The following is a 72089-nucleotide window of genomic DNA, read 5'->3' as shown; positions in this document are numbered from 1 at the left end:
CATAGTACAGTATATGGTTTCCTGGTGTACAGAAAACCATTTGGCTTGTCACTCAGTGTAGAGTCACCCACAGGCAGAACGAAGAGGAAAGAATGAAGGGAAGAAAGACATAAGGGGGAGTGTAAAGTCACCCATAGGCAGAAGGACGAGGAAGGAATGAAGGAAAGAAAGAAGAGGATGGAAGGAAAGGGCAGACACCTGAGACCATCCACTCAATGTAGTGCTGCTCTCAGGTGTCTGTCCTTTCATCTCCACCCTTCTTTCCTTCCAGCCTCTTCTGTCTTTCTTTCCTTCATTCTTTCCTCGTCCTGCCTATGGATGACATTACACTCCCTCTTCTGTCTTTCTTTCCTCGGCCTATAGGTTACTCTACACTGAGTGACAAGCCAAATGGTTTCCTGTACACCAGAAAACTATTTATTATGCTGGGTGGTAACCATATAGCCAAATTACACCTGGTGGTTTAGTGGGTAATTAAGGTGATCCAATCGAATTCAACCAGTGAAGGTATATCCTAGGGGTGGTTGGGGTTTACTGCTCACGTAATGCCACTCAGGGATGAGTGAGGCTGGTCACTCTCATCATTAAACATCAGGACCAACTTGCCTAGTCCCGGGCTCCTACACTCTTCATGGGGCAATGTAGGATTGGATAATGGATGGATGGCTGTTTCTGTTCCACAGGTATTGTGTGCCTGATCCTGACGCTTCTACCTTGGCAAACAACTCGAGCATTTCTACCTGAGGACTGCTGAGGATTTTGGTTGTGCACTCTGGTGAATGAACTCTGTGCCCCCTCCTGTATGATGGCATAGAACTCTGGTCATGGTTCCCTGCTGAGTAATGATGAAAAACTCTGGTTGGGGTCCCCTGCCGAGTGATGGTGAAGAATTCTGGCCAAGACCCCTGTCAAGTGATGGTGAAGACCTGTTATCTATACCAGATGTCTGTCTGTCTCTTTTTTTTTTTTTTCTTTTATTAATATAATCAATATGTTTGAAATTTACTGTCTTGTTTTCATATCTTTTTTATGTAGTTCTTCAGTTCAACTGCCTGATTGAAGTGGTTAGTATACCTATGGGTTATGTAACATATTAAAGACTGAAATATTTAGATTCTATGGGTTATGTAACATATTAAAGACTGAAATATTTAGATTATGATACAGAAAAAAATTTAAATACTTTCATTTAATGGCATTTTAAACCAGAAACATTTAAGGTTCAAAAAATGGAAAAATTTAAACAATCAATTTGAAATTAAATACCCCCCCCCCCCATGTACCTACGTTGATTGCGAAGATTAATGGAACCAGGTTTCGTGTCAAGCCTTTCATAATCTGAAGAAGGTCTGGAGACAACCTGAAACACGAGAAAGTTGTTAAAATAATCATAGGTACCTTCCAAAAATTCCCCACCCCTATCCCCTTCTTCCCTCACCATAACTACAAGTAGCAGGGTGTGAGAGGAAAGGCAAAGGAGTGGGGGAGTTTTAGAGAGGACATGCAGAGGATAATGTGGCAAGTGGGTTAGTGTACAGTTGTGGACAGAAACACTGATCCAATTCATGAACGATAAAAGCCAAGAAGTGGGCAATGACTACTGAAACCCAATGAGGCTATCTGTAAGCACAACAATCCTTTCAGTTTATACGAGTTTCATAATTCATGGACTAAAAATGTGAGGCAGTATTTTTGTCTGCAACTGTGCCAACCAAGCTCATAGTATCAACACACAGGGACGGCCATCTTGGAACTGAAAGCTGCCAGCTGGTATTTTTATGGGCAAATTTTTCTACAGTAAAATTCTGAGATGTGAACAGTTATTATTATGAGTGAATTTTTCAACTCAGAAGTTTTTTTTTTTTAGGTGATTAATACATACCAATATTAAAGAACTGTGGCCACCTAGGATTTGAAAGTTCCTGATCAATATTACCAAAAGCAAATTTTTTGACTTAGTACAATAAGTAAAATTTTGTGATGCTTACATACCAATGATACAAGAGTGAGGCATCAATTAATTACTTTATGAATAATTCTGTGGACATTCTTGACAGCAATGACAGCTCTGACTTACAAATTACTTTATTTTTCTGATGTAAATAAAGATATATACCAGGACACTGAATTTACAGGATAATGTTGCCCATAACAAGACTATTTTCAGGTTAATCGAATCAATACTGGCTTGTAATTCATACAGGGTGGTCCATATATTGCACTTGTTTAATCTTATGGGGATAGCAATCTGGTTATGACAGGAGCAAAGATGGTTTGGCTGCTTCACAGTTAATAATCAACCATGCAATCAATGCACATTAAAAAGCAAATACTTTAAACGTAAATGGGGTTTTAAAATTAATAGACATGGAAAAACAGATATTATAACACTAAGCATGAAAAGGATTATGCAATCAATAGACATGAAATAGCAGATATTATAACACTAATCATGAAAAGGGTTATGGGAGTAGGAAATGATGCAGGGGAGACAATGGTGCAGATCACTTAGCCATCCCCTCAACTAGATGCATAATACATGGACTGACCTGTATGACTTGAGGCCGTAAATGTATGCTGATTCACAAACTTGAGATCAATTTACAGTTGAAACTATTATTGAATTTTTTCTGGAAGGACAAGGAAGATGGCTCAGACTAACTTGTCTCTTGTTCTGGCAAAAACATAACTCATTTCTCTCAACTTGGCCCAGATTTTTGTCATTTTGCAACTTATTTCATGTAGCTTAGTGCAGAAAAAGACAATACAGCACTATGGCTGTACATTCTTTCCACATCACTCTGTGACTAACTTTTTGCATGAGCAGAATGAGTGACAATGCTATACAGTACTCAGGTTGAAATGTGTAAAGTTCTTGCCCCATACAGATTATAACATTTTCCTGCTTGAGAACCACCAAAATTTCCTCGTACTGTACTTCTCAGCTATGGAGCCGATCATGATAGGTTGTATCATTCTGAAATTGTCACAACAATATCATAACAAGTGTGTTCCACTGGTGCCAAACTTTTACCCAAAAGAGCCAAATACATCCAAAAAAGGCTCAAAACATTTTCACTATGCAAGAAAAGAGCAATGACTTTATTTCTTTCTATGTCACCAATCATGGGGCATCACACTTTGAAAATGCCATAAGAATTGCCTTCCAGTGGTATCACTAATTTTCAAAAAGTCAAATGTGGCCCAAAATGGAACAAAATACAACCCAGCTCACTCAGGCATATCCCACATGTGTGCTGCAGATGCCTACTTCTTGATACCAGATTTCTGTGTTAATCTATAATTACAGCTCAGTGGGGGAAAAATATATATATATATATATATATATATATATATATATATGGCTCTACAACCTTTACACATCACTAGAACCATATTCTAGTGTAATGTGATGTTAAAACTCTGCATTCCTAACAGATGGAAGGCAATTTTAGGCCAAGTTAATGAAAAACGAGTATCGTTACGAGACAAAAGTTGTCATAAGTTATCCCGTGTGCGCTTCCAGTGCACAAAGATACTTGGCCACATGGAACTTACTGCATACAAAAGATCGTAACATGGTGGCAGTAGGAGACTTCTTAGCATATTTTCTTTACTCCTACGACTGACTGAGCGAATGAGCAAAGCAAGCCAGCGAGCACACTATTAGACATGTAGTTGGGTGGCAGAGCACAGCACCAAAACTGTTATTTGGGAAACTATAAAAGCATAAGAGGATCTATGTGAATCGGTGAAAAACTCAAGAGGTAAGGTATTAAATGTCACTTTTCTCAAAATTTGCCCCCATATGACTGAAAAGTGAAACCAAACCACCAAAACTGTGTTATCTGTGGAACTATTAAGCTACAGTGGATATATGCTCACTGCTGAAAAGCTTATGAAAAGTAATACATGTTAGTAAACTCAACTTTCTCAATATGCAGCACAATACTGCTGTATAAAACCCAAAATGTGCCAAACTGAGCACCAAACTAAGTTGTCTCGGAAATTATTAAGCTACTGCACATCTACACACACAGTCAGAAAACTTGTTGAAAATTATGGACACCACTAAGTGGTTTTCTTCAAAATTTTAAATTGTGCATTAACATCGCAAGTGATAGGGTAATCTTCAAAATATCAAAGTGTACATTAATATCAGGCAAGTGGAATGGTGGTTTCTTAAAAATATCAAAGCTGCATTAATATTAGACAAATACAACGGTGTTCTCCAAAATCCCTAAGTGTGCAATAATGTTACGCAAGTGGGATGGCACAATTCTTCTAGCTGAACAAACATTAGCAAGCTGGCTCACTCATACAAGTTCCACATTGTCAAGTGTGAAAGTGTGTAGCTAACTTGATTTTACTCATTAACAGCATACTGACGACAAGCACGTATGCAGTTTATTCCATGTGACCTCAAAATACATACAAATATAAATCAGAAATGCACAAATACATATTATAAACAGACACAAAAAATATATTAATTCATCATCCAATCCTGCGCTGCCCCATGAGGAGCATAGGAACAGAAAATATAAAGCAATGAATTCTGTCTAAACTCTGAAAATTCTAGTCAAATGAAATCTATCCAATTACTAAATATTCTAGTCAAACAAATCTATATAACCTCTAAAGTCAAATGAATCTACCTAACCTCTAAAAAATTCTGGTCAAACTTCTGTACCACTGAATCTCCTGAAAAACTCAAAAACAGGGCAATCAAGAACATTATCACTTCCATGAGCTGGGTAGGGTAGGGTAGGGAAGTGTAGGGTAGGGTATGGTGGGAGAGAGTAGGGTAGGGTTGAGTAGGGTACAGTAGGGTAAGGCAGGGTTTGGGTAGGGTAGGGTATGGTAAGGGAAGGCAGGGGAAAGTTGGGTAGGGTTTGGGCAAGGTATGGTAAGGTTGGGCAGGGTAAGGTAAGGAAGATAGGGTAAGACAGGGAAAGGCAGGTTAAGGTAAAATATGATAAGGTGAGTTAGGCCTACTTGACATCAAATACACTGGGGAGAGAGGGGGGGGGGGAGGAGTCCATATAATCAATAACTTCTTTTGATCACCCTGTAAAGTTTTTTAAAGTGTGTTCCCCCCCCCATCTCAATGTAAATAAAAAGCTAGAACTGGGAGTCTGGGAATTTACTTTACTGTCAAAATCTGGACTGACCGCTCTAAAACTGAGTGTACGATGGTGTAAGTCCCTAATTTCTCATGGTCATTTATGGGACACCTGTAATTACTTCTGCCAACAAAGTTGGAGAAGGGTGTGTGTTCATCCAAGTCTGTCTGCACTGGGTCAAGAAGTTGCTTAGATTTTGAGGTGGATTCAGATGCAGGTGTAAATCATACATATTACTGGTTATGCCTTCTTTTTTTACTTTTTAACACGACAGACTATGATCATTGAATTACCTCCCTCAGTGAGGTTGCATGGAGGTGGATCTATGCGGTACACCACGAATTACACTGACACTGGTGATGATATGCACTTTCTGAATGCTTTCTAACTGTAGGATGTGATCATCCTGTACTCCACCTTACAGAATGCAGTCAGCAATGATACAGAAAGGTCAAACAAGCTGTATCAGCATATTTAGGGGACACCCACTACTGTCAAATGTGATCAGCCTGGACCCAACATTAAACTGTAGTCAGCAGCAATACAGAAGAGTCTGACATTCAGTCATTGTCTCATGCTTCAGAAGTAACTGTCAAACAATATGGGCTTCACACTTTCACACACTCAGGGTCACATTTTATGCACCTTTGGCATAAGATCTCTTCCTTACTTATTTATCCTGCATATTATAAAATCTTTTACCCACGTGACTGTACATACAGTACGTCAAAATCCAAGTGCCGGCAGAGACTCTCAAATTGTTACAAATCATAATACTGTACATATCTCATTTTTCTGTTTTTTCCCTAACAGCTTCCAGCAATTGCTGGGAAGTAATTAACTGGCTCTTGGTTTAGCTTCCAGTACACTGAGAATATCAGTTGTATCTTGGCCAACCCCAATACAGGAGTTCTTTGGGTGGAAACTGTGTAATTTTTGTATCAGATTGCATTTCAACATCCTCTTTTATGCAATGAAAAAACCAGGTGGCTCCCCTGTCTGGTTAAACAAATATTTATCAATTTCCTCCGTATCCCTAAATGGAGGATGGTAGACTGCAGAGGAAGGGTTCATATTCAAATGAGCCTGGGGTTGCAAATACTACCATGTTAATTGATGTTACTGAAGGCAAGGATCTGAATTGTGAGTGCAGCCCATTCAACTGGACAGACTTAGTTATTTTCTCCTTCATTTATTTTTTTCTGACCCTCTACACCCTACCTCAACCCCCCCATCCAAGGGTAGGTGAAGATGATGATAATATTGATGCAGACTATGCTGATACAGGATGATGGTATGAACAGCATACATGAAAAATTTTATCATGTAGTATGCAAACAGTAAATCACTAAAGAAGAGATGCTACAAAAACTGTGCCACCAAGACCTTAATCCTAACACATACAGAAACACTAGACATGTGGGATCATAAGTGCCTTTGCTAAACTAGCGAAGAACTTTATACCTGAAAATTCTCGGGGTGCTAAACTGACGTACTATATGGGCCCTTCCTAGAGTGACTTGCCTTGTGTACAAAAATTCTTGTGGTGTGACTGACTGACCAGGCCTACATCTACACAGCATATGAAAAAGAAATCAGGTTTACCTTTAACATCACAGTGAGATGAATGGATGCAGATAGTTTTAGGGCTGATAGATCTCTTGCAATTCCATCCATCAGCAGCAGCAGTTGCCCAAGTTAGTCCACTCCAGTAAGAGGTTTCCCCTATCTTCTTCCACTCTGATGTACTGGCTGTCAGCAAGTTCCATCAAATCCCAGCAAATTTTGAAGACAGAACAAGATGGTGAGATAAGATTTGGGATCCACTCCTCCATCTGACAAAAATCATTATCAGTATCATCATCTTTAATTCCATTCTCACTATTATACATGGAGTAGTTATGATCCAGAAAAAGGAAAATACAGAGGTCATTATCATCAATACTGTCAATCAATATGCCTTGCAATTCCCCCTCTCTCACACTACAGCCAGACACCACAATCCCATAAGGGCTGGCCATTTGTCTTTGAGTTAGTTGTCTTACAGGGAGTGACACTAACCCTCTGTCAACCCAATTGTTGACACTCACTCAGGGTAAATGCTGTGGGGTGTAATCTTCACTCACCTTCTCACTTCATCCACAAAGGTTCCCTCATGCAAGTGTCAAGGCAACGACTCTTTCCCCATTCAGCATCTCCTGACAAAAAGACTGACATAAGTCGGCCAAGATTTGCAGCCTTCCTCTTTGCGCCTTCCTCCCCATGTTGATGCTTTCAGATATCAGCCTGTGAAAATGATCAGTCTAAGGAAAATGTGCCATGTGCCCATATATCTAGAGTTACTGTTCACATATTATGCAGGTACACAAAAAATATTTAAATAAATAAAAAATAAATAATAAAAAAGTGTAAAACTTTAGCATTACAATACTATTTACCAGAAGAGATTTGGGTAGATGGTGAACTCTTCTAGTTTGCTAGCATGACTACACATTTTGGTGCACACTGTTTCTTGGTTTTAATGAAATCAATATACACCACTTTCAGAAATAAATTTAGTTCTACTACGGTGCTTTCATTATAGGATATTCACTTGTTTTCCACTTGCTATTCCTGCAATGCTTGGGTACAGCACACTCTCATTTTATGACTGCAACTCATTTTTGAAAGCCAATCATTTAATGAATTTTGTGTTGTAATCATGTAAGCAAGAAAAAACTCACATACTGGTAATGAGAAATCAGGCATCACAGTGACTAAAAAAAAATAAATAAAAAATAAAAAGTTAAGTCCTTACTGCTCTCATAAGCAAATGACTACACTAGTGAATGTATAATGAGGGTGTGCTGTATTTCTTATACTAAATGGCAAACACAAGATAAACAGTTTTATGTTTTCTACGGGTTCCTTTCATCAATTGCAACAACCTTTTCCTTTACCACTTCCTTAGTTTGGTGAGGTTATATTAATGATTGAAATTGCCAACTTCATTGTCTCATTTTTCTTCCCTGCAGTGTGGCTGGGTTAGATGAGGTTAAGTTAATGCTCTGGGCGTGTGAGGAGCAAAGGCTTCTACCTAGGTTATGTTAGATGTGGTCTGGCTTGGATAAAACATGGGGTTTCTGATCTGTTATGCAATTTATTTTATATTAACCATCATTTTCCAGTGAAAATGCCTTTCTCTGAATGGGTTCTTACATTTCACAGAGGGATGGAGAAGGCCGGAAAAAACAGAGAAACGAGGCAACTCCAAAAGAAATTATTTAAAATCAATGAACCACAAAAAATAATCAGAAAACCCTTCTTTCATCCAGAAAAATGTCTGCCTGAATGTAAAAACTTATTCTCTGGGGAATTAAAATTCTACAATTATGGGATCACCAAGTTATTGACAGTGACAGCACTATAGTATGTAGCATACAGAAAAAAAATAACAGAACACAAAAAGAAACTCCTTACACATCTCAACAAGAAGAAATGCACAGGCACTGCCATGCCTTAAAGAGGTGGTGATAAAATCCTTCACTACACTGCACGGCCCATCTTGGTGAACGGTTTTGGTTATCAGCCACAGGTCTTCGTGAGAGGGTCATCATTGCTTCACTGAGGTGTGGCTTTTGAATCTGCACTTACTCAGAAGTTCCTGCCAAAATGGAAAAATGGAATCTGGTCTTTGTGAAAGGCTAAGAAAATATGGGCATTGTATAGCCTAAAATTCCCAGTTCCCACTAAACTTTGGCCCTCAATGGGTATATTCATTTCTTACCCCACATTTATCTGATGCACTCAGAAAGCAAGAAGTTGATCTCTGAATAAGTGGCATAAATATAAAAGGCTAAGTCGATTAGGAAATGTTTCCACATCATCTTCCTTGTTTATCCACTGTGATCACACCACCAAAATGTAAATATTTCACACACACATCGCTCGGCGTTTATCGACAGTTCGCTTTTTTTAATGCAAGGAAGAAGGAACCAAAGGCCAGGAGCCTGCAAACTGTTCCTTCCAAGAAAAAAAGAACACACAAGAGAGCCAAATTCAAATTTAAGGTTATTAGCCAGACAGGGGGCATATCTGAGTCAATATTCAAGATTAGATAATGTTTCAAGAACCTGGAAGGGAAGCAAGTTGATTAATTACCAAGGGAGTCATGTATCTTCCCAAATTTCGATGAATACATAGTGGGGCCTCTAATAGTCTACATATCCACAGCACATACATACGCACAATAGACACAAACACATCATACACACCACAAAACTAATACTATCCTACACAAGTCAAAATCTAGGACCCTCATCCGTCATCAGAGCTATGCAAGCCAGGATCACTAACTAGACTACCACTGACACTAGCCTACATATCCTTGGTTCTACCATCTCTTGGAAAGTTGGTCAATGATCCCAGCCAAGAAACTACCAGGCATCACATGTTACAGTCCACTGTGATCTGTTAGACTTCTTGATGGGTGGATAACAACAGCGTCTAGAATCAACTCAAAATTGTCTTAAATTGTTGCTTAGTAGTGAAATCACAAGCAATGTCAGCAGTGCCTTTGTTTACCCAAGGGCAACTTTGAACTTTCACATGGTCCCAGTATCAACTCCAGAACAAGCTAGAGCATTAATCAGGTGCAGGGATGGTACTAGTGTTCATCTACGTATTCATTTTGTAGTTGTTTCATTCTTCACTTCTATAGCAACAAACTCCCTACACACAAATTACACATTTATTTTTGTACTTTCATTTCTAGTCCTTCCTTTACTTCCATAGCAACAAATTCTCTACACTCTTCCAATCAGGCAAGTTATTCACTTGAATCCATAAACCTCCTCCAACTTGATGATCCATACCTACCCAACTACCTACTTTTCTATGCATTGTCCACCACAGTACATCACAACTATCTACTTATTGCATGAACGGGCCTTGAGGTGTGAAATGTGCATGTGTGTGTGTCTGGTTATGGGCACAGGCTTTACAACCTGTTCCCAAGGTCAAGTAGCCCTACATACCATCCACCTCCACATGTCACCACTTCGGCAGACACCCACCCACCGTTGATTAGCTAGGGCTTTCTCATAAATGACTGGTGTATTGGTAATAGCAGAGGTGCTTTACATGTCACCGTGTCTTCTGGTTGATTAATGAGGTACCGATATGCTTTAACAAAATGCAGAATTTTATTATGTTCCCTGCCCCCAGCCAGGATTCAAACCTGGATCCATTAGGACTGCAGGTGGCCTCTCTACCAATTTTGGCCACTGCATCCCTCATAGATGCAAGAATGATGCATTTTCAATGGACATACTATAATTTTAGTTTTTCCCTTCGTTATGTCCTCTATTTCCTGTTTCTGGCTTCTGTACTCCATTTCTGTGAAACTGAGAAAGAAGGTGGTGGCGATTATGAAAAAGACGATTCTGCCCACTTTATTTGTGAAAGTTGGAAATAAGGTGAAGGGTGGTCATGGTGGTGGTGGTGCTCCTTCTGCATCTTTCAGTTAGCTAAAGGGGTCTGGATCTTAATCTTTCTCTGATAATGGAAATGTTCGATTCTCTGCATGTGTTAAAAACTAAATGACTTGCCTGCCTCATCCCTATTTACCTCCTCGTCTCTGTCAGTGCCAGCAGCAACCTCCTAACTTCTCTCACTGCCCATCCTCTCTTCTTTTGACCTGCATCATAATCGTCACTGTCGTCTTCGCTGCCATCATCATCGTACTGTATTTGTTATCATCTTCCCAAGAACTGCAAATTCTTTCAGAAAAAAAGCAGAATAACTATCATCAGAATACCCAGTTACTGTAGTTGATCAAGCCCATTCAGGCTGGCCAAGACCCATCAACCTCTAACAAGCACCTGCTCCTGCAGGGTCATACCTTGCAGTGATCCAGTGTTTCCTTGTGGCTGAAAGCACGCAGCAACAGCATGGTGCAGGGAAAAGTGTGAAGATTTGGTTCCTGGATGGATGACACATTTGCATCTCTCCACTCAGTTACCTGGGGCACCACAGAAGGCTCCATATCACCCCATTATCTAGTAGGTCCTTATGGGCCACCTCCAGCTGCAGCATCTTCCAGTGAATGAGTGTTTACCTGCTCCATGATGACTGTTGTCCATTTCCTCTTCTGAATCAAGGCTTATAACACCATTCACCGAGTTTCCTTGAGTGACTCCACCTGATACTTCCCTCTTTTGTCACTAAACATTGGTATTGTACTTACAACACTACCGATTCATCTGAAAAAGTTTAACATAACAAATTTAAGAATGCTGTGGTTCTAAAGTACTGGTGGCCATGGCTGAAAAAGAAAACTATATCACTAATCAGTAGCTAAAAAAAAACATAGGACGGGAGGGGGGCATAATGGAGTCACTCACACTCACTGGCCATCATAATCCCCCTGGTTAACTATATTATCTTTGTCTTTCCTTCCACTAATGGACTGGGTGAGGTTAATTTACGTACAAGATGGTCAAACCAAGGAACGTTAAGTTTAGCTAAAAGAAGCAGTGGATAAATAAAACCACATGTACCTGCATTATCAATGCTTTTATTTGTAATTCCTTAACAATGAAGGTACAGTGCTTACTATAATACATACAAGTATATATATATACTGTACTTATTTAAAAAAAATCTTACTGTTGAAATCACCCAAGAACTCCAGCAGCCAAGCTGAGAGGCATTGCTTTTGCACATCTGCATCATATATATGCACATCTGGATCATATATATAAACTATACAATGGTGACTGCTTTGTAACTCTCACCTTGGACATTAAGGCAATATAATGAAGGTTAACTACTCTGAACCTTCTGCTGATTTGTAAACAATTTGCTTCAATTCCTAACTGGGTTTCCACATAGACTCCTCAACCCATTCCCAGTGTTCCTGGTCTTTCTCCTTGAAAAAAATCACTATAAAATTATAAACCCTTACCCTGATGATGACTTTCTGTTCTTGCCACTACCTTGCAAATGATTCACCTGTGGATACACTTTGATAGCGAAGGGAGGTAATGGAGACTGATTCTCCCTCTACCGGTTTCCTAGCTCTCTTTCGATCCATCCTCACCCCATTCTTGGATGGGAAAAAAGATCTGGATAATGATGATGACTGATTCAAACCTATTCACTTCAAGTTTCCCGTTACGTGAACTAGAACTATCTGGAGGTAACAAGAATAAATTAAGTCATCAGAGTAGGGATGATGAAAATAATCTGCTCCAGTGTCCTAAAGTCACCACTCAGAGGGTCACTTCTTGACCAAGAAGAAATATTTACAACTTAGGTTAAGTGAACAGCCTAATCTTCAATAACTGGGTAAATTTTGACTAGAGTGTATAAGCTGTCCACTCAATTAAAAATTCCTTTTTTTAACACGGAACTTTATCACTAAGTTCTTTTACTTCTAACAAAACACCTTCCCGAAAACTACTAAAGCCTTAGTCACTTCCAGCTGCCAGTCCACTGGTGGTCGTTATCATGCAGTAAAAAAAAAAATAAATAAATAAAAAAACAGAATTAACCAACTGCCTACCCAGCCAAATCAATTTCTGGTTACCATTTCACCTGAGAAAAGTAAGAAACATGAGGAATATATAGGGATGGAGGAAGGAGAAAGGAGACAAGTGATGATGAAAGGAGGACATGTAAGAGAAATGACAGAAAAGAATGGAAGAGGGTGGTAGCTATCAATTTGGCAGGGCAGACAACTTGCATGGCAAAGCAATGCCCCAATGCTACCAGGTAGTAAATGATAAAATCACACAAAGGTCTTGCATAATGCCCATCTTGGGTGTCAGGCGAGAGTTAGTCGGGACAGCACCGGCACGCTACGATCTGACACCTCACACATGACGGCCGGCACCACTTGACCAGGACTCAACGCCGGGGATGTCTCAAGGATCCGACGCGGACGCTAAGTTATCGAGATACTGCGGCGGCGACGGACGACGCGGGCAAGCGAGGCCCCCCGTCGTTGCAGCGCGCACGGTTTAGTATGGGCGGCGGGCCGGGGGGCTGTAACTGCCGGTAGTAAAGGAGGGAGGGTCATTAGTTGCCTGCACTGCTCTCCCTCCATCCTAACACCTGCACCAACACTAACACACTCAGCAGGAGGCCCCCACCAAACACTATATGGATACTTCTGACTTTTTAATTTACTAGTATACTGAAAAAGTACTGTGCTGCATGTTCTCTTAAGATGCTTAATATTCATGCTATTCTGAAGTCAGAAATGCTAACACCACCACCTATGCTACAAGCAACCATCTCAATTTTGCCCTCTTATATCCTGAAATTTACATAAAAGGTATCAATACAGCACAAGGCAAGTACTCTTAACTCACTAACCTCTTCTTAATTACCCACACATTTCCTCAGCAGCATCAACTTTCTTAAACATTTACTATGAAGTTCCTGCCATAATCATATGTTTTCGCAGGAATGACAAGGAAAGGAGTGCAGTCTTACAAGTCTCCTGTTCCAATCCAAATCTTAGTTATGAGGAAAAACTACCAAAGGTTATATCAGTTTTCTACAAGAAAAAGACGTTAAGGGTATTGCAGAATCTTCCCCAATTCTTGGATGTTCTTGCAGAAACAAACGTTAAGCTATGACAGGGAGTCAATCATAAATAGGGTTCTGTATGCTTGAAAATCCCACCCAAGATCTGACACCCCAGTATGCTCGTCATCTCCCACTGTGATCACTTCATCACTCCTACCCCAACACTAAACAGTTCATCAGTAGCCTTGGCTTTGCTTACATGTACCCATTCGGGTCAGGAGGTGAAAGGCAATGTGACCTGGGAAGATCTGTGACAGGCTGTTACTTGTAAGAGAAACCCTTATGGCAGTCCACAGACCCACAGCCACTATTTCTTATGCCAGTCTCTGTTTATCACTTCTGACAACGGGGAACAAGGAAGGTGAGAGGAGCTAACGACATTCAGGTTATGTAACTTCACTATCTCAGAAGTTAACTAAAGTTCTTGCCTGCATCATACCTAACCGTTCATAACCTACCAAAACCAGCATCTGCAATTATATTAACTCCTGCAACATTGCAGTATTAAGTTCCCTTCTATATACTTGTTTTTAGTGTCATTTTACCCACCTTCAGTCTCCACCATCTTGCAACACACGCACACACTTCTTACCCAGCTCTATCCTTCACTATAATTATCATCCTCTCCATTTCTTTGTTCCTTCCTGAAGATGTCAATATGGCAGATGTGTCCAAGCTGCTTCTCTTACATATCTGTGGTCACGCCACTCCTTTTCCCTTCACTTTCCCACACTGCATACAAAGCCCCTTCTGCATTACCCTCAGCCTTGCTTCTCTCATATTCTCAATCACTCCCCTCCCTCTTCCACTCACCCATTTTCCTGTTCTGGTCTCCCTGTCCCAACTCTGCCTCACTTCATATTTTCTTATGCACCCAACCAGCATATCCAGGTCTTTGACAACTGCTGTGTTGTGACTAATATTAAGCAATCTTCATTTTACTTTCAAAGACCTTAGCCATGATAGCATGTATAACCCTTGGTCACATAATAGCTGCTCAATCTTCTACGCCATCTCTGGTTATGCAAGACCTCACTCCATGTCCTCTCTGGTTTGCCCCTTGACATTTGGCCTTTTACATTAACATCCAAAACCATTCTCACAAAGTCAACTCTCCTTCATCAATCCCTACAACTCAGTAACATCATTCAACTCACATCACTATTAAACTTTACACTGAACTGGTCCTTTAATACTGCACTATCCAGCCTGCCCATCAAGCCGACATTGCTCATATATGACCACCATCCTTTTGCTTTACTGGTCACATTTCACTGCCACACATCACAGGAGTCTGCCTAGTTTGGTTCGTGAAGGTGGAGGGGCCTCTACTGCTGGGTAATGCTGATGCAGTGTACCTACTCTCATGCTAAATCAGCCAGTTGTGATACTATTAACAGGTGGAAAAGTAAAGGTGGCTTTCATGAGAAGCTATTTCTAGATTTATTACTAAGGTGACTAATCAGGTAGAAAGCAATTCTGCAAACAGCTAGAGATTACTTACATATACTGTACTAGAAACATACTGATTAATGGGAAGAGTATTTTATGAAGAGAATGAAGCGGAACTGGACTAGACTTAAACGTGTCAATCTGTCGGGTATAATCAATGAGTGACAGGATCAGAGGTGCGAGGGACTGGACACACAGGCGTGAATACATGGCGACAGATACTGGGCCAGAGTCACTCCTCAAACGCAGCCTCTGTGTTAGCCAAGTCAGGTTATGTTATCATCGCACCCACAAGCATGAACAGAAGCAACACCAGCCACTTGTGTAACCCTTTCAGCACCAGACATCTACTGTGAGGTGGATAAAATCTGGCAAAAAAATGGAAAGGGAAGGGGAGGAGCCACCAGACTGAACATTAATGGGAGAATATATCTAACCTCTTCAGTATGAGCATTGAATAATACCTGAGGGGACAGCAAGAATAAAAGGATGTCACTTTACTGAAAAGGTCAACAAACATTGTAACTTAGAAATAAAGTACAACTAAAATCAATGTTAATTACTACTGCACACAGCTGATTCTACATTATTTTAAAATTTCAGGAAAACATGTGAAAATAAATGACACACAAAGCACTTTTACACCTGAAAAGGAAAAATGATTAAAAGATTATTTCACACATGCTACGGGAAAATGCAATGGAGGCATAGGTGATGCTGCGTCCGGTTTCATACACTTATTTTCATCCCTGTTATCATCCATCTCCACAAGGCAAAAAGGTGGAAGTCCCCCATTCCTAATGCAACCTTAGTTTAGTAAATGAAACCTTCCACCATCTTAATCCTATAAAAAGAAAAAAGAAAAAAGAAAGTCCATCTACCTCTGGAAAAAATGTGCATGCGTGTGTGTGTGTGTGTACAAAAGATCATTCAACTTCATCCTGAGCCAAATGAAGAGCTCCACCATCCTTAACTTTAAATAAGATCATCCTCTTACTCACACATACCTACTGATATATCCTATTATTCTTCCCACAGAACCTTAGAAATTCCTACAGCCACAGACAGAAGGTTGGTACTTACCCACGCAAGGTTGGTGGAGGAGGGTACCTGCAAGACAAAAAGTACTGTTAATAATAATCGCATAGTCGTGTCATTTATAAAGGCTCCAACATGCTTGCATGCATTGGCCTTGGTCACTTAATGGCAGCTCACCAGGCTGCTTCATCTCTGGCAGCCTCCCTCTTCAGTCCCCACCCTAAATTAAATAAAACTGCTGGGGCACAGAATTCCCATGATCAGTATGTTAATAACCATCATTATTATCATATCCTGTTTCTTTATCCCAATTGCAGGCAGGGTGCGGTAGTGTCAAGAAGGCAATAACAAGGTGTGATGGTGGTGGTGGTAGGGGGGGGGGTAACCACACATGAATATAAAGGCCCTTGGGAGACTGACCGTGGAGGTGGTGAACGTCTGCCGTATCTGATGTAGTCCATATGTGGTGGTGGGAGGGGAGGGAGGCGGCGCTCATAGATGTCATCCAGCATAGGGGGCGGTGGCGGTAGGTGGTCCCCATACCGACGCTCGTACAGCCGATCCTCGTATGAGTAGCGGTCGTAGCGGTCGAACATCTCAAATTCCTGAAGGGGACATGAAGGATGGTCAAACATTTTACACTGGAAGACCTTTATTTACTGCAGTGGCTGCAGTAACCCCAGGTTTGTGAACATGATCTCCTAAGTTGCAGGCAAAAAGCTGCCATTCTGCAGTCCACCACCTGCCTTTCTGGGTATGGGGAGGGGCTTTGGGGATGTTTGTATAACTGGGTAGTTCCCATGCTCACATCAATGCCACCACAGACTGCATCCCTCTAACACCAGGAAGACAGGCAGGGCAGTTCAGATGATTATTAGTGAAAGTTGGCATAGCAGTGACAGGAAGCAAGCATTAAACCCATTCCACCTGATGATGTATCTTTTCACTTTAATAGGCTACCACTAAGTGAAAGGTTACTATATAACTAAATAATGGGGTGATGTGGAGCCTATTACGCCACCCTTGTAAACTGGGTGGAGATGTAAATGTCCATCCAGGAACCAAACTTCCACACTCCTCCCTGTAGCGAGACAGTCTACCACTAGGATAACCATGCAGGGGCAATTGCTTGCCTGTGGTTGAAGAGTCTGTTCAGTCAGACATACCAGGGTTAATCCACAACAACTCAGCTCTGAAAGGATCTCTAGTACTGAAAGGGTTAATGAAGCTTATATCTAACCCCTCCTGAGAGAAAAGTCTATCCTACCATACATACTGTAATATCATCTGGAGGGGCCAGGAACTGTGTTATGGTTAGCTCAGACTCTCATGATCACTCCCTGTGGAAAAGTTACCTAAATGGAATATGGTCTTAAGATATCTGGAATAATGGTTAAGCATTTATGGATATGCTAATCAAAAACTTGTATCCACCATAAAGCATCTAGAACCGTTTCATCATATTTTCTGACTAATGGCAACAACTTTCTCCAAATCCAAACTTATCCAAAGTAGGAGCAGATATAGCAGTTTTATAGAGAGTTTTTGATAAGGGGGAGGGGGGCATTAAGGGAAGGGGAAAAAAAGGAAATCAGGACCAAGGCCAAGCTACCAGTGTTCATGGCACTGTTAGGTATAGTGCTATGTACTAGAACAACTGATTCATTAAGCTACACATTTTTAAGTACCGGTATGCAACATTCACACGTGCAGGCTAGACAATGATCAAACTCCTGTTCTCATAACTAATTTGTCAATTCTGATGCAAAATATCGGTACTGATTCAGCAGTATATAGCATCAGTTAGGACAACCCTAAAGTTACAAGTTGTAGCTGTAACAACAAAAATTGCAAGTTCTGATGTACAGCAAATGCCAAAGTATAAAATCAGATGATTAACAATAATACAAAAATGGCTGACAAATCCACAGACCCTGTATCGAATCATGCGGTCCCTGGCATAGGAGGGAGGTGGCGGTGGGGGGTAAGGGTCATATCTGCCCCCACCAGCACCAAACCTGCCCCTTTCCCTCTCCATGAAACGGCCACGACTGTCCCTGGGACACTCCTTTGACCAGTGACCAGCTGAGCCACACCGGTAGCATGTGTCGGGGTTGCCCATGCCTGCCTGCTGCCGTACTGTGGATGTTGACTCCTGGACACGCAGACGAAGACCATGCAACTCGTATCCGTCCAGCTCACGGATGGCCCGTTTGGCTTGGTCCTCATCTTCCATGTGCTAGTGATACAGAAATAAATAAGTAAGTAAAAAATATAAATGCTTTTTTTTTTTTTTTTTATAAATAATAACGTTGACCCAGCCTAAAATCACCATCTCTCCATCTCGAATGCTGAGTTGTAACAATGGATTAACACTGGAATAAGATGCTCCATGATGAACTGTTTTGAAAAGCATGCAGACCTGCAGCAATGTCATTTCCTGCCAATGAACTACAGTACTGGATATTACATGTAAAGGGATGAAAATCCGTGTCATTAAGGTAAAACAACTAGAGTGATACAGAAATAAATGGGCACAAAATATACAAGCAGCCAATCACGCTTTACCTGCTTTTTTAGGTGTTATGGCTGGAGATCAAAATTTCCTGAGAGAGAGGGGGGGGGAGGGTCAAACACGGCTCTGTACTCACAATAAAGGCATAGCTGTTGAGGATGTCTGCTTCCACCACTGTGCCGTACACCTCAAACAATGACTTGAGCTCCTCCAGTTTTGAGTCCTTGTGAACATTGCCCACAAATATCTTGTTCTTCAGGTTACTTCCTTTGCGTGCTCCTGTTGATGCCTCCACAACCATCGTCTACAAGAAAAACCTATGTATTAAAGTGGCTGAGTGAGACAAGTGAATGGGCTGGGTGGAATGGTGACACAGAATAAAGGACGTACAGTAAAACCTAGATATATATATAATGGACTTCAATTGACGGGAATTTGCTTTTATCGGAATCGAGGAGCTACCGGACCAAATTCCTATATAACGGAAAAAATTTGATAAAGCCAGAAGCAGTCCGGACTGCCTGACCACTTCAGGTATGTTCACCAAAATAAGGTAAATAAAAGATATGTTAATCAGTGTACAGTACAATATTATTATATATATTATACCATTTGATTATTGTAGTGAAGGTACAATACAGTACAGTACTGCAGTGGTAGTGAAAACAGTTTAAAAACCGTTAGTGTGATCCGGACCAATGTCTGATAAATTGGAAAAAGTCCGGGATAGCAGGGGAAAGGCCAGATGTCGCTATTATCTGAACGGTTTGGGCCCCAGTTAGTCCGTTACAGTGAGATCATACTGTATTTATTAGTTTCTCCTTAACTTTTTGGCCTTCACAGGGGACGATGGGTTCTGCGCAGCCCAGAACGGTAGAGAAATAAACCGAAACTCTATCCTATGTCTCCCTCCCACCCAACTTATCCATGCGCATCAGCTAACCCCCAAAACTACATTTGGTCATGTTCTTTTTTGTTCCATCTCGCTGCTACCAGACAATATCATTCACCTATGGAAAGGCCTCAATCACTGACAGGGTTTACTATGGATATACTCATACAGTACCAAGCCCTTCTCCCTCAAAAAGTCTAATACATCCTGCCCTTTTGTAAAAATTTATAAGCTGAAAAAAATGACCAGGTGGTGGCAGAGAAAAGAAATGACAACAGTAATAAAACCTAAAAATAATAATAATATTAATAATATAATTGGTTCAATACATCAACCTTTCAGCTCAAGGATGCAATTTCTTAGTCCATTCTAATGTCAGGTGATGGCAACCATCATCCACTCATTTGATTTAGTGCTGCTAACCTCGTCTTTCACCTTTAACATTTTTTCTGTCTGCCTGACTCTTTTCCTATTTCTTCCTTCCTTTGTCACTATTATTCTACTTACCACCACAGGTGGTAATACACCAAGTGACAAGCCTAATGATTTCCTGTAACCCAGGAAACCATTTACATTACGTGATAACCAGATAACAGGGCGATGTGGAGCCTGCTATGATGCCCACAATGACTGAGTGGTGAGATGCAAATGCAGTGTCCATCCAGGAACCAAACCTACACTCCTCCCCATGCCTCACTGTGGAAAGGCACTGTTTGCCACGAGGGAGCAATGATTCAACGCACAGGATGGACCTACAGGGGCCACTGCTTGCCAGCAGTTGGGGTTAACAAGAAAATTCCCTTCTCATTACATGTTCCCAAATGTCAAAATTTTCCCAAATAACTGGTACTGCAAATGTGGACAACCTGGCTAGCCAAATTTTCAGGCAAAAATTAAGCTTTCAGCACATAACTTTTTATACTTAACTGTGGATTAAATGGGGGGGGGGGGGATTATCTAAGACTTGCTTTATCATTCTCGTTGCTACCAGACAATTTCATTCATCGGAGGACAGATCCCTAAGAGAATATTAAACCTCTTGAATGCAGGTGACATTCTTTGAGTTTATTAGTGCTACCAGGTGTTTTTATTACCTAACACTTTTATTTATTTATTTATTTATTTTTTTACTATCTATCTATATACCTAGGCTGCTTCCCCCAAGGAAAGGGAGGTAGCCGAGACAGGACGACTCACTCTCCATTTACTCATCCATTCAAACACATTCATTCGCATCTTAGCCCCAAAGGGGAGAACGGACAGATCCTCACCGCATCACACCGCACAAGGGTCAACTGCGCAATGCAAGCAGTGACATCCACAGCAGGGCCCGACAGCAGAACTGGTTTACCCCTGCCACATCATAACAGACCCATCCCCTTACCCGCACCTGACCTGACTAGCTGATCAGACCAAATGCGGGAGAATATCCCCTCAGGGCTGCGTCATCACTTATTCATTCACAATTTCTCTCCATTTATTTCTGTCACGCACAGCCACTCTTCCTTGCTCAACAGACATCCCTCTCGCATCCAGCGCTCTCTTCACACTGTCCATCCATCCTATTCGTGGTCTTCCTCTCAGTCTTACACCTCTCACATCAGATCTAGTTATTTTTTTCACCAATCACTCATTATCCATTCTCTCCATATGCCCAAACCATTGCAACACCCTCTGCTCAACTCTACCAGCCATCTCCCGAACAACTCCAGTTCTCCTTCGCACTTCATCATTTCGCACTCGATCCATACGCGTCACTCCACACATACTCCTCAGACATCTCATCTCCATTACATTCAAACTTTTCCTCTCTGCTACACCCATATTCCATGTTTCAGCCCCATATAACGCAGTCGGTACCACAACACCCTCATACAGCCTTCTCTTTACATCCATTCTAAGCGAACGATATTTAAACACTTTTTTCATTCCTCCCAGCACCTTTCCTACTTCATTTATTCTAAACTTCACTTCTGCATCTATTCTTCCATCCACAGCAACATGTGACCCTAGATATTTAAAACAATCTACCTCCTCAAGCAACTCACCATTCAAAACTATATTCATCCCCCTACCATCTACCAACCTCGTACACTTCATCACTTTACTCTTATTCTCATTTACTTTCAATTTCCTCCTTTCACACACCCTTCCAAACTCCTCTACCAACTGTCTCAATCTCTCCTCTGAATCAGTCACCAGTGCAGTATCATCAGCAAACAGCAGCTGCTTCAGATTCCACTCTCCTCCATCAACATTTACCAGACTCAGACCACCTAAAACTCTTGCATTCACCTCCCTTACAACACCATCCATGTAAATATTAAACAACCAAGGCGACATCACACATCCCTGTCGCAGCCCCACTCTCACGGGAAACCAATCACTCACAGCATTTCCCACTCTTACACACGCTCTACTATTTACATAAAAACTTTTCACCTCTTTTAGTAACCTACCATCAAGTCCATACAATCTTAAAACAGTCCACAAAGCCTCCCTATCAATTCTATCATACGCTTTCTCTAAATCCATAAATGCCCAAAACACATCCTTGCCTTTCGCTAAATACTTTTCACACACTTGTCTCACAGCAAACACCTGATCAACGCATCCCCTCCCTCTCCTAAAGCCACACTGCTCATCACTAATCACTCCCTCTGTACCCTCTCTAACTCTCATAATTAACACTCTACCATACACTTTACCTACAACACTCAACAGACTTATACCCCTAAAGCTAGTACATTCATACTTATCACCCTTGCCTTTATACAACGGGACCACACAAGCACTTGCCCAGTCAATTGGCACCATACCTTTCTCAAAGCATACATTCAATAATCTTACTAACCAGTCAACAATAGTCACTCCACCACCCTTCAGGCATTCCACAGCACACCCATCCTGTGGCGGTGGCTGAATCGGTAGAGAGGCGGCCTGCAGTCCTGATGGACCCAGGTTCGAATCCCGGCTGGGGCAGGGAACAGTTTAAGGATTTGAATTTCATAACAGCAGACTTTCCTGATCTACCAGATGACCCGCCGACATGTCATAAAAATACCCCCGCTAATACCAATACACCAGTCCTGTATGAGACAGCCCTAGCATGTATTCAATATTGACGGTGGGTGTTAGCGCCGAAGTGGTGACATGTAGAGAGGTGTGTGGTATGTAGGAGGACTACTGGGCCTTGATAGCAGGCTGTGAAGCCTATGCCCAGAGTCGGACACATAAAAAAAAAAAAAAAAAAAAAAAAAAAAAAAAAAAAATACCTGCAGCTTTCCCTGTTTTCATCTCCTTTACTGCCTTCTCCACTTCCTCCTTCGTGATCAAAGAATCATTCAACTCTCCCAACACATTTATTCCTTGCACCCTTCTATCTGCCACAATCTCAGCCACCCTTTCCTCCTCTACATTTAACAATCTTTCAAAATACTCTGCCCATCTCTTCCTTACTGCATCAATCTCAATTAACATCCTTCCATCCTCTGCTTTTACTCGTTCTTCCTTCCCAGACTCTCCCTTTCGCACCCTTTTCACCTCCTTCCAAAACATTTTCTTATTCTGTTGAAAATTCTCTGTCAGCCGCCTACCCCACCTCTCATCTGCTGCCACTTTAGCATCACGCACAGCCCTTCTCGCTCTATTCCTCTTTTCCTTATACCTTTCATATGACATCTCATCCTTCCTCTGCAGCCACACTTCATATGCACGTCTCTTCTCAGCCACAGCCATACTTACTTCCTCGCACCACCATTCACTTCCTTTTCTTACACCACCACCCACACGTCTCACACCACACACCTCTTCTGCATGCCCCACCACAGCACTCTTAAACAACTGCCATTCCTCCTCCACACTGCCATTTTCCCGATCTTTCACTGCGTTCCACTCATCTTTCAATTTCTCCTGATACTCTATCTTTTTCTCTCTTTTATCCAACTCACTCACTTTCAAAACCTCCCTGCCACACCTAACCCTCCTAGCTCTCACCCATCTCTTACCTACTCTTAATTTTCCCTCCACCAGGTAGTGGTCAGACATACCTCCACCCTCCCCTCTCAGAACTCTCACATCCAACAATCTTCCTATTACATTCCTAGACACAACCACATAGTCCATCAAGGCTCTATCAACAACCCTTCCACCCTCCTGTCTCACCCATGTATACTTATAAATATCTTTCTTCTCAAACAGCGTATTCCCAATCACCATCTCTCGCTCAACACACATCGCTATCATTCGTTCCCCATTTTCATTTCTTCCAGGCACACCATGCATACCAACTACGCCTTCAACTGCTACATTTCCCACTCTAGCATTCAGATCTCCCATCATTACCACATTCACATTCGCTCCAAAACTCTGCAGACACTCATCAACATCATTCCAGAAAGACTCCCTCTCTTGTTCATCCCTTTCACTACCAGGCCCATATGCACTCACAAACACCCACAACTCACGTTCAAATTTCACTTTCACCCACATCAGTCTCGATGACACCTCCTTCCATTCAATCACACACTGCTGTACTTCCGGACTCACTAACAAGGCCACACCTTCTCTTGCCCTTCCTCTATCAACACCTGACAATCTTCCATTCACACTTCCAAACATAGATTCCCCCTTCCCTTTCATCTTCGTTTCACTCAAAGCTAACACATCCAACTTTCTTCTCACAAACATTCTCCCAATCTCCTCCCTTTTAGCCTCAATTGTACTACATCCACGCACATTCATAGACCCAATCTTCAGGGTACGGGGATAACTCCATCCCCCGTCCCTTTCTCTGGCCTGTCTCTTTTTAGGAACTAAAAAACAGAGGAGGGGGTCCCTAGTCCCCTCACCCCGCCCCTTTTAGTCGCCTTTTACGACACGCAGGGAATACGGTGGCAGTATTCTTCCTAACACAACCCGGCCGCAGAGTAGTAGCACCACCCCATAGTGCGGCCAGGTTGTGTCCCCCCCGCCACAGGGGGGGACAGATGATTTTATTTTGCTTAGAACAATTATTTTCAAACTGGATTGGGTAGATTTGGTCATTTTTTTAACCCCCTCAATACACAGACTTTTCTCAATTTACTAAAATCATTAGCAGGTGAGCCAACGAAACTAAAATAAGACACCATCAACGTGAAGACAAAACTCACAAAATGCTTAATACTTGATGGATCTGTTAAGACTATATTTACCCTTCCTCGTTCAAACAGTCTGTCCTAAGCTTAAGATAATCGTCAGATGGCAAGAACTGAATAAAAATGGTCTTCCCAGGCTTGGTGGTTTAATGAAGGCAACATCTACTACCAGTTCAACAGGTCACTCAAAAGTTGTCTGGAAAGAGTTCAAATATACAGTTCCAATATGGCGAAATATATAAATGTTCTCTTTGAATCTCCTCTAAATAAGAAGTTTGGTAAATTACATAAACACTACTTATTTGACCCTTCAGTCTGATGACATCTCTTCTCGTATCTTCTGAATATTTTATCCAGCTTCAAAGGGAGCTCTTGGACAATCACATACACAACCTTCATTTCTCCCCTTATTACAAGAACTCAGTACAATCGCCCTGAGGCAGTAAGAATGTTAACGAATGTGAATGAACTGACAACAATGAACCATCAATGTTAGTTCCCCTCCCCCTTCTTTTTTGGCTACCAAGTTAACAGTATATTAGCTATATAAACACTACTCATTTAACCCCTTCAGTCCAATGATGCCTTTTTGTGGTTTATTCTTGCAGCCACTAGATGAGAGCATGCTGGTACTGATGGGGTTATGATGTACTGAGTGAGAGGTTTGATGAATACATAGAGGAAAAGTCAAACCACCTGAAACACACACTAGAAGGGACTGGGTTTTTACTGTATTTTGCTAGTTATAAATTTTCTTCAGACTGAACTGAGAAGATAGTTATTTCACTGACTGTACCTAACTCCTCCAGTTCAGTAAGTATGGCCTTAGCTGAATAATACCATTGGGAACTGGCAATGACATAATGAAGGACTTCCCAAAACAAGTTTTAGTAGTAACCCCAAGTTCATTTGAAAACACAAGCCCGGTGGACTGCAAGCTAAAGTGGTCCTTCTGCAGTCCTCTATCCTCCTCCTGGACGGCTATAGAGGGAGTAAAAGACTTCAGCCTAACCAGGTAGCTCCAAAACCAGGTCATATCTGTGCCACCACCTGTGGGTATCCCTCCCCAGTATCTTCCCCACATTCAAAGGTCAAACTGGTCCCCTACCTTGCCATGGAGAGAGTGTCCGTTGAGTGCTTCAATGGCCGACAAGCCCTCCTCCTTCTTCTCCATGTGTACGAAGCCATAGTTCTTGATCACGTCTGCCTCAGCAACCGTGCCATGGGCCTCAAACAGTTCCCGTATGTCCTGGCTGGTGACACGGTCGCTCAGGTTCCCCACGAAGATCTTGAACGTGTTGCCCCGCACCGGCATCCTAACACTCTGCCGAGAGAAATAATAATAAATACATCTATACATCATTCACCATCTAATCTAATGCTGCCCCAGAGAAGCGTAGGAGCCTAGGGCTTGACGAGTTGGTCCTGACATCTAAGATGAGAATGACCAGCCTCACTTATCCCTGAGTGGCATTATGTAAGCAATAAACCCCAACCAACCATGGGAAATAAGCCTACACAGGCTCAATCCCAATGAAGCACCTTAATTGCCCACTAACCCACCAGGTGCAATAATCTGGTTATATGGTTACCACCCAGCACAGAAAATGGTTTCCTGGTGTACAGGAAACCATTTGGCTTGTCACTCAGTGTGTCACTCATAGACAGAAGGAAAAGAAAGACAGAAGAGGAAGAACAGCAAAAAGGAAGGAAGAGAGGAAAAGGCAGGCACTTGAGAGCAGCACTACAATGAGTGAATTAATGATGAGCACCCCCACCTTCATTATAATAATAATATTATATTAATAAGAGTACTTACCCCTTAACAGCTTATTTTTGTTGCTACTTGACTACTATTATTCAACTTAACAAAGGGGTTTCTTACAGAGGGCGTTTATTAATGTAATACCTAATCCCTCCAGTTTGAAAAGTCTGTCCTTAGCTGAATAAAATTTCAGGAAATAGCAAGAATATAACACAAACGACATCTCCGGACTTAGTGGGTTAAACCATTCACTTCTACTACCATTCTATTTATAGCCAGATATTAATCCCAAACCAGGTGGAAAAAATTACAGTAAAATGAAAATGTAAAGGAGTGTTGTGACGTTGATCACTCAAAGCGTTAAGAGAAATACTGACAAGGTTTGGCAACAGGGATAGGATGGAGAATGAGATGGTGACTAGAAGAGAGGGAGGGGGGGGAAGTCATGGGACTAAATGGGTTACTCTCCTAGGATGAGATACGGACTAGCAGTACGGTACCACTAAAAATATGACCAAACCAGAAAAAATAATACGGTAATAATAATGCAGATCATTTTTCTTTTTCATACAGTGTGGTAAACAACTGCTTTAGGATAATGTTCTTTTCCTGTAGATTTCATCCATGATTTGCCTTCCCAATGTGTTATTTCTGGCATAACGGCCGACACTTGCATGAACCAAATGGTGAACGCTTGCTTTAATCTACCAAAATTCAATTACTCTTGGGTAAACATACGCTTTACTTCAAGCAGTAAAAGCACCTTACCAAATCAGTACTTCTTCCTGACAGTCTGCCACATTTCCCTAATTATTTCTGGGGTGGTAGATAAACGCTCCTGGTTAAATCTGTTTCACCGTTGTTTTTAGCTGTTCCGCTGTCAACTCTTGCTTGATTTGTCATCACAATGGTGGAAGGCACAGTCCTATCCTTAACTAAACCTAACCTAGCCTAGCTTAGCTGTACCTAATAATTTAACTTAACCTAACCAAACCTAATCTCCAGTTGCGAAAATGGGAAACAAAATCTACCTTTGAGTACAATTTTCTTCCATTACGCCAGAAACAATCGTTATGGCTTAAGGAATGTTTTGACTGCTGGGAGGAAACTTTTCAGCAGGAAAAGTTCATTTACCACAAATAGAAAAACACAGAAAACAAACTGGAGGAACATGAACTGAAGTTGGAAGGTCTCTCTGCTTCTTAAAGTCAAGTGAACATCACCTACTTTTGCAATTTAACAGGTTAAGTTATCAGGTCAAATTAGGTTAGGTTACGAAGCTACGTTAGTATACAGTACATCGCTTCATCATGTTACAATACGTTGCTTCATTACGTTTTTATGTAAGATTAGGACAAAGTTACATTAGTTTACATAAGCTTACATTACATTAAGTTACATGAGGCAAGGTTATTATTTAATGTTGGGCTAGCCACAATTAATTTTCAAAGATATTAGTATGTTTTATTGTCTCCATCATTATGCTTGGGGGAAAAAAAAAAAAAATGCATCAGGAGCAAAACAATATAAACAGGAAAACAAATCAACAAACAACAATCATCAGATCAGATCATATGTCTGTCAGAAGTAATGCCTTTTCAACAGCACCTCCTGAACTCTAGCCCTTTTTCCTGCACTCACTATGTTGTGCTTAGCTCCCTTAGTATCTTTTTTCTTAGTTTTCCTACCAAATGTGATTAGAAAAATATAGTAAACATCAGATGCAAATAAATTATGGAATTACTGCTACTTAAAGAATAACCAATATTTACAAATAATAATAATAATTTGGATCAAGGAAGAGATTACAAAAAAAAAAAAAAAAAGCAACTCACACTGACACTGCTTTGAGGTTGAGTGAAAGTAAATTAACATGCATACACACGACCACAGCCAGCCATTAAACCCACCACTGCATTGCCTTCTATCCTAAAAAATTGCAAAAAATCCTACTTTAGTTGGAAACCATCGCAGGCTTCTGATAATTGCAAATACAGTATAGCCTACAATGAAAATATTATGGCCTGATCGCTTTCATTTCCCTAACTCATCGAAATAGAGTTCAGACTAAATTAAACTGTCTTGTAATAAACATCGAACAATTGTGAATTAATACAAAAATAAATCGGACAAAGGAATAAGCTGCGTCCAATGACTTTGAAGCTGGGTCAAAATCCAAATAACTACAGCCAAACGCCAAAGCTCCAAGTTTCATTCCGTAATTACCCCATAAATACCTTTCACCATGGGCAATTATGTACTTCAAACTATAGAATTATCACTTACATATTAATTTTCTCCTCAGGCCCCAGTGCCGTGGTCTAGGGAACCAACAAGAGGTGTAAATAGCGTCCCTTCCTCAGCTTTGTCTTTATGGCGGCTGGCGGACCGTGGCTGATAAAATGAGAATCCATTATATCAACACCAGATAAAATAAGAGATGTTTTAAAATCTTGGTAATAATAAATTCATATTTTACTTTCCTCAGTTAGTGATACTTATGAAAAGACTGCATTATTCTTGCTTCAAAGGTAGGGTAAAATTATAACTCACTATAGTTACTTCGCAGTATTATGGCGGGAAATATGAATAACAGAGAATGGGAAGAAAAATAATTCAAATATTATTTACTTCACGTCCTAACTGGGGATTAATTTGATTATATCTACCATAATTCGTTCACATAATATCACATGTCCCAAAGAAAGCTAGGTGTTAGAGAAAACGTTTATATCACCATCAAAGAAGCAATGACCTTGAGCATAGGTATGAGAGTATGAGTTGTATGACTGCATACATTTCGAAAAGCATTTAATTGTTAGTGCTTGTTCGAGTCCAGTAGATAAAGAATAATTTATGTTAATTTACAAATTATTGGGTAAGATGGGAGGAGATGTGGGGAAAGCAGGAAAGGCAAGGGCCTGTGAACAGGAGGAGAGATGAGGAGGAGAAGAGATGAAGCTGGAGAGGCAGAGGTGAAGCAGAAGTTATGTTGGAGAGGCAGGGGTAAGGAGAAGAAGTACAGAGTGAGCAGGGGTGAGACAGGACAGGCAGGGGAGGTAGGGGTAAGATAGGCGCTTATGACCAATGCCTATCAACCACAAGAGTTAAGCAACGTAATCCAATTTTCCTAAAACCTATTCATTTCCTAACAACACGCAACCACCGACTGAACCCCCAGCTCCCTTATCTGTATTTCTGGGGCAAGAGGGACAGTGAGCAAACGTATCTTGTCTAACGCTCTGACCGGCTCCGACAATGGTAGAGATAGGAGTGAAGGCAAACTGAACCAGGAACACTGAGATTAGGAAAGATAAAAGATGAAGAGAAGGAGGAGGAGATGATGATGATGATGAGGAGGAGGAGGAGGAGGAGAAGGAGGAGGAGGAGGAGGAGGATGAAGATGATGAGGATGATGATAATGATGATACTAATGAAGAAAAAGATGATGATGATGTAGACATAGAAGAAACAGAAACAGAAAACGAAAACCCAGAATAAAACACAAGCAAAGAAAAAAAAGACAAAAATATAGAGTTCAGCAAGTGATCACAAGTAAAAGCAAACAAGAGGCAAAAGAAGAAACAAGTAAAACAAAACAAATGCAAATGAAGTAAAACAAGAAACAAGCCAATAAAGAATGAAAACACGGATTAACACCCACCCATTGCTGGTTTATTTTAGGCCGAAGATTAACTGATTTCGTCCAGTGACCTTCGCCTTCCACCACTTTTTGACAAATCCGAATATCTTCACTACTTGCGTGACTCTCAACCCTTCCATCAAGAGTTTGGTTCAACTCGGATGAAAAGTGTCGAAGTTGACCTTGGCATATGATGATGATGATGATGAAAGAGAGAGAGAGAGAGAGAAGCAGCGGACCTTTCTCTCTCTCTCTCTCTCTCACACACACACACACACACACGCACACGTTCAGTACAGGGCATCTTACACTGAGGCGTATTGCACTCATTTTTCACCCTCACTGCATAGTGTTGTAAGGTCTATTATCCCCTGCATCATTACTCAGGTGCGCAAAACCCATTTTGAGCCATACTCCATAACACTATAAAGCTTAACAAGTCCAATGGAATACTGCTACTGCTACTACTACACTACCGTACTACTATGCTACTACTACCACCATACCACTTTTTTCTACTACATCCATTTGGGAATACTATTACTGCTGCTACTACTACTACTACAACTATTACTGTAGTACCAACACCGTTTCTTTTGCTACTGCTACTACATGTAACTACTACTACTACAGTACTACCACCGCTACTACTACTTCTACTACTATTGCTGCTGTTACTGCTAGCCAGCAACAACAACTACATCTACAGCTACTACCACTACAGCTGCAACTGCTGTTACTATTACTACTGCTACTACTACTACCACCACCCCCACACCATCACTACATAATAATAATAATAATAATAATAATAATGAAGAAGAAATGAAACAGTAAATACAAACAAATGTATCTTGCACGGCTGCATGCAACAAAAAGCACAGGATCTCTACCAGACAGGACTGAGTTACCAATAATTCCTTTCTCTCGTAACTAGCACTTCTCTACCGTCACTTACTACTACTACTGCTGTTTTTACTACTACTACTACTATTACTACTGCTACTTTTCAGGGAGCAATCGACTCTCAGACACTAAATAAACTAGATAAATATTGAATAAAATTGCTATATTTGGTAAAGTTTTATCTATCCATACAGGAAACGAACGGAGGGTTACCAATTTAGCGTTTATACCACGGCCTAGCGATATCCACTTCCATTTAGCGATAATATATACCGCCTAGTTACAAAAAGGACAGGAAACGTTCTTGGGTTTTAACTACCTTTAATATTATAGTTCCTTAAGCAGTTTTAGTGATTTTTTTCTTGTAGTTTTTCTTATTTAACATCTGTATAGTTTTTTTTTTTTTTTTTTAGCATGTTTAGCGATTTCTTTTACCTGAACTTGGCAACTCATGCACCAGTCAAGGACGTGATCATTCCGACAGTGCACAAGGCGAAGGACGGGTGCAAGTTCTTCAAGTCGGATTTTTTTAGGTAATATTTGGAGGTACATCGTGCAAGCAGACGTTATTTGGCAGTGAAAAAGAAAACCTTGTTTCAAAATGTAAGTACGCTGAATAAGCCCTAATTTTATTCTAACTTGGCCGAAAAGTGTGTGATATACCGAGTCATAACGAAAGAGATTGCGTATAGTGAAGTGCTGTGATAGGAAAAGATTACGGCAATAGGATAATCTCTCTCTCTCTCTCTCTGTCTCTCTCTCTCTCTCTCTCTCTGTCTCTCTCTCTCTCAATCGGGAAAGGATGTAGCGCACTAGGGTAACTCTCTCTGACTAGTGAGAGAGTGCATACCGGTACAGAACGCGAACTGAACAAGGACGAGTTGAAGGAGGATCATCACTCATCACCATCATCATCACATTCATCTTCACTCATCACCCAGCACCATCACTAATCATCATCACTAATCACCATCATCACCAATGTCATTTTCACTCAGCGCATTATCATCTCACTACCATCATCACTCATCACCATGCAGTATCATCTCAGTCATCACCATCACCACTCACCTTCACTCATCATTACCACGCAGTATCATCTATCATCATCACTGTCATCACCATCATTACCACTCTGACATCTCAGTCATCATCGCTCAACACCATAACTCATCACACCATCTTCACATCACTCGTCACCACTACTCACCATCATCTTCACTCGCTATCACCACCGAGTCATCACACCATCATCTTCACTCACCACCATTACTCCATGTTCACTCACCATCACCACCGCTTACTGTCAGTCACCGTCACACAGTCACTATCACCGTCACCATCACTCAGTCATCATCATCACTACCTCATCACCGTCACCATGAGTCAAAATCATCACTGTCTTACCATCACTCACCATCACCACTATCCCACCATCACTCATCACCATCACAGTCTCACTATCAGCACGCTATGCATCTTGCGTCATGTGCTTAACTGCTTACGTTGTCCTGATGAGAGAGAGAGAGACAGAGAATCTGTCTACATTATAATTATGAAGAGCACTAAATGGAGTGAGTGAACGACGGATTGGCTACTGCTACTATTATTAAACTATTAATGATAGTATACCACTACTACTACTACTAATACTGTACTACTAATATACTACTACTACTACTACTAATAATAATAATAATGTATAATAATAATGTACTACTAATATACTACTACTACTACTACTACTACTACAGCGACAACTACCTGCGCCAACAAAACATACGCTCCTTGAGAGCTCTGTGGGAAAGCCTGTTCTGGTGTCAACATCTTTTTCCATATGAAGTTGTAGTATCACACATTTTACATAATAATTTTTAAAGCTGTTTAGTCATAATTAACAGTGTGTAATGAAGTGTGAATGATGAACAACCAAATATCATTTCGCTGTTAGCTGTGGTATAGGAAGGAGGTGGATGGCAGACCACAAGGGGCCACCCTGTTTCAATTATAAAAAGAAGGTTAGGAGAAGTGAAAAGATATCTGAATAAGTGCGTAAGTGTAAAGTCCTGGGGAACCATTTATTATGTTGGTATATGTGAATGTACTTAATACCATTTAATAGAGGTGTATAATGTGCTAGTAGAGTTGTCATTTATCTCTACTTTTTGCATAAGCCCAGAGTATATGTAATGCTCGGCACCTCACTTTTTAGCTGACCTAAGCACCGCGCCCTTGTCCGGCTCGGTGACTGTACAGCGTCAGAGAGGCCGTTTTACAGTTTTAAAGGGAGGTGGTGTCGCTCCTACATATCTCTCGGGTCGCAGTTATATTATTCTGTACCCAATAAAGAGTGATTTAATCTTCTCATTTCTGTCACCTTACGCTACCACTTAATAACAGACCAGCTTCCACCTTCTCATGGCAGAGGACCTTTGGTGGGAAGTGTCGGGCAGTGACGGCGAGTGGCTGACGTGTACTACAGACAGTGTCGTCGATCCAACACGGTGGTCTAGTTATACTACACAGCAGAACACTTAATATGTAGTCAACTGCTACTCCATAACGGCTACATTAAATTGTTGGCCAGCAGTGCGACGATACATTTTATTGGTGCTAGCGGTGGTACGATATTTAGTGCTAGCCGTGTAACGATACAAGCCTGGTCTCGGCCGTGGCCTTCCTTAGGGACTCAGGGCTGTTCGGCCTGACTGCTTAGCGAACAACAACAACAGCTACTACTACTACTACTACTACTACTGAAGTGAAGAGCTGGTAAAGTAGTGCCCCGCTAGAAGAGTGTCAAACAAGTTGGGCGAAGGTGAAAGCAACAAAATCCTCGCAGAGCAAAAATGGCGGAGCCCAAACTACTTTCCATTGACCCCTGGGCGATCTCAGAGACTACTTGCCCAAATGGTCCCGTAATCATTCCACACCTGCTGCCCGACCTTGGCTATGTCCCTCAAAAATTTCCGGTGTGTACCTTTAGCGGTTTCAGAGACTATTTTTACAAGTTTTTGGCTATAACCGGAAAGCCAGTACTGGGAACTGGGTGATACTGGGTCAGATGAAGCCGCCAGCTGGGGCACTCAGATGCCAGTGTGTGATGACCGTAGCTCTGAAACTGAGCGAATACGAGCAAATTACTTCGATAACAATAATAATAATAATAATAATAATAATAATAATAGTAGTAGTAGTAATTGTAGTAGCAGTAATAAGAACAATATACCTCACTACTGGTGTGGTGAGGTATAATACTAATACTCTACATTTTTGCAGGGTGTATGTGCCTGTGTAAGGGCTCAGTGGGCGACAGAGGAAGGGGGGATGACGACCAAAGCGACAGGGGTAGACCGGAAGAGGAATATGGGTGAGTTTGACTTGGCTATTTGCATTTGCGTGTGTCGGCATTAATGTACATCATCATCATCATCCTATTTCCCACATCATCAGCAGCAGCAGCCTGTTTCCCACAGGGGTTTTATTCGCACCTGATTAGAGTACAACTCTCATGTGTGGGGAGGCTCCCCACATACAGCTCTTCGCAATAGGGTGGAGTCAAAGGCCTTTCGTCTTATCAACTCTCCTTCTCTTACTGTCTCCCTTCAACCTGTGTCTCTTCGCCGCACTGTTGCCTCTTTATCTCTTTTCCATCGCTACTTCAATGGTCGCTGCTCCTCTGAACTGTCTGCATGCATCCCTCCACCTCTACGACTGGCGCGTAGCACCCGTCTAGCAACAAACTCTCATCCTTTTTCTGTCCAACTCTCTAATGCAAGAGTTAACCGTTACTCCCATTCCTTCATTTATGCAACAGGCCAACTCTGGAACTGTCTCCCTCTGTCTGTATTTCCTACTTCCTATGATCTCCAATCTTTCAAACGCAGTGTGTCCAGGCATTTCGAAATGAACCGATCTTGAATTTGGCTCTCTTTTGTATTGTCTTTGTTTTTTCTTGGAAGGAACTGTTTGACGGCTCCTGGCCTTTGGTTCCTTCTTGCTTACATAAAAAAAAAAAAAAATCCCACATCACCATAATCATCCTATTTCCCACATCATTATCACCATCATCCTGTTCCCCACATCATCATCATCATCACCATCATCATCCTACTGAACAAAATAAATCGCTTATCAGGAAGTGCTACGTAGCCTCTAAACATACGAACCATTGGCAGAAGGAGAGGCAGACCAAGACGGGGACCGAGGAGGAGGAGGAGGAAGGAGGCGGGGGCGTGGTCTGTTTCGGTGTGGCCGCCTTGAAGTGCCCACGGTCTTGCAGTGTCTGAAGAACATCCTGGATCAGTACCCGGACAATGGACAGATTATCATGGTAAGGGGGGAGTTCCAGATCTATAGGACGTTGACTTCAAATTGGTAAGCCCTTTAAATTGGCACGATGAGGACTTTAGGATTGTCGATTCGTAAGCCCTTTAAACTGAAAAGGTAAAGACTTTAAATTGGCATGATAAGGACTTTAAATTGGTATAAGAACTTTAAGCTGGAACAATAAGGACTTCAAGCTGGAACAATAAGGACTTTAAGCTGGAACGATAAGGACTTTAAATTGGTATGATAAAGACTATGTGGCATAATATGGACTTTAAATTTCCATGATAAGAACTTTAAGCGTGCACGATAAAGACTTTAAATTGGCACGATAAGGACTTTAAATTGGCACGATAAGGACTTTAAACTTGCATGACAAGGACTTTAAATTGGCATGATAAAGACTCCGTGGCACAATATGGACTCCAAATTGGCGCGATAAGGACTTTAAACTGGCATGATAAAGACAATGGCATGATATGGACTTTAAATTGGCGTGATAGACTTTAAACTGGTATGATGATGACTTTAAATTGGTAAGTCCTTTAAACTGGCACAGTCAGGACTTTCAATTGGTATGATACGGACTTTAAACTGACACAACAAGGACTCTAAATTGGTACAATAGGGACTTTAAATTGGCATAAGGATTTTAAATTGGTACGATAGGGACTTTAAATTGGCATGATAAGGACTTTAAAATGTCATAAGGACTTTAAATTGGCACGATAAGGACTTTAAACTGACACTAGAAGGACTTGAAACTGACATGATAAGGATATAAAATTGGCATGATAAGGATTTTAAATTAGCCTGCAAAGAACATGGTATTAAATCTCCAAGTACTAACCTTTTTTTCCTTGCGAGGGAGGTGTAGGCTGGTAATATATTCTACTTTTAATGTTTTCCTTTTCGTGACTATATTTTCACCTGAAGGAACTGGGCACAACACTGGGTCATGGTTGGGGGAGGTTTGATGGTATGAATCTCCTTGGTTGCTAGTCAAATCAAGCCTCTCCAGCCTGGCCATCATCTGAGCTGAAAGGAGTTAGGGATTTTAGTCAATAAGAAGTGCACGACAATAATGGGTAATACTTCTGGAGTTATTCTTTTCTGGGGTAATATTTTCCAGAGAGTAATATTCACTGAGGGTAATATTCTCCGGGGCAGTATTCTCTGTGGTAATATTTTCAGGGGGTATAATTTACGAGGGGTAATATTTGCGGGAGTAATATTCACGAGGGGTAATATTTTCTGGGTAATATTCATAAAGGGTAATATTCTCCGGGAGCAATATTCACGAGGAGCAATATTTTCGGGGGTAATAATCGCGAGGGATAATATTCTCGGGGGTAATATTCACAAGGGATGTTTTCGGGGGGTAAATTTTCTGGTGTAATATTCTCTTGGGGTAATACTAGGGGCGATATTTTCGGGGGTAATATTTACGAGATGTATTATTCTCGGGGGGATAATATTCACATGGGATAATATTTTCGGGGGTATTATTCTTCGGGGGTAATATGCACGAGGGGTAATATTCTCCGAGGGTAATATTCACGAGGGATAATATTATCCGGGGGTAATATCCACGAGGGGTAATATTCTCCGGGGGTAATATTCATTAGGGATAATATTCTCCGAGGGTAATATTCACGAGGGGTAATATTTTCGGGGGTAATATCCTCCTGGGGTAGTATTTACGAGAGGTAATATTTTGGGGGGTATTATCCTCCTGGGGTAATATTCACGAGGGGTAATATTTTCGGGGGTAATATTCACAGGAGGTGGTGCAGAACGCCGAGGACGCAGGGGCGAGAGAGGTGCGCGTGGTTCATGACGTGAGGACGACTGCGCAGATCCCTATGTCACCTGAAATTGCGCGCTTCCTGCAGGTGAGTCTCTCTCTCTCTCTCTCTCTCTCTCTCTCTCTCTCTCTCTCTCTCCAGGTAAATCTATTCTGATAAACCCTAATTACAATATGAGTGAATCACAGGGGTAGTGTGTGCGTATGTGTGTGTGTGTGGATCAAGCATTTCCTAAATGTGTGTGTGTGTGTGTGTGTGTGTGTGGATTAAGCATTTCCTAAATGTGTGTGTGTATGTGGATCAAGCATTTCCTAAATGTGTGTGTGTGTGTGTGTGTGTGTGTGTGTGGATCAAGCATTTCCTAAATGTGTGTGTGTGTGTGGATCAAGCATTTCCTAAATGTGTGTGTGTGGGGGGGGGGATCAAGCATTTCCTAAATGTGTGTGTGTGTGTGTGTGTGTGTGTGTGTGTGTGTGTGTGTCCTGAATTTTGATTGTCGATGTTCTAAGTAAAATTACCGGAAGTTGCAAGAAATCAGCAGACTCCATAATTGCGAAGGGTTACAGCGTGTGATAGGAAACATTAGGAGAAACACACTGAGGTGGTTTGGACATGTGGAGAGGATGGAGAGCGAGAGACTGACGAGGAAAGTGTATGTGAGTGAGGTGGAGGGGGGGAGAAGGAGGGGGAGGCCAAGGATGAGATGGAGGGTTGGAGTGGAGAGGTACTGTATGTGTTCGAGGGGGATGTGAGCTGGAAGCAGGGCATTGAAATGGCGGGGGACAGGGCGACATGGAGGCGATTTGTTTGGGGCCACCCCTTACGGGATTAAGGCGTCTGGCAATAGATAGATAGATAGACAGATACAGTATGTGGTTGCATGGTACAACACGGTCAGTATTAGGGTTATCTCTTCCATAAGATCACCGGAAAATGCAAGAAATAACTTTGAAATTGACCTCAATTGCAAAAGGTTAATGGATATGTTGTTGTGAGGCTCAACATCCTTCCTGTACACTGTTAGGAGGGGGAGGCCAAGGATGAGATGGAGGGATGGAGTGGAGAGGTATATGAGAGAGGGGGGCGTGAGCTGGGAGAAAGACAATGAAATGGCGGAGGACAGGGCGACATGGAGGCGATTTGTTTGTGTCCACCCCTTACGGGATTAAGGCGTCTGGCAATAGGTAGACAGTAAATTAAATGAGCCGGAAGTTGCAAGAAATTTTAAAGATCCGTAAGTTGGAAGAAAAAAATCCTAAAGTTGCAAGTAATCTAAAAATTGGGAAGTTGCAATATACAAAAATAAAAATATCCGGAAGTTGCAGGTCAATAAAAAAACGTGATCAAAAAGCATTATTGCATGTTACAGGACAGAACACTTGGTCTACACAGTATATGAGTGTTCTAAATAAAGGTCCTAGAAGTTGCAAAATATTAAAAAAAAAAAAAACTAAAAGTCATCGGAAGTTGCAAGAAAAATATGTTGCAATTGCAAAACCAAAAATGTCACCGGAAGTTCCAATAATCCTGTTAAAAACAGAATTGCAAAGGATCATTTCATGTAAATAAAGTTAACTGAAGTTGCAAGGAAAAAACTACTATGTTGCCGGAAGTTGCAAGAAATTATTTAAAATTCGCCGGAAGTTGCATGAATTTTTTTTAAAAGTCGCCGGAAGTTGCAAGGAAAAAACTATGTCGCCAGAAGTTGCAAGGAAAAAAACTACTATAACACCGGAAGTTGCAAGGAAAAACTACTGTGTCGCCGGAAGTTGCAAGGAAAAATCTAAAAGTCGCCAGAAGTTGCAAGGAAAAAAAACTTATGTTGCCGGAAGTTGCAATAATCCTTCAAAAAACACAGGTCATTGCAAAGGGTTAATGCAGGTGTGTTGCAGGGTCCAGCACTGTGCCTGTTCAACAACGCGGTGTTCAGCGAGGAGGACTGGCGCGGCATCAGGAAGCTCGGGGACAGCATCAAGAAAGAGGACCCGCTCAGAGTGGGACAGTTTGGTCTGGGGTTCAAGTCGGTCTTCCATCTGACTGGTGAGAGAGAGAGAGAGTTGTGGTTTGAAAGTAGTAAAAAAAATACTTTGAGATGGTCTGGCCATATGGAGAGGGTCGAGAATGAGAGACTGACTAGAAGAGTGTGAGTGAGGAGGAGGAGGGGGAGACCAAGGATGAGATGGAGTGGAGAGATATATGAGGGAGGGATGTGAGTTGGAGGGAAGGCAGGCAAATAGCAGTGGCCAGGGCGAAGAGGGGGAGACCAAGGATGATATGGACCGATGGAGTGGAGAGATATATGAGAGGGATGTGAGTTGGAGGGAGGGCAAACAAATGGCAGAGGACAGGGTGACGTGGAGAGGATTTGTTTGTGTCTTGGTGTTGGGGAGGACTGGGACTCACTGAATATTGATTTGCTTCAGTTATTCTTGTACAGCCAATAGTACTTCAGTTTAATATTTTTTTGTCAGCTGAGAGGAGAGAATTGAGGTGCCTTATTGGTGTGCCACGGCCAGAACCAGTACCGTACCATACTTTTTTCTTGGGCAGCAGAGGTAGTAAAACTGATGGGATAATGCTTTGGCGGATAACGAGGTAATGATTCAATGGAAAAAGAGGTAATGGTTCAATGAAAAACGAGGTAGTGGTTCATCGGATAAAGAGGTAGTGGTTCATCGGATAACGAGGTATTGGTTCATTGGATAACGAGGTAGTGGTTCAATGGATAACGAGGTATTGGTTCATCGGATAATGAGGTATTGGTTTGAGGTAATGGGTCAACGGATAACAAGGTAATGTTTCAACAGATTACGTGACCATCGTGAGTGGCCATCAGGTGATGTTTATTGATCCAAGTGAATGTGAGAAGATGTGGGCCTGTGTCTCCTTGTGTGATCTGCCTGACCTGCTGGCGACGCCCGTGTGCCTGGAGCTGTGGGGCAACTACATGACGGCTGAGCACCTGCGTGAAGGTTACTTCCCTGGTACGGTATTCTGGCTGCCGCTGAGACAGGAAACTTCTGATCTGTCAGCGACCATCTACACCCCAGACCGTGTCACTCAGCTTTTTGACTCCTTCAGCAAGGCGGTGCCCATTTGTCTCACCTTCCTGAAGTCCCTGGAGCACGTGAGTCTGAGGAAGGTGGAGGTGGATGGTGAGGCAGTGGTGTTGCACCAGGTGGAGGTGGAAGGCCCCACCTTGCAGACAGTGAGGCGAGAGAGGCAACAGCTGCAGCAGAGACTGAAGGAGAGTGAGGGATGTCCAGAAGAGGCCATCACCTGCCACTACGACGTGTGTGTGACCAGCTCTGATCCACAGGTCAGCAGACAGACGATGCTGGTGCTGCACTACCTGCCTGGCCGACACGACGCCGCAGCGGTGCACCATCAGGGACCAAACACCAGGTACCGGTACCGTATTTACCTATTGCTAGGGGGACAAATCGACAGTTAAAAAAATAGTTTTTTTCCTTATTTAAATCGGAGTTTTATTATTTAAATCGATCTCTTTCACTTTTATGAAGACATTTCCTTGTACTTTTCTAAACCTTTGCCAGTGTCAAGTGAAACCATATTTCGGTATCAATTTTGGGAATTCTATCAAAAGAGTACCATACTGGGTCTTTTTTTTCCTCCCACTTGTTGCAATGCGTCCATTAGGTATGATTATCAAAGTTCAAATAAACAAACTCACAAAATAATAATGTGTATGGGAAGTGGGAGCAAGCCAATGCGCCACAGGCCATCACTCCTTGGTATGGGGCAGGTTACACCTGCTGGTGCATCACTGTGTGTCACATACTGATCAAAGTTGCCAACTTGTATATTTTGTCAGATTTGGATCATAATCAATACACTGAATCATGTTGCCGTGTATTCAGAGTAGAGTTGAGCACATATATCAGCACTGAACATAATCACATTTATTGTTATCTACAAAAGAGCCTTCTTTCCTGTGCTTAACTTTTGACTATTTGCCTTATACAGGATCAGTACAAGATGAATCCAGGACAAGCAGACTTCATGCAGCTGCATAATACTGTGTACACATCCATCATGTTCTCTGTCTTTTTTTACCCTGTTATAAAAATAAAAAAAATCCATTTCGATTTATATCATGATTTTTTCCATGATTTACATCGATTTAAATAACGTGAGTTAAAACAAAACAACCCTGCCTATTGCACTATCAGGGACCAAACAACAGGCACCATATTCACTTAGTCTCTTAACCTAACTGGACTCTGATTTCCGTCCTTTTTTATCAATACTTTTACCTTAATTTGGCACTTTTTTTTTCGTCTTTTTTGTATCTTACGTCGCGTAATTCAGAGGCAGAAAAGACAACGAATGCTACAGCTCTAAATCCTTCTCATAGTACTTCCTGGTGACTAGCATCATTGTCTGGTGATGTTTTGTTGCAGCTCAGCATTCAGAATGGATAGAGAGAAATGTTGACCTGATAACTAACCTCTTTATAGTTAACATTCAGTGATATTATGCTACTTAACCCCCCCCCCTCTACACAGACGACACATGCCCCTCGTGGGTGTTGCTCTTCCCGCTGACCCCCCTGCCACGCCCTGTGCACGGGGTCGCCTCTTCACCGTGCTGCCCCTGCCTTCTCACACTGCCAACAACACCCTGCTCCCCCTTCAGGTCAGCGCCTCCTTCTCCCTGGACCAAAGCCGCCAGCTGGTCAAGTGGAGGACCCAGGAGACCACGACGGAGCCCGATGTAAGAGAGAGAGAGAGAGAGAGAGAGAGAGGTGGGGGGGTGGAGAACGAAGGAGACCAATACAGAACAATTGTATTTTTTATGAGAGAGAGAGAGAGGTGCTGAAATGACCAGGTGTTTCAATGATAAGGTAACTACTTCATATATTCTGAGTTGGCCCAGATTTCCGTTCTTTCCCAGCTCATTTCACGTAGCTCAGTGGCAGGAAACAGACACTACTAGGGCTCTACATCCTTTCCATAGCACCTCTTCGTGACTAGCGCCCTATTTTACGGTTAACTGTTGCAGCTGAGCATGAGAGAGGGAGAGATGGCAATTTTAGGCCAAGTTTATGTACAGAGGAAGGGATTTGTCATACCTGTCCTCACTCCCTCAGGTGACATGGAACGAAGGGCTGGTATCAAAGGTGCTGCTGGAGGTCTACCATAAACTTCTGCTCCTCGTCCACACGCGGACAGTGCAAGGTAATATGGTTGTGTGTGTGTGTGTTTAGAAATGGAAAACTTAAATATCTGTGTGTGTGTGTGTGTGTGTGTGTGTGTGTGTGTGTGTGTGTGTGTGTGTGTTTAGAAATAGAAAACTAAAATATCTGTGTGTGTGTGTGTGTGTGTGTGTGTGTGTGTGTGTGCTTAGAAATAGAAAACTATAATGTGTGTGTGTGTGTGTGTGTGTTTCTGTGTAGTCATGCAAAACACACACACACACACCTATCATCCTTACTAATTAATTCATTTCAAGGTACGTACGGCCCCGAGGTCTGGTACTCCGCCCTGCCAGACCTTGTGAAGACCGAAGGGCGATGGAAGGAGGTGGCCAGGGCGGTGTGGGAGAAGATGCTGCCTCTCCCCATACTCAAGTGTCAGGTTAGAATTTTGTGTTTTTCCTTAAGCAGTACCCCTCGTCCTCCTATTTTTCTCAAGGTTGGGGTAGGGGAAGGAAGGGGAAATAAGGAGAGGAGGAGGATAGGGAAGAGAGTGAAGGAAATGACGGAGGAAAGGAGGGACATCCAGGAGAGAGAGAGAGAGAGGATGTATAAACCATACAATTCAATAACAATAACGAACACCGTAAAATTGTCCAAGGATAATTTTGATGCTGAAATACTCCACAGCCACTGCCTACTTGAAGTCAATATAAAGGGACCTTGAGGTCATAGTCACTGATCTTGTGCATGTCACCTTAGGTCATCACAGTCTTTAAGTCCACCAAGTTTGGTGGTTCTAGCTTTAATCCTTCGTGGAAAATTAGGTGACATCCGGAATATCCGGAAAAAACTCAACTTTTGACTTCAGGCGATCTCAGAGGTAACCGCATGGAACCATACTTTCAAATGCACTGAGTCCGCCGTAAGGCTATATTGTAGTAAAATTTCAGTTTCCCAGCTTCAGTGGCTCTTGTGACAGCGTGGCTGACTCACTGTCCTGTGTTCTGAATATCCGGAGATCCAGTTGGCAGGGAACTGAGGGCCGTTGCTTCATAATCAGGGTTCATCGAGATTTCTTAGGCAGGAAAATATATTACCCTGGAGCCAATGCCAGTGGCTCGCAGGAACCAGACAGTGGAGAGAGGAATTAAACTAAAAGAAAAAATGTAGAGGGTTAGGACAGACAAAGTACAAGAGAAAAACAAGAAGAATGTAGATAAAAGTGTCCCTTTTAGTCGCCTATTACGACAAGCAGGGAATACTAGGGAAGTATTCTGTCCCCCGTTCCCCAGGGGGTAATTGTGGAAAGACAAATTATTAATATGAACGTGGGGAACCACATCGATTGTGTAATTGGAAATAATGTGGTGAAGAATGTAGAAAATTATAAATATCTGGAAACTATTGTATCATCTAATTGATCTAACAGTGAAATTGAGGAGAGGATTAGACAGGCTTGGCGAGCTGTTGGAATGCTGAAATCTGTTTGGAATAATAATATGCTTTCGGTGCATACTAAAGTAAAAATATACAAGTCCATAGTTACACTAGTTTTAATTTATGGACATGAGTCATGGTACAGTACAACTGCAACAGATCAGAAAGTATTAGGATTTGATAATAAAATACTGAGAAGGATTCTTGGGGTAAAGTGGCAAGACAGAGTTACAAATGAAAGAGTAAGGGATATTACGAGAGTGGAACCATGAATATGTGAGAGTGTCTCGCTGGAAATGGCTAGGGCACATATATAGAAAAGAAGGGAGTTTAATACAGGATGTGCCACAGTGGACTGCTAGAGGAAGAGGTAGGCCAAGGGAAACCTGGTTGAGGACAATGAAAAGAGAATCGGGAGAGGAATGTTGGTGGGACCTGAAGGAGACGGCAAGAGACAAAAAATATTGATGGAGAGAGTTCATCGAGGACCTAGGCATCCCGTGGGGTGCTACAGGAAATGAATGATTGATTGATTGATCCAGCTGGCGGATTGCCACCGTATTTGGCTAAAAGAAGCGAGCAGCTGTTCGGTCAAGTTGACCAAGTTTGAAGGCTCTATGCTAAATAACCTTTGAAATATTGCAGTTTAAAAATAATAATAATAATGACACAATAAAACTTCCCACAGGGAAGTGGGACGTTTTAATTATGACCAGGTAGATGACGATGATGATGGAAAAGCGAATAACAACAGTAAAGCTGATGAGGTTATTAAAATATTGTTATGATGATGATGATGACAGTGAAGATTATGATTACAGTATTATGATTATTATTATTATTTATTATTACTATTATTATTATCATCATGACAAAGATACTGATGATGACAATAATGATGACGAAAATAATGATGATGCTGATAATGCTGGTGATGCCCTCTGATGCACAGGATGAGGGTTATTATCCACCACACGAGGTCACCACCACGGATTCCCTGCGTGACCTTGACCCGGCGGTGACCCAGTGCGTGGCTGGGGTCCTGCAGGAGGTCAGGGAGGTCCACCTCACCTCCTTGACCCCTCATCCTCACCTCGCCTTAGCGCTTAGGGAGTTGGGTGAGTGTGCTTGACTAGCTCTATCTTATTATTATTATTATTTTTATTATTATTATCTTCGTTATTATTATTTATATTATTATTATTATTATCGTTATTATTATTATTATTAATCCCGGAGGATTGGAAGTCAGGTATAATTATTCCCTTGTACAAAGGAAAAGGGGAATAAGAAGTGTGTGGTAATCATAGGGGCATTTGTCTTCTTAGTATAATAGGAAAAGTGTATGGTAGGATACTTATTGACAGAGTTAGAGAAAGAACAGAGAAATTAGTTGGAGAAGAACAGGGAGGCTTTAGGAAGGGAAGAGGTTGTGTAGATCAGATATTCATTCTTAGTTCTTTAGTGGAAAAGTTTCTAGAGAAGGGAAAGAAGTTGTATGCGGCTTTCATGGATTTGGAGAAAGCTTATGACAGGGTGGATAGACAAGGATTGTGGAAAGTGTTAAGAATATATGGAGTAGATGGGAAGTTGTTGAATGCTGTGAAGAGTATGTACGATGGTGCGAAGGCTGCAGTGCGTGTGGATGGTGAACTAAGTGAATTTTTCTCTTTGAAAGTTGCGTTGAAACAGGGATGTGTCATGTCTCCATGGTTGTTCAATCTGTACATGGATGGGGTAATAAAAGAGGTACAAGGTAGGGTAGTGGATGTTGGAGTGGCCTTGGTGAGAGAGGATAGTGTTTGGAAACTCCCTGTACTGTTGTTTGCATATGATACTGTGTTGTTGAGTGAAGACGAAGGGGAGCTGCAAGGCTTGGTGGATGAGTTTGGGAGAGTGTGTAAGAAACGGAATCTAAAGGTGAATGTAGGGAAGAGTAAAGTGATGGTCTTTGAGAGAGGTGAAGTCAGTGAATGTACAGCGAGGTTGGATGGTGAGGAATTGAAAATGTGAGTACGTTTAAGTACTTGGGTAGTGTGATGAGTAAGGATGGAGGTTTGGAGGGTGAATTGCTTGAAAGGGTACAGCAGGGAAGAAAGGTTGCTGGTTCTTTGAAAGTAGTGATAAGAAACAGGGAAGTGAGCATGGAAGTGAAAAAGTTGCTACATGACAGTAGTGATACCAACTCTAACGTATGGAAGTGAAGCATGGACGGTGTTGGAAGGACACAAGTCAAGAATGAGAGCAGTGGAAATGAGTTATTTAAGAGGAGCCTGTGGAGTCACATGGAGAGACAGGCTGACGCATGAGGATATAAAGAAGCGTTGTGGTGTGGATGTGATAGGAAGCGTTATGAGGAACACACTGAGGTGGTTTGGCCATGTGGAGAGGATGGAGGGTGAAAGACTGACGAAGAGAGTGCATGTGAGTGAGGTGGAGGGGGGAAGAGGGAGGGGGAGGCCGAGGATGAGATGGAGGGATGGGGTGGAGAGGTATATGAGAGAGGGGGGTGTGAGTTGGGAGCAGAGGAGTGAAATGGCGGGGGAGAGGGCGACTTGGAGGCGATTTGTTTGTGGCCATCCCAAACGGGATTGAGGCGTCTGGCAATAGATAGATAGATTATTATTATTATTATTATTTATTATCATCCTTGTTGTTGTTGTTATTATTATTATTATTATTATTATTATTATTCATGACTCATAATTGTTATTATTTATGATTATTAGTTATTATTATTATCATTATTAACCATTAACCTTATGACGACGATAGCTTGTTTATTACGATAAAAACATCCCTATTACGATAGATATTGTGATAGTTATTTTACTACGATAGATACTTGCTTATTACGATAGATTGTGTTCATATTACAATAGATAGTGTCACCCTTATTACGCTAGATTGTGTTCATATTACGAGTGTGTGCCTTATTACAAGAGATGCTGTTCTTATTACGATAGATAGTGTCAACCTTATTACGATAGATACTGTTTATTACGATAGATCGTCACCCTTATTACGATAGATAGTGTCACCCTTATTACGATAGATACTGTTCTCAACGATAGATAGTCACCCTTATTACGATAGATTGTGGTAACCTTATTACGATAGATAGTGTTAACCTTATTACGATAGATACTGTTCTCATTACGATAGATGGTGTTAACCTTATTACGATAGATACTGTTCTCAACGATAGATGGTGTCAACCTTATTACGATAGTGCTAACCTTATTACAGTAGTGTTAGCCGTATTACGATAGATAGTGTTAACCTTATTACGATAGACAGTGCTAACCTTATTACAGTAGTGTTAGCCTTATTACGATAGTGTTAACCTTATTACGATAGATACTGTCCTCATTACGATAGTCACCCTTATTACGATAGATAGTGTTAACCTTATTACGATAGAGTGCTAACCTTATTACAGTAGAGTTAGCCTTATTACGATAGATAGTGTTAACCTTATTACGATAGATACTTTTCTTATTACGATAGTGTTAATATTATTAAGTCATACGGTTCTTAATACGATAGATACAATTCTTATTACGATAGATATTGTTACCCTGATTACGATAGATATTTCCTTATTACGATAGATGCAGTAAACCCTATTATTGTGGGTCTCCATTTACTCTATTAATTCCACGTCTTCATAGAAAGGCAGGACAGGAAATGCCTTTATCACTGAGTTACTTATGTTACTGACTTCGGGCCCGATTTGAAACGAGTTCTTCAGGACAACGTACAGAGGCGTTCCTGAGTCACCACCTATAGGATTCTCGGGGTCCGTCTCATCTAGGGCCATTTTGGAACTGGTTTGACTTACCCACATAACTTATTTTTGTTTTACGAATATATAGTTAGCCTTTTAGTTGACATGGGTCCGGCAGCAGACAGTGGCTCTTCAAGTTATGCTTTCAACATAAATTCAGTATATGTTTTAAGAACCATTTGCCACAGTAAACACTTTCAGCCTTACTATGATGAGAGACAGTGGTAGTAGTTTGTGGTGGTGGTGGTGGTAGCAAGCTTGGGTGGTGTGTGGTGGTAGTAAACTTGGGTGGTGTGTGGTGGTGGTGGTGGTTGGTGGTGGTAGTAAACTTGGGTGGTATGTGGTGGTGGCAGCAATCTTGGGTGGTGTGGTGTGGTGGTAGCAATCTTGGGTGGTGTGGTGTGGTGGTAGCAATCTTGGGTGGTGTGGTGTGGTGGTAGCAATCTTGGGTGGTGTGTGGTGGTATAGCAACCTCAGACCGAACCTCTTTCATTCCACAGACGCCTTGCCTACGTCTGTGACCCCCAAGCTGGTTCGGGACACGTTGCGATCGGCGGGTGGAATGCGGGAGGAGTGGGATCGCCTCGCCTTGCTCGACTATGTGACCTCAGATGCGGCCTACGATGACCTCTGTGGCCTTCAGTTGCTGCCGCTCAGTGACAAGTCCTGGACGACGTTCTGCGAGTCGGGCCAGCGGATCTACATGTGCAGTGAAGACCAGTCCAGGGCACTGTGGGGTCTGGAAAACTGGATCCTTGCCCTTGAACTGCCTCCACTTCTTCTACAAAGGCTGCACAACATTGCTAAAGCTGGTAAGTCACTATTATATTGCTTTATGTACAGTGTGTGTGTCCAAGAAAAAAATTAAAAAGTCGACCAGATATTCGTCCTTTTGGAGCTTACTGAATCGCAGCCAAAGGCCATTTCGACCGCGATTCACTTACTACCGTCACAAGATTCAGTTGAAGTATCTTGAAAGTGCTGTGTCATAGAACCATCAGTTTTTGTGGAAATTTCATAAAATGACGTGGATGCTACAGGTTACCATCATTTTTGGCGGAAATTAAAAAAATGGGTTTGATACTGCATACTACCATTATTTCCTGTGGAAATTTCTTTAAGTGATTTGAATGTTACTTGGTGCCATCATTTTTTTTTTTTTTTTTAACGTTGTGAAATTGTTATGTTACCATCATTTTTTGAGGAAATTTTTAATACTGACGACTTTGTTACCAGCTACCATCAATTTTTTCTTGAAAAATCTATAATAAATCAAAATATTAGTTTCTAAAATCAACTTCTGCTGTAAATTAAATATTGATATTGATCGGATTCTAACTACAGTCAGCATCATTTTTCGTGGAAGTTTTTAGAAATGGTTTGAACTTTACTCGACGCCATCATTCTGTGGTGAAGTTTCCATTATTGTCAAATTGAAAATGCTACGTGCTGCGATCAGTATTTGTCGAAAGCCTGAATACTGATCAAGTAAAGGCGCCTGCCCTGAATCGATCCTGAAGGTACGAGGGAAAGCACTATAATATGAGGAGAGAGCTGCAGTTTTCTCTTTGGCCCAGCTGGACGCCTTCACTTGATTTCACTTACCCTGATGGTGGAAGAAGTCACTGCTACGGCTCCACATCTCTTTCCATAGCACTTCTTCGTGACTAGCATCATATTCTATTGTAAATCTGTTGTTCCAGCCCAGCGTTCCACATGGAGAGATGGCAGTTTTACCCCAAGTCGGAGTAGAAAGGGTATGGTCAATTATTTCTCTTCCAACACCTTTGTCTTCTCGTGTAACCTGTCCCTCTCCTCCAGCGTAGCATCTCATCCTCAGTCTCCCCCTCCGTCTGATGGCGTTTAGTTTAGTTTTCCTGCTGCCAGAGGGTTCTATTCAGCTGAGGGAAATAGCTAACCCCTCCAGTCTCAGATAAAATCGTCTGAAGATGGTACTGATGGGCGGAAAATTAGGTCACCAACTTCAAGTTCTTTTTTCTTTTAGCCATTACTTATGAAATCAGATAAGAGCTGTCACCCTGATTGAAGGATTTTGTTTTTGTTCTGGCAGCAATAATAATAATAATAATAATGATGATGATGATGATAATAATAATAATAATAATAATAATAATAATGATAATTTTCAGGTTCCACCCAGCTGAGACCATTTGTTACATGTGAAGACGGCGTGGCACTCCTGAGTGAGAGTGTGCAGCGGGTCCAGCAGCACAGCCCCCCGACACAGCAGCTGCGCGTCTGGCTACAGCAGGTATGGTCTTTGCTACAACACCTGGTGGACCTTAAACCAGTAGTCCACCTGCCACTGCTGCCCTCCTGCTCACTGCCTGCCTCCCCTGCTGACCTGCTGCCAATGTCCCACCCCACTGTTGAACAAAGCCCCCCTGCACAGGTGAGCGATGTGATGGTGGAGGCGTTGAAGTTCCTGGGTGTAGCAGTGGTGTCGGAGCTGCCGCCATACGTCCACCATCCCAGCCTGCAGTCCCTCCACCGCCCTGCTGACGCTGGTGGGATCAGCATGGCACTAGACGAGGTGGTGAAGGATCGTGGCATTCACACCACTGCACGCTCTTTCAACGCCTCGTGCTCTGATGCCCACAGCCTGGCACTGGTTGCTGCCTTACACTCCCACAGTTTCAATCCTCAGGTAAAGTCCCTGTTGGCTGAGCTTAGGCTCTTCAAAGCCAGTAGTGGAAGGGACTGCGAAAAGGTGGATGTGTCTATAACGGAGGTAAAACATATTAGTCCCCAGCCAGACAATTTCCCGGTCCATTTCCCTGAACTACTGATTACTCCAGTCAGTCCCGGCCACCTCCAGCTGGCTCTGGCTCTGGGAGGTGTGCAGCTCTACAAAAAAGATCTTTGTCTCAAGGCACTGAAAAACGTTGACTCAAGTACTGACACGTCCTCCTTCACATATTCAGAGGCTGATATGTCCACCTTAGCAGTTTACATTATGAGAGATCCCAGTCTAGTAGAAAGCCAGGAAATTCGTACAGAGCTCAAACTACTAAAGTTTGTGGTTGATGTTAGTGGTAGATTCAGAATACCTAATGATCTGTTTGACCCAGAGGACCCCAACATTGATGCCCTCATAGGCCAAGACTTAACTCCCAGTCTCGAGTTTAGGCAGCACTTGCCTGTGTTGCGCCAGATTGGTCTGAGGAGCGTGAAGGACCTGCTACGTCCTGAACTACTGGCAGCCATCTCGCATGTGCAGGCAGACTCTTTGTCCCACGCAGAGAAGGCCAAGAAGTCTGACAAGTTGTTAAGAGTGTTGGAAGAGAGAGATGATTACCAGCAGGTGTGCGAGGCTGTGAGGAATGTACCCTTTGTTTACAGCATTACAGACAGGCCTAGTGAATACCCATCCTGGTTAGCATGGGCTGGGCAACCAGGACTCCTCATGCCAACAACCCTCAAGAGCAGCAGCGACTACAAAGATATCGTGGGCTCCATCACCCCACTGGTGGACTGCCTTCATCTGCCCCGAGTGGCCGCTTGTTTTGCCTGGAACCAGGATCCAGACATCACAGAGGTCCTGAAACATTTTAAGAGCATATTGGAAGCATACCCGTCAGTGGATTCAGGAATTTTTGGTTTGGTCAAGAATTCAGAGATTTTTGGTTTGGTCAAGAAAGTATGCAAACACCTTTCAAGATTTGTAAATACAACAGAGGAGCACCAACTCCAGTCTCTGTCTGCACTACCTTGTGTGTTCACGGAAGCTGGATTTAAACCTGCAAGTGAGGTGTACATACGGACCATGCTAGATGACCTTCCATTGTTGCCGTACATGCATCCTCTACCTCTTGAACTGCGGGAGTTCAGTGAGCTTTTTGAGTGCCTGGGATGTCATGATAAGCAGTCAGTGCAGCTGTACTTAAAGGTTCTCAGGCAAGTCCAGGCCCATCACGCTTCCCCAGTACAGGAGCAGTCAGTTAAGAGGGACAGAAAGATGGTTGTGTCTGTGCTGGAGAAACTTAAGGGATCTGTGGCTGAAACTGAACGGCCACAGCTGCTGCTCCCTGTGGCGTGTGATGATGATGATAGATTAGAGATGGTAGAGATTGAGCAGTGTTCCTATTCTGACGATGATTGTAGCTGGCTGAGCAACGATGAGATGGGATTGAGAATGGTGCACAGGTGCGTGACTCCCCGGCTGGCCCAAAGCCTGGGTGTAAAACAACTGAGTCAGCATCTGACTAGTGGGGGAGACGAGTATATGGATTGGAGTCAGCATGAGCCCCTCACGACAAGGCTGCACAACCTCTTGCGTCACTACCGCGATGGATTGGCCGTGATGAAGGAGCTGGTGCAGAATGCAGATGATGCGGGCGCCACCAGTGTTGCTTTCCTTTACGATGAGCGGCAGAATGATGATGCACGGAGCAGATTACTGAGTGCTGAGCTACGACAGTGGCAAGGGCCAGCACTGTGGGCATATAATAATGCAACTTTCACTGAAGATGATTTCAACAATTTAAAGAAACTTGGAGGAGCCACCAAGGAGCAGAAGAGCACCAAAATAGGTAAATTTGGTTTTGGTTTCTGTTCCGTCTACAACCTGACTGATGTGCCAAGCTTTGTGAGTGGGTCCAGCTTTGTTGTACTAGACCCTCACCTTACTAACTTAGGCCCAGATAACGAAGCTGCCGGCAAGAGATACAACTTTAGCACTAAAAGAAATTCACTGATGTTGAGTAAACTTGAGGGGCAGTTCAGACCATTTCGAGAAGTGTTTGGCTGCATGATCCACGAAGCTAGGGAATATGATGGCACTCTTTTCCGCTTCCCGTTAAGATCCCAGGCACAGGCAGCGAGAAGTCAGATCAGTAAGTTGGAATACGGAAAAACTGACATGAAGAACCTGCTGTGTATGTTTCGGGATGTCATTGGAGAGCTGCTTTTATTCACGCAGCATGTGCGAGAAATCAAGGTCTTTCATCTTCCCAGTAATGCAGGTTCTCCAGCGGAAAAACAGTTACTTTTTGAGAGCAGTCGTGTGATGCTGGATGAGCCCCTCGGAGTAAAGGAACCAGGGACACCCATGATTAAAACAGATGCACTCTACACACGTAATGGCTCGACCTTTGAGTGGGTGAAAAAGAAGTACCAGGAGGCTTACCTGTCAGACATATCGGTGCAGCAGAGTGAAGCAGGGCAGGAAATGTGTGGAGGACAGCAAGGCTCCTCCATTGTTACCTGGCTCATATCATGGCACTCTGGAAACGGTCGCTTGTGTCGCCTAGCGGAGCAATTGTCTGGGAGTGCCCTACCCTTGGGAGCAGTTGCAGTGCCAGTCATACAGGCCAGTGATGGATGGATACCTGGGCGCCTCAATGACTTACCACGAGGGTTCTATACCGAGGGTTACCTGCACTGTTTCCTACCACTGCCAGTCAAGACACCGCTGCCCGTGCAGGTCAATGGGTTCTTTGAAGTGGCGGATGACCGCACCAACCTCCGGTTACAATCAACAGATGACCGGCAAGAACAGCAGTGGAACATGATACTGGCTAAAGATGCCATCTGTGCCGCTTACCAAACGCTTGTATACACTTTGGTGTCCTTGGGCCAGAGTACAGAAACCCCTTACCACACACACTGGCCTCTGGCAGCAGAAGGAAATGATGACATTATGACAGCACTTGTTAACTCCTTCTACTGCTCTATTGTTGATGTAGACCCAGCAGTGTTCTCCAGTAGCAGTGGCTGGCAATCTATGACCCAGTGTGTGTTTTTAGAACATTCTCTCTACAGCAGAGATATGGGCAAAATAGCATTTGAATACATGGAGAACCTGCTTCCATCATTCAGTGGTAAATATATCATTGAACTACCACGTGACATCCAAGCTGGATTTGATGAAAAATGGCTATCCGGTTTCTGCATCAGCGAGGATAAGTTTTACAAGGATTATTTTTTCCCAAGTGTCTCACGAGAAGTTATTGCAGCAGAGAAGAGAGACATGTTGACCCTGCACTTTATTGACACTCCTCTTGACAGACAGGAAGCACTCAGAGGTGTGTCCTGTATACCCACAAACCCTAATGGCAAGCTCCGAGCTCCAGAGGATTTGATCAAACCAGGTAGTTGTGTTGCGGCGATGTACAGCACAGCAGATGAAAGGTTTCCTCAAGATGTCTTCTTATCCACAGGAGTCAGAGTGTACAATCTCTCCACACTGGGAATGAAGAGTGAAAGTATTCCAGTTGAGTGGGTGAGTGAACGAGCAAACAGCGTCATCCGTCTACCTTGTTCTGAGTGTATCAAAGACAGAGCAGAGGAGATTCTTCTGTACTTAGGGAGACTAGATGAGAATAAGCCAGAAGACCTGAAGCAGCTGGAAGACATAGCAAATGGCATCAAGTCAAAGACATTTTTACCAGTAATGGAGAAACCGAGTAACTGGGAGTATAAGTGGAGAGGGGACCAGAGTCCGGTTAAAGAGTCAGTGTTGTGTTCAAGCCACTCAGGACTTAGAGAAAAAAGCCAGCTCAAGCCTGTGGCACTGGCAGCTCCCACAGAATTGTACTTGCCAGATGTTCATACACTTGTTGGAAGTCTGCATCAGGTTGTAGGTCATAAACAAGTAGGGAACCAAAGTAGAGTGACTGTCCTGAGGAAACTTGGTGTAGTGACCGAGCCACTGCATGTCCCAGTCCACTCAGTCCTGCAGCAGCTGGACATTATTGCTGCAGCTCCACTCGGTCGCCATGGTGTCATGAGGTGTCGCACAATATACCAGCATTTGGAGTATTTTCTGAGAGAGAAAAAGGGTGTCTCTCTGTCTGAATTCCAGAATCTAAGGGAGAAGAAAATTCTGTTAACTAAAAAGTATGGATTTGCTGCCCCTGAACAGTTTGTTATGGATAGCACTAATAACTGTTCTCCTGACCTGTTCTCTGCTCACATCGAGGGACTGGATGCATATGAGAAATTACTCGAGGTTCTCGGCATCAGCATGAGTTGCACGTACACCCTAGTTATGCAAACCATCCTCAGAAAAAAGGAGATTCATAAAGCGGAGAAGCTGAGTGATGCTGAGGTGTCACGGATGTCAAAGCTGCTCGATGAATTGTTTACATTAACTGGGAAAAATTCAGGAAAAGGCGTGTCCTCAGTCTCCTCCATTTACCTCCCTGATGCCAGAGGCATTTTGCAGCCAGTAAACAAATTGTGCTTTGATGATGGGGCCAGACTGAGTTCTGGCGAGTTCCTCTGCCTACACAGAGGATTAGACGTGTCGCCGGAGAAGCTGAAGTGGCTGGGCATCACCTCCAAAACCAGGAAGCGACTAGAGGAGTCATCCAGACGTATGCACTTCGGCCAGAATGAGCCACTGACTGTCCGACTGCGAAACCTTCTTGAGGACTACCCATGTGACGAAGGGATCATGAAGGAACTGCTGCAGAATGCCGATGATGCCGGGGCTACCGAGGTTTCCTTCATCAATGACACGAGACACCTCCCCACGGACCAACTGTTTGACAAGCAGTGGGCTCCCTTACAGGGGCCTGCACTCTTAGTATACAACAATAAGGGATTCACAGAGCAAGATCTAACGAGCATTCAGGACCTGGGTAACAGTAGTAAGAAACAGGATCCAGCCAGCACTGGACAATTCGGTATCGGGTTCAATGCAGTCTATCACCTGACTGACGCTCCTTCCTTCCTCACGCGGGGCCCGGATGTTCCCCACGGAGAAACCTTGTGCTTGTTTGACCCACACTGCTGCTACGACCCATTTGCAACGCCTGACAAACCTGGGGCTCAGTTAACTGATTTGCAGAGTTTGAGGAAGGACCACCCTGACTCTTTCCTTGGATACAAAGAGGAGCTACTGCATGAGGAGGGCACAGTGTTCCGCCTCCCTCTAAGAACCTCCGTAAAGTCTGCGATATCTCGCGAAGTTTTTGAAAGTAAACATCTTGACAAAATGCTCAAGGCTTTTCAGAGTGAAATGGGTAAATGTTTGCAATTCTTGAGGAATGTACGAAAGATATCCATCATGAAGGTTGGCACTGATGACGAATGCACTCCCATTTACTGCATACAGGCATCAGTCATTCACAAAAGTGGGCAGCTCCACAGCTCTGATGATATGAAGCAGCACAAGAGAGACAAGACTCTTTATGCTCTTGATATGAAGAGGGAAACATATCAGCTGAAGATCACAGACAGCGATGGGGAGGAAAGGCATTGGTGTGTTGTGCAGCAGCTGGGGGCAGAGACAAAAGACACTGTACCACCTATCGTGAAGGAAGCCTTTCGTTATGGAACACTGAACTTAAAACCGCATGCTGGTGTGGCCATTCTTATGAACCCTGAGTCATGCCCATCCTCCGACCCCTTCACAACATCATGCTATCTTCCCCTGCCGGACTTTGCCAAGTCCTGCTTGCCATTCAGTATCAATGGCCACTTTGCTCTTTCAGCATGCCGCAGGGGCCTATGGGAGGGAGCCGGGGATCACAAGACAGAGTGGAACCAGTGGCTGATCAAGGAAGTCCTGGGTCCAGCCACAGTCCATGCCCTGGATATGTGCAGGAGGGAACTCTTCAAAGAAACCGAGGACCATCAAAGAATTATGACAGAAGAGGAGTGTCAGGAAAATATCCAAGAAACTGAGCACCTTCAAAGCATTATGACAGAGGAAGAGTTTCAGGAAAAGATAGCATCCTTCTACAACCACTTTCCTATGATAGATAAATTGGTGTATCCTGTTTGGAAGAACTTTTGCACCTGGCTTTATGAATACCTAATAGCTAATGAGGTGTTTTTCTTTGGCGTCTTTATTCCTGACAGTGGAATACTTCAAAATGCCACAGTGTTACGTACTCGCTCAAGACGAACCAGAGCAACTGAAGAGGCCAGGACGGGAGTCGTTAAATGGCATGCTTTCAAGGAGAAGGGCTGTGAGTTCCCAATACATTTTGCTAAAGAAACTCCACAAGAAACTCAAAACTGCGTCCTGGATACACTCAAGCGACTTGGGATGAAAATTGGCAACGGTGAGATGTACTTGCGGCTGAAGGCGGCAGTTCCAAACCACAACTACTGTGTCTTCAACCCTGCCACCGCATTGACTTTCCTTTGTTCTTGGGATAAAAGCTTCCCAGATAGATGTTTGCCAGAACTGTGGAATTATATTAAGGAGACTCCCTTTCTCTGTCCTGAAAACGTATGCAGCATGCTTTCGTTTGTGTCTGAAGAAAAGGAATTTAACAGCAGCATACCAAACCTGCCACTGTTACTGACAAATGATCTCATCTTAAGACAGTTTAGTAAGTCACAGCCAGTCTTCAGCACTCCCTATGCCTTCCTGTTGCCAAACCTTGGGAAAGAGTTCGTGGCGCAAAGTCTAGTACAAGTGGTAAATAAACACAGGGTGGCGTACGAAGCGGCAGGAGTTTTAAAGCCGTTTACCATACAGGACCTGAGTACTTGGCTTCCAACTGTTCTGGCCTCGTCCTACCAACATCATAATGCCATTATCATGATAAACAAATCTTTTAATAACCCAAAAATTATCCCAAACATCAAATGGCTGCAAGGTCTATGGAAGTTTGTAGTCGAAGCTGTAAGTCAGCTATGTTTTTTCTCGTTTAGTCATATGTGGAACTCAAGGAAGGACACTATATTAAATGCATTGGGGAGCTGGGCACTGTACCCAATCACTGTGGAGGGGACGGAGTACCTTATTCCAGTCAACAGTGCCTGGAAAGCTCTGGATACCCGTGGATTTGATGCCTACCCCATATTCAAAGGTCTACCAGTTCCTAGGCCAGCTCTAACCCACATAGATATCCCACAGGAGCTGAACTTGGCCGCCTGGGTCAAAAATCCAATGGCTGTGTTGAAGGTTCTGGACTTTTACAGAGATAAGCTGGAGGACTACATAAGAAAGGAAGAATGTGATGGAGGCTACGGAGACTCCACAGAAATCCTCACATACCTCGGTTGTCACTGTGAAAATGAAAAGCTCGACAGACGCACACTGATGGCACTAAAAATCTATAAAGATTTAACAGGCGAGTTTTGCTCCCTGCTTGGCAAGAGGCTGATCGTCCTCCCAAAGTTTATGGATTTAAATGATATGGCGCAGATTGCAAGCAAGAACTTCGTAATCCTGGAACATGCATCACCTACCATCATGAATCTGTACAAGTATGTTGATAATGATATTCTCATGGATGATGTACATATTTATGCAAACTTCATCTTGCCAAATATTAAACTACTGGATCAGGAGACAAGAATGCGTCGTCTAGAGAAGCTAAGAGACAATTATCGCCTACTCCATGACAGCTTAGTGGTGTCAGTACTGAGAAGGACTGAGTTTCTAGAGCTGAATGGGAGGTTGGAGACTGCCGACAAATTCTATGATCCATCAAACCCGGTGTTCTCCGTGATGAAAGTTGCTAATGTTCCGCAAACTTGGGCTGGCGTGATATGGCGAGAGTTCTTGAAGTTGGCTGGACTGATAGACACAGTGACATGTGAGAAGTTTGTCGAGTTTGCCCAGTCGTTGAAGAGCAAGGACCCTGATGTTCAAGAAAAGTCTAAAACTCTCATCAAGTATCTGGAGAATAATGTTGATCGTCTCAGGAATGTTTTCAATAAGGTAAGGGACACAGAGTTCTTGATGCCTGGGAGATTAGAGAAACTGGAGAAAATCCTACCACACTTCAGTACAGCTTCAGGTCTGGTAAGCTTTTCCAAAAGTGTTGAGTTAAAGTTTGGAAGCATTGTATGGTCAACTGTTAGTCTTCTACCCAACTATGCCCACTCACTGGCATGGAGGAGGAGGGCAGAGCTGGGTGTATCAGACGGAGTCCCTCAAGCTCGGGTCCTGCAGCACATTACTAACCTATGCCAAGCCATGATAGGATGTAGGGATGTGGATGGCGCGCAGGAGAAGCTGATGCGTAGCGATGTGGATGGTGATGAAGTGAAGGCAGTGATGGAGGATATCTACAAGTACCTTTCCAAGAGTGAAGAGGCCTGTAAGATGCTCACGAACGAATGGGTGATCCACATTCCTGACCGCCAAACCTTGGTCCCTGCCAGCCTGGTGGTGGAGTCACTGGAGGAGGAGATCCTTCCTTACCTCTATAAGGCTCCTACCTATTATGGCAAGTACACTGACGTCTTCAGAAGACTGGGGATGAAACAAAAAACTGATTGCAACACCTATGCACAGGTGCTGATGAGGCTGTACCATGCAACGCAACATCAGCAACTCAGTCCAGCTGAGGAAGACATCATGATCCGTGCTCTGAATGGCCTACTTAAGCATGAACAGAATCTTGAGGAGCTTTGTGTTGATGCGTTGTACCTTCCCACCAGAACCCGTGAGCTGTGCGACTCCTCCGAGATGTTCGTAGCAGACAATCAGGAACTTCTGATGGCTGCTGATGGTAAGATAAAAGAACCACTATTTCTTGGTTTTGCTGCGCTGAAGATTGAAAAGGATTGTTGGAATTTTCTGAAACGACTTCCCAAGGCCTTGTGTCCAAAATTCTTGTCTGATATAGTCAAGGAGGAGCTCGTTCAAGATGGAGTTCACGTAGTCACGAGTCCAGTAATTAGCGAGCTGAGGGAGGTGTTGGGCTGTTCAGTATTCCACACGGCAGTACAGCGAGTCATTAACCACTTCAAGGTAAAGGACGGTCTAGGTCTTACTGAGATGGAAAAGAAGGAAATACTGACCAAGCTTAGCCACGTGCATGTCGAGCAGCGCAGTGATGTAAGAGTGGTCCAGAGGCTGCATGGGCAAGAGATACAAACGAGGAGAAAACTTTACCATGTGCAGAACGAGGGCACAGGAAATAACAGTGGGATCAGGCTTTTTCTTCCCCAGCCAGTCGCGAGCAACACCATACAAACTGCGCTCAGTGAGGTGTACAAGAGGCTTCTGACCATAAATGATGTGGAAGTAATGAGTCAGCTCAGCGCAGTCTTTGGCATCATTATGAAGCCCCGTGATATGCACAGGCTCTTGGACGCATACAGCATCAAGGAGTACCAAAACCAGGGCCCCATCTTTGAGCTATACAGTACGGACATTGGCTCCTACCTTGACGAGATGTACCTGCACCTCCTCATTAATGAGTTCGGACACTTCAACGAAGGGGAGATTGTGTGTATGAAGAAATACTACACTGAGCAAGAAGACGATGCTGGCGAGGTTGATGATGACACTGATAACCTGTACATCATTGTTCAGGTACGTCAACTGGTGTCTCGGAGTTCAGTCTGTGAGATGATGGATGAGTATGAGGTGCGCGTGGATAAAGAACTCAGTGCTTTGATCACCGTCAAGGCTCACATGTTATATAAGCTGATTAGCGAGCCTGTGGATACCCTGGTGCAGACAGCCACAGCGAAGGTGGAAGAAGGGAAGGTAGATTTGTCGGAAGAGGAGCTGCGTGGAAGATTACGCATGCAGGTGAAAGAAATCTGGCAGGTGGATATGAAAGAGAGATGCCACATGTTGAGACGGCTGTGGCTTCAGTGGCACCAAAACAAGAACCCAGAGAGAGTGGAGTTGTGCATGCGCCTCGCCCAGTACATACAAACCCAGGTGGCGTGGCTGGAGCGAGGGAAGAGGATACCAGATGACAAGGACCGAAGAGACCAAACACCATCCCCCTCTACCACCACCTACAGTCGCATCTTCAGACCACCCTCCAGCTGGCACACGGGGTCTCACAGTGGAGGTGGCTGCGCTTTTTCCAGTTCGAGATCCAGCTGTGGCGATCGGAGGAGGGGTGACCAGCCGGAGGCACGCAGATGGTGGAAACAAGCAGAGCACGACTTGGAGGAGGCCGCCACGCGTCTAGATGGGTCTGCTGCTTGGGCAATGTACCTCGGTCATCAGGTAACTTGCTCTCCTGTTTCCATTCTCATTTTACTCTAACTTGGCCTAAAACTGCCTTCTCTCCATCTGGCTCCTCCGTTTCCATATTCCTCCTACTCTAACTTGGCCTAATACTGCCCTCTCTCCATCTGGCTCTCCTCTTTCCATTGTCATTTTACTCTAACTTGGCCTAAAATTGCCAGCTCTCCGTCGTGAATGCTGCATTGTAATACCAGATTAACAATGGTATATGATGCTAGTCACGGAGAAGTGCTATGGAAGACGATGATGTAGAGCCGTAGACTGTCTTCTGAAATAAACCGCAAAAGGACAATCTAAGCCAAGGTCAGGTGAAAGGAGTATATCAAATTACCCTCAGTTTTTTTTTTTTTTTTTACATTTCCATAGTCTTCTTACTCTTACTTGGCCTAAAATTGGAGTCTCCATCTTGTATAACGAGTTGTAACAAGAGATTAGCCCTTGAGTACGATGCTAGTCACGAAGAAGTGCTATGGACAGGACGTGGAGCCACAGTATTGTCATGTCCTGTCACTCAGCAATGAAAACACTGACACGAAAACGAACATGTGTGGGCCAAGTTAGAATGAGCGGAGTATGATGCTCGTCACGAAGAAGTGCATAACAGGTCTCCCCTAAGGTAAAGAAAGCCGTCTGTAAAGAGAAAGAAAAAATAACGTAAAATGAAAAACAAATGTAAAAAAAATGAATAAAAATAAACAAATTATACAAAATATAAAATTTGAAATAAATTAATAAAAAATAAATGAAATAACGCCCTAAGTCTCTTCTCACTATGCTCATTTTACATTAACTTGGCCCAGATTTTCGCCCTTATGCAGCCTATTTCAGAATGAGACAATATCATGGCTCTATAGTCTCCTCACGGCACTTCTTCGTGACTAGTATCATAATCTAGAGCTAATCTATTCTTACAGAGGAGGATTCAAGATGGGTAGATGGCAATTTTAGGCCAGGTTCTAAAAAGCACTGTAAAGCAGAAATAAGTCTCCTTGGTTATTAGTCAATTCATCCCTTAGTTTGACACCAACTGAACTGAAGGGTGTTTGGATGCAACAGTGGTGAGTCTCCTTGGTTACTAGTCAATCATCCCTCTAATCTGACAATTTTTTTTTTTTATCAGTCGGCACTCAATGTTCTCTCTCTCTCTCTCTCTCTCTCTCTCTCTCTCTCTCTCTCTCTCTCTCTCTCTCTCTCTCACACACACACACACACACACACACACACACAGCCTGCCGAGTTCATCAAATCCTGCCTTATCAAACAAATCCCCTCCTCTCTCTCTCTCTCTCTCTCTCTCTCTAATGCCCCCCCTTTCTCCCCCCAACACAGGCCGCCGAGAAATTCATCACAGCCTGCCTCTACCGCACAGACATCGCCGCTGCGCACCAACGGAGGGGCGAGAAGCTGACCCAACTCGCCCTCCGTCTCGACCCCCTCTGCGCTCGTGTCAACCTGGATCAAGTGCGCACGATGGTGAGGTCGGTGGAGGATAGGGAGGTGGTTTACCGCTGGCTTCGTTACCCCGGCGTCCACGGCTCTCCCCACGACAGGTACGGCCAGCAGGATGCGCAGTTCGTCCTGGAGAAAGTGCGCGAGCTGAAGACGATTCTCTCTCCTATTGTGAACTGAGATTGGCAAGGATGCGCAGTTTGTGCTGAGGAGGATTATGGGATGCGCAGTTTGTGGTGGTGATTATGGGATGCGCAGGTTTTGGCAATGAGGATTATGGAATGCGCAGTTTGTGGCAATGAGGATTATGGAATGCGTAGTTTGTGGTGATGAGAATTATAGGATGCGGTTTGTGGTGATTACAGGATGCTCAGTTTGTAGTGATTATAGAATGCGCAGTTTGTGGTGGTTATAGGATGCGCAGTTTGTGGTGATGATTATCTGATGCGCAACTTGTGGTGATGATTATGGGATGCGCAGTTTGTGGTGATGAGGATTATGGGATGCGCAGTTTGTGGTGATTATCTGATGCGCAACTTGTGGTGATGATTATGGGATGCGCAGTTTGTGGTGATGAGGATTATGGGATGCGCAGTTTGTGATAAGGATTATTTGATTATAGAATGCGCAGTTTGTGGTGGTTATAGGATGTGCAGTTTGTGGTGATGATTATAGGATGCGCAACTTGTGGTGATGATTATGGAATGCGCAGTTTGTGGTGATGAGGATTATGGGATGCGCAGTTTGTGATAAGGATTATAGGATGCGCAGTTTGTGATAAGGATTATAGGATGCGCACTTTGTGATAAGGATTATAGGATGCGCAGTTTGTGATAAGGATTATAGGATGCGCACTTTGTGGTGATGATTATAGGATGCGCAGTGTGTGGTGATGAGGATTATAGGATGCGCAGTTTTGTAATGAGGTTTTAGGGTTGCGCAGGCTGTCCTGGAGAAGGTGCGCGAAGTAGGCCACTATCTCTCAAAATCTGGCGCATTCTAAATTTGCGCATTCTTCAAACTTTTCGATTTCTCGTGTGTTGCGGGTGCGGCTCCATTTCTTAATTCACTTCCTGCCACAACCACGCCCACACCTGCCGACTGAGCCATCTTCGAAATGCAGTATATATATATATATATTTTGACACTGAACTTTTTAATATTACGGTATGTTGGTTGATGAAATAATAGTCATGGTGTGTATTGCTATTTTTCGTATTAATAGCTACTCCTAGTACTATTTCTATTATGTATTGCTAGTGTATAAATATTCCTAGTATTATTGCTATTATGTATTGCTAGTGTATAAATATTCCTAGTATTATTGCTATTATGTATTGCTAGTGTATAAATATTCCTAGTATTATTGCTATTATGTATTGCCAGTGTATTAATATTCCTAGTATTATTGCTATTATGTATTGCTAGTGTGTAAATATTCCTAGTATTATTGCTATTGTGTATTGCTAGTGTATAAATATTCCTAGTATTATTGCTATTATGTATTGCTAGTGTATAAATATTCCTAGTATTATTGCTATTGTGTATTGCTGGTGTATAAATATTCCTAGTATTATTGCTATTATGTTCCTAGTATTATTGCTATTATGTATTGCTAGTGTATGAATATTCCTAGTATTATTGCTATTATGTTCCTAGTATTATTGCTATTATGTATTGCTAGTCTATAAATATTCCTAGTATTATTGCTATTATGTTCCAAGTATTATTGCTATTATGTATTGCTAGTGTATTAATATTCCTAGTATTATTGCTATTATGTATTGCTAGTGTATTAATATTCCTAGTATTACTGCTATTATGTATTGCTAGTGTATAAATATTCCTAGTATTATTGCCATTATGTATTGCTAGTGTATTAATATTCCTAGTATTATTGTTATTATGTATTGCTAGTGTGTAAATATTCCTAGTATTATTGCTATTATGTATTGCTAGTGTATTAATATTCCTAGTATTATTGCTATTATGTATTGCTAGTGTATTAATATTCCTAGTATTATTGCTAGTCTATAAATATTCCTAGTATTATTGCTATTATGTTCCAAGTATTATTGCTATTATGTATTGCTAGTGTATAAATATTCCTAGTATTATTGCTATTATGTATTGCTAGTGTATAAATATTCCTAGTATTATTGCTATTATGTATTGCTAGTGTATAAATATTCCTAGTATTATTGCTATTATGTATTGCCAGTGTATGAATATTCCTAGTACTATTGCTATTATGTTCCTAGTATTATTGCCATTATGTATTGCTAGTGTATAAATATTCCTAGTATTATTGCTATTACGTTTTGCTTTTGATGTGTTAATAGTCTTTCCTTTATTTGCTAGTAATATTTCAACTATTTTTCCTACTTGTATTGCTAGTAATATTCAACTCTTTTTGCTATTACTCATTCCCTATTAATTGACACTGGCTGGTATTATGAGCGGTTACGGAAGCTCCCTAACACCCGTTCCTTAGCGATTTATTTTTGGATATGGCTGGGTGATATCCGTTTGTACGGTATGGATGCCGAGTATGGCGATGCAAGAAGGATTGATGTAACGCAGAACAGGAGAGTTAAGGTGTAATAAGCAAACTAAATCGCTCAGGGAAAGGTGTTAGGGCCTGTGTTTCTACTAGTATTTTGATAATTTTTGTAAATATAACGGTCTTTTATGGGATTTTTTTTTTTTTCATTTTTCCCTTCTCAGCGACTCCTAATAACTTATTTTCCCCAATTATAAGAGGCTGAAGTCTATCAAATCCCTCCAACTGCAAGGATAATAATAATAATAATAATAATAATAATAACAGGTCGACGTGGAGGCGATTTGTTTGTGGCCACCCTTTACGGGATTAAGGCGCCTGGCAATAGATGGAAATAATAACAATGATAGTAATATAACAAAGAACAGTAATCATCATCATCATCATCATCACAATAAATAACAGGGCGACGTGGAGGCGATGTGTTTGTGGCCACCCCTTACAACATTAAGGCTTTTGCCAATAGATAGATAGATATATAATAATAGTAATAAAAAACAAGAGCAACAATAATAATAATAATACCTATTAATAAATGAATAATAATAATAATAATAATAAATTCTGTGTGTGCCCAATAAACCTTAAAAATCTTACACTAAAATACTTGAGTTGGTCCTGTGCATGATAATGAACTACGTATGATAAAAATATATATAGAAAAAATAAGAAATAAATAGGCCTTGGTGTTTTAGGTCCACAATCTTACTACTACTACTACTACTACTAATAATAATAATAATAATAATAATAATAATAATAATTTCAGTAATAAAAAAAAAATACACTACTACTGCTACTTAATAAATATATTAATAATAATAATTCCAGGAATAAGAATAAGAAATACACCACTACTACTACTACCACCACCACCACTACCACCACTACTACTACTACCACCACCACCACCACTACCACCACTACTACTAATAATAATAATAATAACTTTATGTGACGAAACTGGCCCATAACCTGAAAAAAGCCCTGATTATGAAATATTGATGGGTCATGGGTAAGGAATAAATCTCCTTGGTTACTGGTCACATCTGCCCCCCATCTGATGACACCTGGCCATCAATTAAGTCATTAGGTACATCAGTTACAAGAAGAATCTTGACTCGAACTAAAAATTTACAAGCGCAATGTTATTTATTTATTATTATTATTATTATTATTTATTATTATTATTATCCATCCATTCTCCAAACTTATATAGCCCCATGAGGAGCGTAGGAGCCCAGGGCTAGGCAAGTTGGTCCTGACATTTAAGATGAGTGATCAGCCTCACTCATCCCTGAGTGGCATTACGTGAGCAATAAACCCCAACCATCCCTTGGATATAAACCTACACAGGCTCAATCCAACTAGAGCGCCGTAATGACCCACTAAACCACCAGGTGCTACATTTTGGTTATATGGTTACCACCCAGCGTGGTAAACGGTTTCCTGGTGTACAGGAAACCATTAGGCGTGTCACTCAGTGTAGAGTCACCCACAGGCAGAAGGAAGAGGAATGAATGAAGGAAAGAAAGACACAAGAGGGAGCGTAAAGTCACCCGTAGGCTGAAGGAAGGGGAAAGAAATAAGGAAAAAAAGAAGAGGAAGGATGGAAGAGAGGACAGGGCAGACACCCAAAGCAGCACTGCATCGCGTGAGTGGATGGTGAGCGTCCTCGCCTTATTATTACTAATTATTATGATTATTAAGCCCCAAAACTCTACGGAAGGATCACACCTGATTACATTTAGTCTCCCAACAAACATTTCCTTTAAAGGGACTCAAAGAAAACGATAGACATTTAAGATGGTAAACGACGCTATTCAAATAAAACTTATTTATTATTATTATTATTATTATTATTCCGTTCAGTAATAATAATAATAATAATAATAATAACAGACAAGAATGAGGAAAGGAAGATGACCAGAGAGAGAGAGAGAGAGTCTATAGGAATTAATGAAGGTAATTATTTCTACTCTTCAAACTCTCTCTCTCTCTCTCTCTCTCTCTCTCTCTCTCTCTTCCATGTCCTTTTCTTTCCTGTGTCTCTGCTTCCTTCCCCTCTCCTCTCCTTCCCTCGCTTCCTTCTATCTCCTTCCCTCCCTTCCTTCCTTCCTTCCTCCCTTTCCTATCCCCTCTACTTCCCTTCTTCACTTCATCCTTTCCTCTCTCTCTCTCTCTCTCTCTCTCTCTCTCTCTCAACTGCTCCCAGTGTGTGTGTGACAGAGAGAGAGAGAGAGAGAGAGAGAGGAAGAACAATGAAGGAGTTTACCAAGTAGAGAGATGGAGGCAAAAATAGGGAGGGAAGAAATGGGGAGGAGAGGGAGGGAGGAAATATAAAATAAAAGGATGGAGGGAGAGGAGAAAAAAGGATGGAGGTGAGGGAGGGGGGTAAAGAAAGGGACGTAAGATGAACAGGAGGAAGGAGAAATAAGGAAGGAAAGAAGGGAAAATAAGGAAGGAAAAATGAGGAAGGACGGAAAATAAGGAAGAAATAAGGATGAATGGAAGGAAAAAGTACGAAAGGAAGGAGAAATAAGGAAGGAAGGAAGAAGATTTAAGGAAGGAAGGAGAAAGAGAAAGAAGGAAGAAGATTTAAGGAAGGAAGGAGAAATAAGGAAGGAAGGAGAGAAGGAGAAATAAGGAAGGAAGAAGTAAGGAAGAAAGGAAGGAGGGAGAAATAAGGACGAAGCGGAGAAATAAGGAAGGAGGGAAGAAGAAATAAGGAAGGAGCGACGAAATAAGGAAGGAAGGAAGGAGAAATAACGAAAGAGAGAAGGAGGAATAAGGAAGGAAGGAGCGAAGGAGGAATAAGGAAGGAAGGGAGACAAGAAAGAGAGTAAAATAAGGCAGACAGGAATGAAAGGAAGGAATAACATAAAGGAAAAAGGAAAGGAAGTAGGGGGAAGGAAGGAAGGAAGGAAGGAAAGGAAGGAATTAAAGAAGGAAAGTAAATGCAGGGATGAAAGAAATGAAGACGGAAGGAGAGAAAGAGAGAGAGAGAGAAAGAGAGAGAGAGAGAGAGAGAGAGATGAGATGGGAAGGTCAGAGAAGCGGAGGGAGGGAAAAGAGAAGGTCATCTGGGAGGGAGGGAGGGAGAGAGAGAGGGAGGGAGGGAGGGAGAGAAAGAGGGGACGGAAGGAGGGAGAGAGAGGGGGGGAAGAAGGGAGAGGGGCAGGGAGGGAGAGAAAGAGAGGGGAGGAAAGGAGGGAGAGAGGGGGGAGGAGGAAGTAAGAGAGGGGGAGGAGGGAGGGAGAGAAAGAAAGGGGAGGGAAGGAGGGAGAGAGAAGGGGGAGGGGGAAGAGAGGGAGGGAGAGAAAGAGAGGGGAGGGAAGGAGAGAGGAGAGGGAGAGGGGGAGAAAGAAAGAGGAGAGGGAAGGAGGAAGAGACAGAAGGGGGGAGGGGAGGAAAGAGGGAGAGAGAGAGAGAGAGAGAGGGGGGGGAGGAGGGAGAGAAAGTGAGAGAGAAACATAGCAGGCCTTTCTCAGCTTAGGAATATTAGCCAGCAGAGGAAAGTGACAAGAAGAGGAGGCGAAATAGTAAACAAACTTCTGTCACTTAGTACCCAAGCTGGTGACATGTGATTCAAACAGGAATTTTAGCCATTGGGAAAAGGAACGACTGAACGGTGAACAGGTGCGGATAAAAAAAAAATAAAAGAACAACAATAGTAATAAAAATAATAACAATAAAAATAATAGTAATAATAATAATAATAATAATAATAGTAGTAGTAGTAGTAGTAGTAGTAGTAGTAATAATAATAATAATAATAATAATAAAATAACGATAATAATAGTAATCATCATCATCATCCGGACCTCCTATCCCACCCAAGGGCAGGGTGAGGAGTAGCAATGTCCAGACAGCCCAAATTTGCCCAATCCAATGGGTCACGCTTCCATTCGCTCATCATTCAAGCCCCCGGAATCCTGGCTTTATCGGATACCCCAAAAACATTCATAAACGTATCCGACTGAGTCAATCCGGACGCTGCCACGTTAAAATGGGGTGCCAAATCCCTGATCATGCATTTCTCCTCACAACATTCATCCAGCCAGCTCAATCTCCTGTCAGTTCCCTAGCCTCACAGACTTCCATACCTCTCTTCCTCACACACTCATCCACCATATCCCTCCACCTTCTTGGCCTACCTCGCCTCCTCCCTCCTTCAAATGCTCTCAGAAAAACCTTTTTCACCACTCTGTTGTTATCCATTCTCTCCACATGACCATACCATCTCAGTACACTCTGTTCGATTCTGGTGTCCACCGACTTCCTCACTCTACATCTTTCACGAGTCACATTATTTCGTATCCTATCCACCCTCTGTACTCCACTTACAATCCTCAGCAGTCCCATCTCCACTGCTCTCACTCTTGACTTTTCAAGTCAATAATAATAATAATAATAATAATAATAATAATGTAATGATAACAATAACAGTAATAATAATAATAGTAATAATAGCAGTAATAAAAATAAGGTAGGTAGGTGCGTAATCAGTCGGCAGTGTAAGTACTGTATGTGGGTAGGTAGGTAAGTGGGTAGGTAGGTAGGTGGAGAGGGATGATATCAGGTACGTAGGTAGGCAGGAAGCAGGTATGTAAGTAGGAAACTGGGTAAGATGACTGGTAGGTAGGTAAGTAGGTAGGTTGGTGGGTAGGATAATATACAGGTACGCAGACTGATTCGTAAGTTGGTATGTAAGTAGGTGGGTACGTAGGTAGGTAGGTAGGTAAGTAGGTCAGATGGCACTAGGACTGGGAAGTGTTCGATCGAATTAGGGAGAGAGAGAGAGTAGTAGTAGTAGTAGTAGTAATAGTGTGGCAGAGGGGTGAGGGTAGTGAGGCAGGGGTGAGGGTGGTGAGGCAGGGGTGAGAGTAGTGAGGCAGGAGTGAGGGTGGTGAGGCAGGGGTGGGAGTGGTGAGGTAGGGGTGAGGGTACTGAGGCAGGGGTGAGAGTAGTGAGGCAGGAGTGACGGTGGTGAGGCAGGGGTGAGAGTAGTGAGGCAGAGGTGAGGGTAGTGAGGCAGGGGTGAGGGTGGTGAGGCAGGGGTGAGAGTAGTGAGGCAGGGGTGAGGGTAGTGAGGCAGGAGTGAGGGTGGTGAGGCAGGGGTGAGAGTGGTGAGGCAGGGGTGAGGGTGGTGAGGCAGAGGTGACAGTAATGAGGCAGGGGTGAGGGTGGTGAGGCAGGGGTGAGAGTGGTGAGGCAGGGGTGGGAGTGGTGAGGCAGGGGTGAGGGTAGTGAGGCAGGGGTGAGGGTAATGAGGCAGGGGTGAGGGTAGTGAGGCAGGGGTGGGGGTGGTGAGGCAGGGGTGAGGGTGGTGAGGCAGGGGTGAGGGTGGTGAGGCAGGGGTGAGGGTAGTCAGGCAGGGGTGAGGTTGGTCAGGCAGGGGGAGGCAGGGGTGAGGGAGTGAGGCAGGGGTGAGGCAGGTCGCTCAGGTAAGGTCTGCCTCACTCCTTCAGCCGCCACCACCACCACCACACCACCGCCTCTTCGCCTCTCCACGGTGCATACTCTCTCTCTCTCTCTCTCTCTCTCTCTCCGTATCTAACTAATCTGTCTATCCATCTATCAGTCGATCTTTCTGTTAATCTATCTCTCTTTCCATCTATCCGTCTGTTCATTTTGATCTATCTATCTCTCTCTCTCTCTATCTGTCTTTCTCTTACTTCATCTCTCCCATCTTTCATTTCTTCCCTCCATCCTCTCTCTCTCTCTCTCTCTCTCTCCCTCTATGTAACGATCAAAAGTGGGTATACAGATTGCGCAAACTTAAGTGAATTAACACAGAACTGAATTAAAGTGTTCAGAATCTTATACTGACTACCACAACTACCACCATCGCTACCACAACTACCACCATCGCTACCACACCTACCACCATCGCTACCACTACTACCACCATCGCTACCACTACTACCACCATCGCTACCTCAACTACCACCATCGCTACCGCTACTACTACCATCACTACCTCAATTACCACCATCACTACCGCTACTACTACCATCACTACCACAACTACCACCATCGTAACCACAACTACCACCATCGCTACCACACCTAACCACCGCTATCATAACTAACATCATCGCCACCAGTACTATCACAACTATCACCATCGCAACCACAACTACCACCATCGCTACCACAACTAACCATCGCTATCATAACTACCACCATCGATACCGCAACTACCACTATCATTACCACAACTACCACCAACGGTACCACAACTACCACCATCACTACCACAACTACCACCATCTCTACCACAACTACCACCATCGCTACCACAACTACCATCATCTCGACCACAACTACCATCATCTCTACCACAACTACCACCATCGCTACAACTAACACTATTGTTACCAATACTATCACCATCGCTACCACAACTACCACCATCGCTACAACAACTACCGTCGCTCTCTTAACTACCACCATCGCTACCATAACCACCACCATCGCTAAACTACCACCATCGCTACCACTACTACTACCATCACTACCACAACTACCACCAGAGCTATCATACCATCTTCGCTGCCAAAGCTGTCACAACTACCACCATCGCTACCACAACCACCACCATCGCTGCCACAACTACCACCATCGCTACCACAACTACCACCATCGCTACCACAACTACCACCATCGCTACCACAACTACCACCATCGCTACCACAACTACCACCATCGCTACCATAACTAACACCATCGCGACCATTTTTATTACCATCGGCATCAACTACTATCGCTACCACAACTACCAACACAGCTATCATAACTACCACCATCGCAAACACAACTACCATCATCGCTACCACAACTACCACTCCTAATACAAATACCACCATCACTACCACAGTCATTGCCACAACTACCCCTATCAACGAAGCCACCATCATCACTACTGTAACTACCACAACCATCACCACTATCACAACCAAAATACCACAAGTACCATAACTACCACAATCACCACAACTATTCTTACTACCAGATTCATCACACCAACTACCACCACCACTACCACAACATGAATAACCACCACCGTCATCACCATCACTACCACAACTACCACAACCATCACACCAACCACCACCACCACCACCACCACAATCAACCACTACCACAACCACCACCACCACCACCACAACTACCACCACCACCACCATCACCACCACAACCATCACACCAACCACCAACCACGACCACCACCACAACTACCACAATTAACCACACAAATGACATTATTGGCTACTGGGGTCACGTCTTATAATTATTATGTCATGATAACTGAGATAATTTTATTGATAGTTATTCTTACTAAATATTCCTTTATTACTGTCTTTATTGAGGAATTATTATTATTATTATTATTATTATTATTATTATTATCACCATCACCATCATTTTCACAAAGCATCACTCAGTCTCACAAACTATCACTCACACTAACAGGAAACAAGGGTGGCCGTACGAAAACAATTGAAAAAAACGAAATAAAAAAAACAGTGCCAAAAAATCAGAAAATCAAAAATAAGAAAAATA

At 42.7% G+C, this 72089-nt stretch overlaps 3 protein-coding genes across 4 annotated transcripts; 2 read left to right on the top strand and 1 right to left on the bottom strand.

Moving 5' to 3' along the window:
• Window positions 1-11671: 11671 nt before the first annotated feature.
• Window positions 11672-30252, bottom strand: LOC145402239 (RNA-binding protein lark-like). 2 transcript variants are annotated; one of them, XM_080274360.1, is made up of 7 exons: window positions 30168-30252; window positions 25847-26062; window positions 18845-19012; window positions 18127-18432; window positions 16614-16798; window positions 16239-16265; window positions 11672-13160 (listed from the first exon to the last, which is right to left on the bottom strand). In XM_080274360.1, the coding sequence occupies exons 2-7, from the start codon at window positions 26051-26053 to the stop codon at window positions 13130-13132; spliced, it is 924 nt and encodes a 307-aa protein (XP_080130486.1). In that variant the 5' UTR covers window positions 26054-26062; window positions 30168-30252; the 3' UTR covers window positions 11672-13129. The 2 variants fall into 2 exon arrangements, with proteins under 2 accessions (XP_080130486.1, XP_080130485.1); XM_080274359.1 differs by lacking the exon at window positions 30168-30252 and adding an exon at window positions 28790-28894.
• A 5062-nt stretch (window positions 30253-35314) lies between these two features.
• LOC145402238 (sacsin-like) lies at window positions 35315-41239 on the top strand. The gene is made up of 5 exons (XM_080274358.1): window positions 35315-35385; window positions 37166-37276; window positions 39082-39229; window positions 39997-40594; window positions 41177-41239. The coding sequence occupies exons 1-5, from the start codon at window positions 35383-35385 to the stop codon at window positions 41190-41192; spliced, it is 876 nt and encodes a 291-aa protein (XP_080130484.1). The 5' UTR covers window positions 35315-35382; the 3' UTR covers window positions 41193-41239.
• A 486-nt stretch (window positions 41240-41725) lies between these two features.
• LOC145402179 (sacsin-like) lies at window positions 41726-62198 on the top strand. The gene is made up of 6 exons (XM_080274295.1): window positions 41726-41926; window positions 42682-42789; window positions 44740-44905; window positions 48078-48389; window positions 49728-60487; window positions 61838-62198. The coding sequence occupies exons 1-6, from the start codon at window positions 41726-41728 to the stop codon at window positions 62135-62137; spliced, it is 11847 nt and encodes a 3948-aa protein (XP_080130421.1). The 3' UTR covers window positions 62138-62198.
• The last annotated feature ends 9891 nt before the right edge of the window (window positions 62199-72089 follow it).

The sequence above is a fragment of the Coenobita brevimanus genome, chromosome 57 (genome assembly GCF_032717465.1).
Source record: "Coenobita brevimanus isolate Jiangsu-jjx chromosome 57, ASM3271746v2, whole genome shotgun sequence".
NCBI classification, from domain to species: domain Eukaryota; kingdom Metazoa; phylum Arthropoda; class Malacostraca; order Decapoda; family Coenobitidae; genus Coenobita; species Coenobita brevimanus.
This window is presented reverse-complemented; position numbering and strand designations above follow the sequence as displayed.

Excerpts from the sequence above, each read along its gene's own strand:
- LOC145402239 (XM_080274360.1), bottom strand. The coding sequence starts at position 26,053 with ATGCCGGTGCGGGGCAACACGTTCAAGATCTTCGTGGGGAACCTGAGC. Across the intron at positions 16,266-16,613 it reads AGACGTTCACCACCTCCACG|GTACCCTCCTCCACCAACCT; the intron begins GTCAGTCTCCCA and ends TTTGTCTTGCAG. Across the intron at positions 13,161-16,238 it reads CCTCCACCAACCTTGCGTGG|TTACAGCCCCCCGGCCCGCC; the intron begins GTAAGTACCAAC and ends TACTACCGGCAG.
- LOC145402179 (XM_080274295.1), top strand. The coding sequence starts at position 41,726 with ATGCCCCTCGTGGGTGTTGCTCTTCCCGCTGACCCCCCTGCCACGCCC. Across the intron at positions 42,790-44,739 it reads TCCCCATACTCAAGTGTCAG|GATGAGGGTTATTATCCACC; the intron begins GTTAGAATTTTG and ends TCTGATGCACAG. Across the intron at positions 48,390-49,727 it reads GCACAACATTGCTAAAGCTG|GTTCCACCCAGCTGAGACCA; the intron begins GTAAGTCACTAT and ends GATAATTTTCAG.
- LOC145402238 (XM_080274358.1), top strand. Across the intron at positions 37,277-39,081 it reads AAATTGCGCGCTTCCTGCAG|GGTCCAGCACTGTGCCTGTT; the intron begins GTGAGTCTCTCT and ends GGTGTGTTGCAG. Across the intron at positions 39,230-39,996 it reads GTCGGTCTTCCATCTGACTG|ATTACGTGACCATCGTGAGT; the intron begins GTGAGAGAGAGA and ends ATGTTTCAACAG.